At 44.4% G+C, this 60948-nt stretch overlaps 1 protein-coding gene across 4 annotated transcripts; it reads right to left on the bottom strand.

The window, feature by feature from the left end:
- Positions 1 to 435: 435 nt before the first annotated feature.
- On the bottom strand, positions 436 to 39429 carry AGK (acylglycerol kinase). 4 transcript variants are annotated; one of them, XM_083572382.1, is made up of 16 exons: positions 39121 to 39421; positions 36734 to 36911; positions 26719 to 26758; positions 23112 to 23191; positions 20332 to 20407; positions 18307 to 18399; positions 17780 to 17812; positions 14830 to 14924; positions 11799 to 11868; positions 11014 to 11093; positions 10221 to 10278; positions 8517 to 8664; positions 8082 to 8179; positions 6386 to 6456; positions 4134 to 4218; positions 436 to 2709 (listed from the first exon to the last, which is right to left on the bottom strand). In XM_083572382.1, the coding sequence occupies exons 2-16, from the start codon at positions 36841 to 36843 to the stop codon at positions 2575 to 2577; spliced, it is 1272 nt and encodes a 423-aa protein (XP_083428508.1). In that variant the 5' UTR covers positions 36844 to 36911; positions 39121 to 39421; the 3' UTR covers positions 436 to 2574. The 4 variants fall into 4 exon arrangements, with proteins under 4 accessions (XP_083428508.1, XP_083428510.1, XP_083428509.1 ...); XM_083572384.1 differs by lacking the exon at positions 26719 to 26758 and adding an exon at positions 26486 to 26658 and having other exon boundaries at positions 39121 to 39272; XM_083572383.1 differs by lacking the exon at positions 26719 to 26758 and having other exon boundaries at positions 39121 to 39429.
- Positions 39430 to 60948: the final 21519 nt, after the last annotated feature.

The following is a 60948-nucleotide window of genomic DNA, read 5'->3' as shown; positions in this document are numbered from 1 at the left end:
CAAAACCTCTTCTGTAAGTGATGGCTGTTGCGAAAAAGTGCCGCTTGCTTTGTTGTAGAGCAGGTTGTGCGGAGCTTTTGGCCCTCTAGGCGTTCGTTTATTTATTCCAACACTGTGGTGTACGGGAGTCCCAATAGGATCAGACTAAAAATGAGGGAAAGCTGTAAAACGTCACTGAACTACAACTCCCACCAGCCTTAGCAAGCACCAGGGATGACAGGAGTCTATATTTCAGCACCATCTGGAGGGACAAAGGATCCCCCACTCCTGCAATAGAGTTCCAAAAGCTTATTGTGGGGTATACTGTAAATACATAGCATCCTCAACCCAGCTGTTTTCATAAGAGAAATTGGGAATCGGCCATCACAGTGGGCCACCACTGCAAGACCACCAAGCAATATACAGAACTGTGACTGGTTCACCTGATACTTGAAAAAAAATGTGCTTCTTTCAAGTAGGATCACGGCAGGAGCCCTGTGGGAGAGGGTTAAACTACACAAGGAGAGAGAAATGGTTCTCTGATCGAAATCACCCCTACCTGCAAGGTTGCTAATGGCCTCACTGGGAGAAGTGCGAAGTATGAGTTGTTACCTGACTTAACACCTAGAAGGACTAATAGCTCAGGGAGAGATCTTGACTAAGTAAAGGGGGGATAAACCTCTCCTCCAGAACTGTTGCCTGAATCCAATGTTGGCTCATCAGTAGTTGTGAAAGTTTAAGACCAAACACCTGAGCGCAGCAGGCGTTCCAGTCCCAATTCTCCCACATGTGGTTTGGCCATAAAGCTGCTTGCGATACTTCCCCACTTGATACTGGAAGTATTTCTGGTAAAAGGGTGGATTGACTGAAACCCCTCTTGGTAGTGTCAGTGAGAGGGCATCCCTCCTCTCTTCTCCTAGGTAAGAAATCTATAGGGTGTTGTGATTTAAAGCAGTATCCCTCAGCAGCCGAGTTTAGTGTACAACTACCAATTTGATGCGGCCACAAAGGCAGCACAGGCTGTGATAATTCTAATATCTCGGATGAAGCGTGAATCTGATTTGATCGGCAGCTAGCCTCTCCTCACTAAGCTGTGACCACGCACCTTCCTTTAGCGGTGTCAATTGTACCTGTGGCTTTCTTCATTTTTCCGCAAGAAGGAAAGCACTAAGTTTGTGGATTGCCACTGCTTATGTGGAGCCCAAGAGGGACTCATGTACATACTATAATGGACTTTTTTTACTCTATTAAAGTTCACTTTTAACACATACAGCCTTTTGTGCCTGCCAATTATTCTGAAAGCGCTTTATGGGACATCTGTAATGAGATACTTCTTTCTAATACAGAGATACGTTTTGAGGATTTTTATGTTAGTAATGGGAGAACATGAATGTATTTTGTCTTGGGAATCAGAGACATGGCCAAGCCCTTCTTGGCCAGGGAGCTGGTGATTAATTTCCTTACAAATGCGATTGAGGGGTTCAAGGCTCCCAGCCCATACCAGGGACCAGCAGAGAGCTTGTAGCACACAGTGAATATTTCTGGAACACACTATAATTCTGGTCATCTCACTTCAAAAAGCTAGAAAAGGGCAACTAAAATGATCAATGGGTTGGAGTATCGCTCCTAAATAAGGAAAGGTTAGTTTTGTTTGTTTTTTTAGTTTACAGAATATATGAGTAAGAGGAGTTATGATATACAGAAACGTTTTTCTCCCTCATGATTTAATCTGAGTGCTGGAAGATTCAGGACAGACCAAAGGAAAGTTCGCACAGGCTATGTGGCAATAGCTCCTACAAGATGCAGCGAATGCCATCAAGTTGGGTTAGACTTATCTGTGGAGGAATGATACTTTCAACAGTTATTCGCCATGAGGTCTGTGTTCTACCTGCATTATCAAAGGCATCTTAATTTTATATTTAATAGCAGGCGTGGAAACCACCTCTGCTATAAGCTGGAGAGCTGCTACTCATTGTGACTTGGCATAATAGCACCTTGACCATAGGCAATGCACACTCATTTGAGATGCATCTTTCCATCGTTACAGCTTCTCTCTAAGAAAAGTACATAGTCAACTTGGATTGTGTGCATTTTAAGTATTCAGACTAACCCCCCCCCACTTCATTTCTTTTGTTAAGTGTGTCACCTCCTTGGGAAAAAAATATGTGCATAATGCCAAACACCCAAAACAGCGCTTCTGCTGAAAATAGCAATTCTGAGAGTAGGGGAAAGCCATTCTTCCCTCAAGAAATGGCCAAACGAGACCCAAATAAATATGTATGGATTTCTACCCTAACACTTCCAAGGCAGGGAATTTAGAACTCTGAGATCCAGCTACTTACACACAAAGCACTGGTCAGTCTGCAAAAAAACAAAGTCTTTCATTGTTCTCAAGGAAAGGCATGCAAATTTTTCCAGCTGCAGTTCTTTAAACTTAACCAATTTAACCCCCTTTTCAGAGATCCTTTCCATATGTGTCTTCTTTGGCACCTGACATGCCTGCAGGCCTTATCAGATGCAAACGCCAGCTTGCCAACCAGGAGCCGAGAGCATCGTTTTGAAGTTCACATGGTTGGCTGGCGGCAGCAGCCTTCGCTAGGATGCGCCTTGAAGCATTTGCTCTTTTTTTCTGGCATCACAGAAAAAGCGGAGTTTCCTGGGCAGCAGCTTCACTTCCACTGGCATCGCTTCGTACTCCTCGCTGTCCACAGCCAAGAAGCCTTCCGTATCCTGCAGAGAAAGCAGGAAAGATGAAAGAGACATGCTGACAAAGGCTAGGTCTGAGCAGCTGGGGCTGTTTTCCTCCACGGTCACATAGCCAGACATACCAGAAAGAGTTGGTGTTCATCCTAGTTAGGGCTCCACTTCAAGTTGTTCTCTTCTGAAACACTTCACTGAGAAAGCACTGTTTATTTATTTTCTAAAATGGCTGTTATCACAGTTCAAGGGCGCATTCCAGCCAGGTAAAGCTGTCAAGGCTATGCCCAGTAGAGGGGCGTGGCCTAGGTGATATCACATGATTGACAGGAGGGCTGCCTTGCTGGAGGGTGAGAGGCTAAATGGATTAGGGAACAGTCCTGGTACCCCATGGCTGAGATTTCTCACCCCTGGCTCAAACTCTGCCAGACAGCATCAAGCCTCTCACTTAAGATAGCCTGCAAATTACCTCACCTGCTTTCTGCCTGCTGACAATTCCAATTCCATAAGTGTCAGGCCCAGCACAGGCAGGTGTTTCCTTTAGAGAAATTCATGCCTTCTCTTTATCTGTCAAATGCATCTCTCTGGCCACAGGGAAGATGTCCTGGTTCCAAATTTCGGTACTTCCCAGTTTGCATAGGGACCACCCAAGGAGACAGTTCCTGAAACTGCCACCTGAAAGTCTTCCCTCATTGGATCCCTGCTATTAGTGGTGGCCCCCGCCCCCATCACCACCTCCTAGAAATAGGTTGGACAAATTAGTTCTGTTTAACCTCCTCTTCCCATTCCACCTCCCTCCGGCCCCCCTTGCTTTGTCCAAAGCTGCAGAACTGAAAAGTCCTTTTTCGTCCATTAAAAGCTATAGTCAATTTTGGGATTCCAAACAACCTACCCATCAAATGTATAGCATGATTAGGGGGCAAAATCAATTTACAGGGTCTTGAATCTCCCCCTGCCCCCACTCCTTGTCTCTGTGTCCATCAAATGTGATTTTTAACTGGGGATTATGCTCGGACAGGTGGAATTTGCATGTTGGGAATTTCTATGAACCTGGCTTCCTACCCATAACTACAGGATTCTCTGAAAGCTGAAATATAGGCTGCTATTTTGGAAGGAACTGATTGCCCACAAAAAACACTCCTCCTGTTGCCACACAGTGGCTTTGCCCTGGGAATAGAAAGGGACATTAAACTGGCCTACCTGAATGTAAAAGACACAAGAGGAGGTGGGAATACAGCAAGGAAGACTGTCACATACTGATTTTTTGAATTAGGAAGGATGGGTGACGCTGGCTTTTGGGCATATCCCATCCCAATGAAGCAAGTTGGAATGTAATCATTCTGCCTTTATACAACAGAAGGAAATTTGCCTAATTCTAGGTGGGGGACAGGATCCTTCCACTACCTGTAAGGGAAGAATGAGGAAAGCATAGCTTTACCCTATGTTTTATTTCTCACCTCTGGAAGCTGCAAGATACACCTGCTAGCCTGAAGGCACTGGCTTCCTTCTGGGCACAAGTGGGGGTCCTCCATCTTTTGGCTTCTGTAGAAAACAAAGGAAGAGAGCAACCAAGTTATCCTTTATAGCTATGCTTAAAGCACAAAGGGGCTGCAGAGAAGCCGGCAAGCAGATTGCCTTGCTAACCCGGAAAGGCACTGGACGACACAACTTCCTTCTTCTGCTATAGCCAACCAAACTAAATGAAACATTTTAAGAGACCGATGAACTTGTGTGGCAGAAGGAATTGATGGGGTAGCAGCAAGCCTCAACTAGGAAAGACCCTCCCCTTAAATGGGAATTGCGATAAAAGCAAGACATATCTGAAAAACCAAGCTACAAGCAGCATTAATTGAAGCACCCGCTTTGAGCACATTATCTACAGTGGAGGTAGGGAATTTTTGGCTCCACAGGCCAGATCTTTATTATTGTTACTGTTAAACATCCTTATTGAAAGTTCAAAAAGTACATATGTGCATCAGACATGGTGAGACACAAACAAAAGAGAAAAATAAAAGAAACAGAACCCGTGCAGAAGGGAAAACAAAGGAGGGAGGGGGGAAAGCCCAAAACTGTGTATTTTACAAGGTTGTTATTGTACTTCACCAGAAGAGTCTGATACACGCATGTCCCTGAATCAGGACCCCTTGGCAGGGGGTTGAACTCGATGGCCCTTGTGGTCTCTTCCAACTCTATGATTCTATGATTCTAGGAAGTGGTTTGCATGGAGTCCTGCCAAACTGAGCAGGATTTAACATCTTGCTGTTTGGGCTGCCTGCTGCTGTTCACTGCTAGGAACATGAATGCCCCATCAGGATTTATCACACCCACACACCCATCAGATTATGTCACAAGTGGGTGGGTGGGTGGGTATGGTTTAGGGAAAACGCCCTTGCAAGCCAGCTTGAGACCACCTGGTGAGCCAAGATTTGCCCGCAAGATGGAGACCCTGCCCCCTGATTTACAGCCCAGAGGAACTCCCGCAGGGTAATCCTCGTGCAGCCCCAAAAAGAAGCCCGATCTCTGTTAAAGAACAAAATACATTAAGATTAGACAAATCGGAAGAGAAAGCTATGGATCAAGTGCAGCAGTGAGGAACCGTGGCTGATTTGGGGGCTCGCGAAGCCAACGGCCTTGTCAGGGAGCCTAAATTAAAATGGATTACAAATTCCTCGAGCTGCCTCATCCTTTTAATAGTAGGGAGTGCAAACCTGAATAATTAATGCTTGGAAGTCAGTTCCATCAAGATCAATGCAACTTCCCTCCAAATCTATGCACCCAAGACTCAGAGTTCATCACCCTCAACCAGACTGCGAGGCGAAGGGATCGTCTCATTTTACACACAAAGAAGAGAAGCGCAGGACAATGTTACTTGCTCAAAGCTACAAGCTCTTTGCTGTGCTCGCTTTGAACCAAGGTTCAAGTCTAGTAAGGTGGCTCACTGCACCAGCTTGGATTGCCAGCTCCTTGAGTATAACCCCGTGTCTGCATGCCAGGGTGAGGAATCAAGCTGGGAACCAATCAGAAGGAGACCTGCTTAAGCTTCAGAAAGGTAGCTGCATCATGAGCCTTTGGACAATGCCCTGCCTACTAGGTCATTGTGGCAACACCACACCATGTCCTGACAGTGCATACTGGGGTTTAAGATTCAAAGGAAGGATATGGATAGAAGCCTCCCTCTTATTCATCCTCTTCACTGACTTAACAGTGTTCCCATCTGCTATCCTTGTCTCAAGACTCTCCTAGTTTTTAGATATGCTTTTATGGTTTGCATTTTTATCGTTCAATTGCTTTGAGATGTTTTACGGAAAGCCATTCACAAATGAAATAAATAGCGACAACAACAATGTAGGAAGTCACCATGAGTCAACGCTGGAGCAATATGAAGAGATTCAAGAAAACGGGGAAATGATCTGCAGCCTTGTAGTGGTCATGGAAACTAAAAATTAGAGACTGTGATTTGCCACCAAGAACTATTCCTTTGGTGTCCTTCCTGACTGAAGCTGACACACAGCTGGGATCATTAGAAGGGTTTATTTATGCCAGGGGCACCAATTAGTTTTGTCTCCGCTCTAGATTTTAAGTCCAGTCTCTCCAGTTTTGCCCTTAATGCACCTTACTATACAAACTACCAACTCACTCCAAAAGCACATTGATAAATATATTTTCTGATAGCAATAAGGCATATCATTACAGGTTCTCTAGGACTCACCCTCTTTTAATGTATTCTCCTTTACTGATTGAATCTGGTTCAATGCAAATATTCATGAAGTCTTCTGTGCGCTAAAAGAAATGTTCAGAAATGGATGCATTAATTCTAACAGCCACAGCATCTCATGTAAGCCCCACCATCTGCCTCTGAATAAATTCAGTAGCATCTCCCATTCTCTGGGGGAAAACAGTATTTGGGAGCCAGGAGAATTCAAAGCAAAGAGTTACCTGTGTGAGCCATAGAAGGGCACTGTCAGGTCAAAAACTAGACAGAATGCGCATTAACATATTCTCATACTCTCTCTCTCACACACACACACAGCTGCAATCTCCTATTCACTTACCTGAATGCAAGTCCCACTGAACTAAGTAGAGCTTACTCCTGAGTAGACATTTACAGCCTTGCAGTCCCAGGGCAATGAACTCACGTCTGCAGTTGAAGCAGAGTGTTCTTTGTAGAAGGAATAAAAATTAACCTCCAACCTCCTCTTTCACATCTTAGAGAAATAGCACACAGAATGACATCTTCTTACATCTTTCAACCATCCTTGAAGCTAAGGATTCTCAGATTGGCAAGTTCAGGTTCTGAATTTATTGTGGTGGCCTTGTAAGCAGGCTGGTAGGTAGGGTGGTACAGGTAAACCCATAGCTGAGTGCCTAGAGCTTAGAATGCACTCAGGAATTGCACCCAACCACAAACAAAAAATAAATAAATAAATAAATAAAAAAGCAGTGCTCTGAGCCCAGAAGTGTCTCTTAACAGCCCAGCTAGCTGCATCCTCGCTCCTTTGATCTACTGCACACATACCGCCTAGCTGGCATTTCATTTAAAAACTGGGCATATCAGTAATTATCCTTCAATCTGTGGAGGAATGTTCAATTTAGCTCCTAGGACTTGCTGTTATTCAGCACAAGGCACCTCAGTCTTTGCTCAGTGAAAAAATGGTACAGGGAAGACGTAAACAATAATCCTTAGGCCTCTTGCTTTCAGGCTTATGTTCTGTCCTAAAGTCCTATAAGGGCGATGCTGAACATACAAATAAATACAAGTCAAAAACTGAAAAGCTTGCGTAAACTATGCAAAGCAAGCACCCTTGAATGGTGCATAATTATTTACCAGCCTTGCAAAATTTATTCTACTTCTGTTAGTCATGAAGAAAAGATAACTGCGTGGGGCCCTGGAGCCCAGCTAGCTTCCTGATCATGAGAAATTGTTGCCTCCTTTGGCTTCAGAGATCCAGCAGGCTTTGTCCACACACTTTCAAGTCTATCTGTGAAGCAGTAAGGTCTAGGTGGTTTGTGCCTCCTTAAAAGCAGAGAATCTCAAGAAATGATACTCTGCACTAAACATTCCATGCTCCAATGGACTTACTGCACAGGAAATGACACACACATTTTATGTGCAGAATGGGCACAGGTACTCATAAAGTACAAAAAGCATGTTTGTGTATATATGCTTCTCTCTCTCTCTCTTTTTGCCATGGCCCACTTTAAGAAGCGCACACACGGCTCACAGGGTATGGGACTTAGAGAGAGGCAAAGCAAAACAGACGCGCACATCTCAGGTTGCCACCATTTCAAATTCAGACCCGATGTATTAGGCCTAAGCAGGCTGTTATCCCCTCAAGTTACAAAGCAACTACTTTTGTGAAGCGAAGGAAAGCTTAGCATTTTTTAATTTATTTCTCTACTCTTACTTTCAAGTCAAGATGTCTGTTCTGAGTAGTGACAGAGAATTCAATAGCGGACAGCTGCATTTCTCGCCAGGCCTCCGGGGTCACCTCCTTGGGGATTTCTGAAGTCCGAGAGGAAAGACACCATTAAACAGAAAGTTAGATAAGCGCTGTCGTATTAAGATCAGCAGAGGCCCAGATCCTTCTATTTCTTCTTACTTCACAAGGCCTTGTTCCATCTATATTTAATGCTGGCTGCTCAAAGGAACTACAGCCGCAGAAAAGGAAGAAAGAAGTTCAAAGTTCACACAACAAAAAGAAAGCAACTCGCTGACTTAATTGGAAAAGGTGACAGATCTCTCAAGGCCCTGCTGCAGGGCCACAGTGGGGAGAAAGGATTCTTTTAATGAACAGCTTTAATATATCTATCTATCTGAGAGAGAATGACTGACCGCTTACCTTTGGGGACAGGTGTCCAATAATGTGCCAGTCTCTTGTAGAGCCTGATGTATAAAGGAGGTCTAGGGGTCTTTTGCTCTGGCTCCTCAGGAGGCCTTGGAGTTGGGTCCAAATAGGAAAGGGAGGCTAGATGCTTCTGAGGCCACTCCTTGGAATTTCCAGAAAGAAAAAGCAAAATAACCATTTCTACAGGGGTATGTGAGAGCTAGACCGACCATTCATTCAGCAGCAGGCAGACTTGGAATTATGGTTGCCACCAAACAGCCACAAGGCAGAAGAGGCAATCTAGGGGCTGCTTAACCCACCTGCTGCTTTCTCCTCCAGCCATTATACTAGCCCATTTCCCTGCGATGAGGTGAACAAGTGTTTCTGTCAGTTGAGGGGGACGGAGCGGCTGGGGAAAGTGTGTGTGAGGAAAGAACTTTACTTCACCCAAAACAGGTTACTGTCCTGCCGCAGAGAAGAAATTCTGGTCTAGCTGATCTAAATCGTGTCTTGCAAAGGCTGCACTCGACTGTCACACTAAACTGTGGTTTAACATTATGTGGGTGAGCTGCACCAAGACTGAGTGAAGTGTTGCACTCTTCCCTCCTATGTAGTCAGGAGAAGGAAGCCTTCTGAAGAGATTAACTTCATGTTGAATAAACCCTGGCTTGTCCTGTTGAACCAACCAGGAATCCTGGAAAGGTTAAAAACAAGCCAAACCATTGTTATGAAGCTGCTTTATTTAATTTGTTCAAGAGTTCAAATCAACACTTTAATTTGAACAGAGTTTGTTCAAAAACAGAATTCCTGGTTTATATAAAACAAATCACTCAGAAAGGTGAGGGGGGGAGAGGTGAGACTGACGCTTTTGTTTGGGCTCGCTGCAGCTTGTCCACATACCACTAAACCATGGTTTAGTATTACGTGCAAACTCATAGACAGTACATATGTTATGATGTGTCAGGGCATTTCACAGGAGAGTTATATGTTTATTATCTGCTAAGGAATCAAGAAAAGGGTGTGAACGGGGGGGGGGGAATGCAGCTACTTTAATGTATGTCAAATCCTTCAGTACCTGAGAACTAGAGCAATTAACCTTTCTGCTCATTTTGCGACAGAAGGTAGGCTGAATGCAAGAGGCAGATTATCAACAGTCCTGTGGGCTCTATTTATAGGCACCACTTACGTCAATTGAATAAATCTCAGGGTGAATCATTAGCATAACAAAAACCATGAGAAAGGACTGCACTAGAGGAAGGCAGCCGAGCAACCTCAGCTGCATGAGAGGCTGTTTACCCTTCCATAATGCAGTTAATATTCTGTAGTAATTTCTAGCATTGTAGTATTATTTCAGCTGCATTCCACTAGTAGACTTTTTAAAAGCCAATTGTCTCTGCCACCCTTTCCTGGCAAAATATGAATAACCAAAGCTTGGTCGGTTTTGAGCTACGTTAAAAAAAAGTCAACACTGCCTTAAATATGATATGTAAGCACTCCAAACTACATTATATGCCACATACAGTAAGATCACACGAAGTTGCCTCACACAGTGTCAGACCCTCTAGCTCACAGCTGTCTGGGTGTGACTCTCCAGCAAATTCTTTTGTTTTGGACTAAACCTGGGGACTTCATGCACTCAAAAATGTGATCCACCACTGTGTGCATCACAGATCTTCCCACTGTGTTAGCCTTGTGTGACCCATATTGAAATGTCTTTACCTTCAATGTATTAAAGAAGTGGGCTGCTTTGATTTTCAGAGGCCCAAGATACCAGTACCTAGAAGAGAATAAAATGAACCGAAAAAGCAAAATAAAACCGGGGGCACGGGGAAAGCAGTCCTCTTTTCCAATGCAGTATCTACTAAAGCTGTTTCTTACAACTTAATCTTTGGACATTAGATGCACAAGCAATGCGCATGAAGGTGTAGCACCTGGATGTGTGCTAATGTACTCAGTGGGCTTCTCCAGATGACCTGTTTCTTGAGCATTCATCCTGTTTTGCTTATGCAAAGAGGTCAGACTATGTCTGGTATTTATTCAGCACTTGTTCCGATTTGTTTGCGGGGGGCAGTTCTACAAAACTGAGCATTCATCCCCATCTGAGCATTCATCCTGAATTCATCCCCATTTGCTTGTGGGGTATTTCCTCATCTTCCTGTTAGCATTTGTTCATCCCACACTTTCCCTGTCACTTTTCTCACTGCAGGTTTTTTTTAATAGAAAAGTGGATTGATTGCACAAAGCACTTTAATCCATTTTAATTGCACAAACGTAAATTTCTGGTATGTGCTTCAATCTGTTGCGAAAAATAGTGACAGTTTAGAGGCTTCCCATGTCTTTCTCTGGAACCTGGTCCAGGGATTCAGAGGCAATCAGCAGCTGACTTAACACTTCACAGCCTGATCTGGTCCCAGTGGGCTCCTTGCTTGCATATTGTTGGAGATAGTGGAGAAACTGTCTAGAAGTACAAGATAGGGGCAAAGAGAAAACAAAGCAATAGTGGTCAACATACTTGCTGACTTTTGCTCCCGCATCTCTGTAAGACCCCCATCTTAAACCAGTTACAGCAAAGACGGGCTGGTCTTTGTTCCCCTATAAAGGAAAAACAAACAATCACTAACAAAAGTCAAATGTTATAAATTGCAGTAATCTGTGGTGATCTTGCCAACAATGGATCAGTGGTTTGAGAACAAAAACACCAACCACTATATTCCAGCAACACATAAAAGAAAGGAATTGCAAATTAATTCCTCAGTGTAGAGTGCTTGTCTGCAATGTTATTTTAGCCATGAGTCATTTAATTTTGTGGCTATCAGAAGACCAAAGCAAGAATGACGAGTAGTTATCATTTAAATGAAAGGGAAATCTTCACAAGATGATGGTGATGATTAATCTGCTGAATTTCTATCCCTTCACTGCTCTCAAGGAAGCCCAGGGCAGCAAACAACAAAGCGGTAAAAACAGCGCAATTAAAAACAAAACGAATTTCACACATTTAAAAACAATTAAGAACATAAAAAATAGAAAGGCTTAAAAACATTATAGGAGCAAATCCCCCTCTTCTCCTTCCCAGATGCCTTCATAGATAGCTCAGTTGATAGAGCATAAGGCTCTCAATGTCAGGGCCACGGGTTCAAGTCCCTGCCCTGCACTAGGTGCACTGTTCTTTAAAAAATGATTTTATATTGTTGCATGCTCTTTAAAAACATAATGGGGTTAGAAAAGCACATGGCAAAAGACAGATGAAGAAAAATATCCCTCCCAGAAAGAGGAGGATCTAAGAAAAACGATGGCTACCTTAATCTGCAAAACATCAAGTGGAATAGTCTCTCCTTTCAGTATGGACAACGTGGCATCAGTAATATGCCTGAAGAAGAAGTCAAGAGGAAGATGTTATTCAGTAGCAGAGGGCATGCTTCCCTTGCAGAGCATCCTAGGCTTGAGCTCAGGTAAGGACCATTAGGTCCAGTTGTGGCCGACCCTGGGGTCACGGCGCTTATCTCGCTTTATTGGCTGAGGGAGCCGGCGTACAGCTTCCGGCTCATGTGGCCAGCATGACTAAGCCGCTTCTGGCGAACCAGAGCAGCGCACGGAAACGCCGTTTACCTTCCCGCCAGAGTGGTACCTATTTATCTACTTGCACTTTTGACATGCTTTCAAACTGCTAGGTTGGCAGGAGCAGGGACTGAGCAACGGGAGCTCACCCCATCATGGGGATTCGAACCATCGATCTTCTGATCGGCAAGTCCTAGGCTCTGCGGTTTAGCTCAGGTATCTCCCTTTAAAAGGACCCTAGATGGCACCAGAGCTGAAAAGGACCTCCCCCCATGAGGTACTTTGCTGCCAGTCAGAGTTGACACCATTTGGGTGAGAGGAACGATCAGCCTGACTTGGCATAAGCACATTCACGTATTCCTGCACACACACAAAAAGAGGACACTGGCATCTGCGTTAGAGCTTTTATTTCGATTTCAAGCCTACTCTGATCCTACAGCCTCAGGGCAGGCGACACAAAACGCCTTCAGTGAAGGCTGCGCTGCCATGAAGTAAGAGAGTACCTTCTGCTCACTCCCAACTATAGTCTTGCCCAATAATTTGTGGGTCTTGCATAAAGTTGACTATGGATGAGGTTCAAATGCCTGTTTTGCCATAAAGCTCACTAGGAGGTTGCAAGCAGAAAAGCAAGAGTTTCTGAACGCAGCCTTTTGAGTCGGTTTCCTGCTGCACTGCCACAAACTGAACGGATCAGAATGCATGAAAAGGGAGGATGCCTACGTTATAGTTCTCAAGTTACACTGGCACATATCTTTCATCGTTGCATTTATATCCTGCCCCTCGAGTTAAAAACAAAAGAGGAATGTAAATGGGTAAAATTGATGGTAATTGCAGCCAGACAGGTTATAGCGAGTAATTGGAAAAATGCAGAAGAAGCTAGGGGTGAACCAATGGAGGAAAAAACTGAATAGTATTATAATTTTAGAATACCTAACTGTGAAGATACATAGAATGAAAGGGCTTAAGGTCTGTGAGAAAGAGGAGGATTGGTTTGAGAAGATATTGAGTTATTTGGGTAGGTTTGAACAATCTGGGGCAATTAAAATGTTAAAAGTTAAAGAAACCTTGTGGAGGAGGAATGTTAAGGTATGTAGAAGTGTACATATAGTTGATTTGAATATGTTACATGAATACTATTTAATAGGTATATTATTGAATATGTATACCCAATGTATCAGCCGCCTGGGGGCTTCACTGTTTGTGTTTTGGTGGTTGGTAAAAAATAAAATAAAATAAGTAAATAAATATTACTTTTTTAAAAAAATTACCGTATATCCTGTCCCTTCTCCCTGCTGTGAAATCTCCAGAAATTTAACTCTGTCTTAAATGCAAGATCAGAAGCGTTTCCAGCTTCATGGAATGGTCAAATAATAGGGGTGGGGCAGGGGGTGGGGAGCTGGGTAACAAGGCAACAACAAATCAGTGTGAAAGGCACTTTGGGGATTGCTAAATCTGAGATGTGGTGTATCGTCTTCCCATCATACTTTTCCTGTTCCACAGCAGTAAGTGGGTGTTATTTCACTGCCACAGAGAGGCCTGCTTGCTATTGCTAACTGTATCTTAATTAGCATTCAGTTCAACAGAAGCTTTGCAGGTATCCTTCTCCAAGCCAACTGGCACAACATCCTTTGTTTGCAGCTCGGAGAAGGCCAATGCTCTTGTAACAAACCAGACTTATACTTGCCAACTTGACATGACCGAGGGTTCCCCCCTTGCCCTTTTCAAGTGGAAGCTGGATTCAGCGGTGCTGGCTTTAATTAAATTGCTTCCAGGCCGGCCGACCTTTCAGTGAGAACAAGTGCGATGGAATTAGGGAGTAAGGCAACCAACCTTAGTGGTACCTTTCTTAAGCGAACACCCTTCAGAGGTTTTGGACTACAACTCCCATTAGCTCCAGCCAGCATGGCCAATGGTCAGGGGTGGGTGGAGAAGTTCGTAACATCTGAAGGGCACCAGGTTGGGGAAGGCTGGTGCAGACCAGGGATGGGGATGACGACTTCGGTTCAAATCACCAGGTCAATGAAGAAGTCCACGGTAGGCAGACTTTACAGGGTTGCTGCGAGGACAAAACAAGGAGGCCCCTCAGATGCTGCCTTGGACTCCTTGAAAAAAGGGCAGGGTACAAATGTGACAATAAATGTAAAATCTAAGTTTGTGGAATGCTTTCCCTAGGGAGGTTCATGTGATGCCTTCATTATACACCTTTATGTTCCTCTTCAACTAGGCCTTTGGCTGATTGATATCCCATGCCCTTTTAAATGTGTTACAGGAGGAGGGATTCTTGCTTTGGTTTTGTTCTTATTTTTATTATGTATTTTGTGGGTTTTTTCCTATGGTAATTTTATGTTGGGAACTGCCCTGAGATGATGATGATGATGATGATTTGTGCCCCGTCCATCTGGCTGGGTTTCCCCAGCCACTCTGGGCGGCTTCCAACAAAGATTAAAAATACACTAAAATGTCAGGTCTATGGATGAAGGGGGGGTATACAAATTAAATAAATAATAATAATCTGAACTTCTACAAAAAGTACCATTTTAGGTACATTAAGGTTATGATATAGATCTTTTCTCATTTCTGAAGGTGACCATGTATAACATAATCTTGAAGTGCCTAAAATGGTCCCTTTGCGGGGTGGGGAACGGACCAGATTTGCAGCCCTTCCTTCCTTCAATATACACCAGTCTCCTCCTCCTCCCTGCCATCCTACTCCTTTTCACACTGATTCTCGTATGACACACACACACACACACACACACACACACACACTTACTGGACTTGGTTTGCACTCTCTGGATAAAGCGTGTGACTTAAGGTGCTGGTCTTTCCGAGGGGAATGAATCCGATGGGAATCTTACTGAAAGCTGCCTGGGAACAAGGGCAAAACAAGTCTGCATCAGCGCCAGCTGAATCCAGCTCCCTTTCTGTGCAGAGGACAGCTGCGCCTGATTTCACCCCCCACCCCAGGCAAGCTCTTCCTGAAAGGGAGGCAGTAATAAAGAATGACTCGGAACATCAGCCTCTCCGGACAGCCCCTCCGAATGCCAACTGGCTACAAAGCAGCCTTCTGTAGTCATTAGCCGCATTGTTACACACGCAGAGCCTGGCACGTCCTCTCCAAGCAATGTATGGATTCTGTCAGCAACCTGCCATCTCCTAAAAGACTGAAGGTGGCACCCGAAGCGTGGCTGCGCTCAGGCTGCATTTCATCTCCAAGCAAAGCGCGGCCGAGACAGGAAATTCGGTAATGCAGAGTGTCTTTTTCTGCGAAGGGGAATATTAAAATAAGGCACCCTGGCAATCAAGTCGGGAGGTTATTATTACACACCAATCAAGCAGCCCTTTTCCAAACAGACAGATTGACAGTCTTTATCTTTAACTCTGCAAATTGGGGGAGCAGGCAACAGAATGAGGTGATCTGCTAATAAGGGAGGGTCACATGCTGGGTTGCGGCTCGGACGCGACTGGAAGGTTCAAACACAGCTCTTTTCTCTAGACATGCTGCCTGGCTGGAAGTCACTGCCTGCATTGTTCTCCCAGTCAACGCCCGGCTGCTAAGGCCACGTTACTATAGAGTACACATGTATGTGCACACACATGCAAACCAAGAGCTGTGCTCCTTCAAGTACGCCAGCAAATCAATGTTAATGACTGTGCAACCACGACACCTTGGCTCTCTGCAGAAGACTGCAGCTTGCAGCACAGTGATTCAGCAAATCCAACTCATTTTCTGAAGCGCTCCATCTGCTTCCATGCCTTTCTGTTGCAGCCTCTCTTACAACCAGTCTCCTTCCTCATCTCATTATCTCTTCTGTCCCCTTATACTTCAGAGCAGATGGCCCAGTGTCAAACGAACAGAGAGACACAGCGATTTTGCCTACAGTACTAACCACAGCCTGCCAAGAGGTGTTAGCTAACTGGAGATTGCGGTGCTGGCGAGTGCCGGGCCTTTTTTGGGTCACAGACTTGCACCAGCAGAACAGGTGCACAATATTCAGGGAGTTTGGGGTTACTGTGAGCTATGATGGGGTGCACCGTTCTAGCGTGCAAAGTGAAAGGGGGATAAGAAAGAAAATTCAAGGGAAGTGTTTTGTCATGGGAGGTAGCAAAACTTCATTTCCCGCCGGGCCAACATGCAATCTAGAAGCTGCAAGGAAATGAAAGGGTGAGGTCAAGCATGCTGGAACTATACAAAATCTTCAAACAAAAGCATAACTTGATCTCTACTGTCCTCTTAGTCTGAACTAGAACTGTACTGCAATGAAACAGAGAAGCTGCTCTTTAGTTATGCGCCATCAATAGCTGGGAAGATGAACTTCTTTTTTTAAAAGAATATAACATTGCTCATGGCTTGGCTTGACGAATAACCTGGCCAATGGCTGTAGAGTGTGATCTCTGTTTGCTTGCCCATTATTCTCCCTAGCTGGTTAAGGGATCCAGTTATTATCTCTTGCCTGGGAAAGCAGGCTGGTGGAAGGGGCTGCCATCTCCTGAAACTCGCTCTGTCCAGTCGAGAGAATCAAGTTCATGGAGTTCATTGTGAGTTCCAACCGTTAGCTAAAAGGGTCCGTCACTGTACAGAGAGAGGAGGCATCTGATGACTGCCTCCGGGGCAACTATAAATGGACAGCAATAGGGAAAGACAGCATCCCTTCCCCACTGATAGGAAACAGAGATTGACATGAAAAGGCCAAGACTACACAGCACTGTAGCTCAGATCCATTGCTCCTTTACCCAGGAATTCCTCCGTTTCCAGGAGATGGGGGAGGAGAGGAATGGTCCTCCATTAAGCAGCAAAGCTGTCACAGCAGATTATTACTTTTTCCTGGTTTCTTTTTTCAAGTGTAGAGATTTGAAAGCTTACAATTTCTCAAAGGAAGCAAGGTAATTCTTTGCACCGAAGCTGAAATATAAATTTTGTCTCTCCATAAGCAGGCAAAGGCTCTGTACAGCAGGCACAATTCTAGTTGCTAACAGCCTCCTGGGATCTCAGAGAGAATCATTAAATTGCACTTTCTGTCTTTCTCTTTTTTTCCTTTTGGTCAGGTACTGATAAGACATTGTGGAATACAATTCTGTTAACAAGCAGCCTTATACGCTTTATGCAATGCACCCCTGCTGGTGTATGGATTTCACCCAAAGCTTGCTTCCAAAGGAAATGCAAACAGTCATGGGTTCCACTTTCACTTTACCTGACTACTGTCCAGAGGAACACTTGTTTTGCAAATCTGGACAAATGCCTGTTCGAAAATTTTGCATTCGAAACTACCCTGCTGTGCTTACCAGGAACTCCTCAAAACTGGGGCAAGAAGCTACTTCCAAGACAAAGGCCTAATTAATTCTCAATAAGCCAACAAACCTGTGGCAAGGCTGTACCATTTCATATTGTATGTGGGGACTGCATGGCTGATTGCTCTTGCTCCATATGAAACAAGTCTCTCTACACAGAAAACCAGGGAGAAGAATTTGGGGCCTAGCCTTCCTGTCAACATGCTACTATTCTAAAAAGTGTTTTTGTACGGAGGAGCGCTCCATCACACGAAGCCCCCACATGCATTCTGGGGTGCTACACCCCAGACACAGATTGACTTCCCTGGGCCCAAGACAGACAGATGAAACTGCAAGCCAACAGCAGGGTCAGCCTAACAAAAAAGACAAGACAGTGAGACTACAGAATGCTTTGGATTTTCCTGTTAAAAAGGCAACAGAAGAAAACACCTTACCTCATCCACCCTCCGGAGAAGGCCAGTTATGACCTGTAAGAAAAAAACTTTTTTTAGCTACCATCGGTAAAATGAACCAGAACTTGCCTTCCTTCTTCAAATGAACAGATGACACACCACCAAACATTGATGTATCCTACAATTTTTGCTCCAGTTACCTACTTATTACATTTACATATCACCCTTTCCTCCAGGGGGCTCAAGGAAGTGTGCATGGTTCTCCCTGCTCACAACAACCCTGTGAGGTAGGTTAAGGCTGAGAGACAGTGACTGGCCCAAGGCCACCCAGTGAACTTCCGGGCTGAATGGGGATTTGAATACTGGTCTCCCAGGTCCCAGTCTGACTTTCTAACTGCTACACCACATGATGTTTCGAATGGTTTAGTGGGAACCAGGATGAGAGGAATCTTGGGGGGGGGGGGGGAGCTTGGAGTGCATGAAGGTGGAAGAAAAGCTTCTCCTATCAAGAATCCTCCCCTATGTGCTATTTTCCCATGGGGAGAAATGTAGAAGAATTCTTGCAGTACCTCTTGCAACGTTCCATCACCTCCTGCAACGATTATCATGTCTGTGTTTTCCATCAGCTCCAACAACTTCTTCGCTTGCCCTTCATAATCTGTCTGTGATAGATACAGAGAGGCCAGAAACATGTTGGGTGGTATTAATACTCAGATCGGACCCAGTGAAAAGCAAGGACTTGGGTCCACTAATTTCAATGGGTCTCATGATTGTGACTAACATTGGGTATTGGCTGCCCAAAAAGAAAACCTTTCATCTCCATATGAACACGCGTACATCTAATACTCAGCACAACAGCACACATCTTCTCATTTATTAATTTCAAAGTTTTGCATCACCCCTCCTAAAGCCCCGCCCCCAAAATACAGGATGTAACACAGAGAAATCCCTACAATATATATGCTCAACTAAGATAAATATAGCCCATGCTGTTTCTAAATTAGAAGTGCCAAACTCAAAACATGTAATCACTTTTTTCATTCAAAGAAGTTGGTTGCTTTTGCAGGAGTAATTGATGGTTTTGACGTATCTCCAAATGGGTAGCTTCTGAGAACCATGCCTTCTTATTCAGCCAACAATCTCTGCTAGATTATTTCTAAAAGCAGCAGCACCACCTATTGAACTAATCCACGCTACATCCTGAGGCAATGTATGGGGGGATTTGCAACCGTCTCCCATCCACGTATCGAGATACAACATCCTACTTGATCTGTGAACCCTTCCAATTTACAAGTTAACCACATGGAATGATAAAATACTTTGTGATCCAATGGGGAGGGTCCGTAGCTCAATGGCTGAACATGTGCTCTGCACGCACAAAAAAACCCACTCAGTAAAAGCGCCATGCATATTGATGGGATTAGATCAATCATCTCTAGCTACTTGCATACCTAAGCTGGGGGGAAAGTTGCTGCTTGAAACTCTGGAGGGCTATTATCTGTTTGAGTAGACAGCCCTGAAATAGATGGACTAGTGTGACTCAGTATAAGGGCAGCTTCAAATGCTCACTACTGAAATTCCTAGGCATGTGCCCATTAGCCCTGCCTACCTGATCCCAGGGTCAGGCATTTCCTGAGCAGAATGCCCTCTTGCCTGTGCGTGGAGAAAGGACATACTTCTGCTAGCAATAGTTTGTTGAACAGCTAGCACAATATAATCTCAGAACAGTTCAGTCTTCCCTTCCTTAGGAAGGCTCTCTTGGCTTTTTATGTTCTCATCAGAGATGCCGAGTTTTTTTCTTATCCGAGAGGCCATTAAAGGTGTTTAAAAAAGGACTGCTCTTAATCAATCTCGAGTGCCCTGTGGCAATTTTATGAGCTCTCGTGCATGAGAATGAACTTTTCTCAGGCAGAGTCATCAACTCTTCTCTTTGCCTACAGGCCTTGGTGGCTCTCTCGCCAAAATCTTGTATATATTCTCCATCGCCCTTGAGTCAATGAAATGAAAGCAAGATAACAACATTCCCCAAAAAAACCCACCAAAACACAAAACACGGCACTGGTTTTTGTTTTTGTTGTTTAGTCGTTTAGTCATGTCCGACTCTTCGTGACCCCATGGACCAGAGCACACCAGGCACTCCTGTCTTCCACTGCCTCCCACAGTTTGGTCAAACTCATGCTGGTAGCTTCAAGAACACTGTCCAACCATCTCGTCCTCTGTCGTCCCCTTCTCCTTGTGCCCTCCATCTTTCCCAGCATCAGGGTCTTTTCCAGGTAGTCTTCTCTTCTCATGAGGTGGCCAAAGTATTGGAGCCTCAGCTTCACGATCTATCCTTCCAGTGAGCACTCAGGGCTGATTTCCTTAAGAATGGATAGGTTTGATCTTCTTGCAGTCCATGGGACTCTCAAGAATCTCCTCCGGCACCAGCACTGGTTTTAAAATAAGAAAAAACACAACTCCTCCCCAACTTGAGCACTTATAGACTCTTTATCTTTCATTTCACCTCTAGCAACAGATGGATTCTGGCCGATATATACTGGGAAGAGGAAATAGTCGCTAGGAGAAGAAAACACAAGTCCATTCTCTGTCTTTACCTTAACCACAGTCACATCCAGACCAGACAAGTGAAGAATTGGGGCCGCATTCTTTTCAAAAAGACTCCTGGCTTTGCTAGAAAATTAAAAGAAGAAGTGTGATGTCACTTTATGATAGTTCCCCTTCCCTCCACGTAAAAAATACCCTCAATTGTTAACTAAAACCAAAATCATGTTCATAACAGCAACAGGCTATTCTGCAGATCCTTGGAAAAAAGCCGACATGGGATGGGATCAGTATAAAGGTGGATATTTGACTGGAGTGAGGTTTTGTATGCAGGATGAGTCATTCATACACAGTTCTCAGTCGCAAGATACCTGGGAAACAATGATAACTGAATACGTGATGACAGAAGCAAAGAGCAAATTAGTGGAAGTGAGGGGGTAGAAGAAGGAACACTGGGCAGTGCCAGAGTCAGATAAATCTATGCATTTTATTTATCACATGACATTATTATCCCACCCGTCTTCCAAGGACCGCTCCTAATTTAATTCAAGCAAACGCCCCTGTGAGATGAGCAGTAGGTAACACAGAGATGGCAACTGCCCCAAAATCATCCAGTGAGCTTCACGGATGAGCAGGGATTTGAACCCGGGTCTTCCAGGTCCTACTCCAACACATCAACTGCTACACCACAGTGATTCTTAATGGCTCACAGCAAAGGGTCATATTATGAGGCGATACAAGTCACTGCCCTGTGTTCATAAGTGAATTTGTGAATTCACTGCTACTAGCTTGTGTTGCCAGGGACATTTTTAGGGAGCATCAGCATAGGACTTTCTTTTCTTCATAAAAAGAAGCTATTTACTAGCAAACAGTAAGTTTAGAAGGAAGTCCTTCTGAACTCTAGGATTATTCAAGGATGGAAATCCTGTGCCATCACCATACTTTACATTTTTGCTCCTCTTTTCCTCCAAGGTGTTCCCAAGCCCCTACTTCATCTCTGCAACAACCCTGTGAGGTAGACAAGTCTGAGAGATGGTGACAGGCCTAAGCTCAGCCAGTAAGCTTCATGGCTATGTCCCGTCATCCCTAGTCCAATGCACATCTCGCCACTTTTCTATTATGGCTTTAGAAACTTTAAATATTTCCCCCCCAACAACCCTGCCTGCCACCCCAAATAATAAGCCCTCAAGCAAATAATGTATTATTACCCAACTAATGAGATATGGAATACTTGCCCTCGGTTGGTAAGATGCAAATTCTACTTTTAAAAGAGAAATATCACTTGCTTTATTATTATTCAGCAACATTAATACAAAAACTTCACCTGACCTTGTTTTGGTAATGCTCTCGTGCATTTTAATGCCTGCTACTGCATAATAAATAACCATGGTATTAATTATGAATTATCCTTCAAAAATTATTTTGAGCACCCAGGGAAAAGAAAACAAGACTTTAAGTAAGGGACATCTTCCAAACAATGTGTCGTTTGTAAGACTTACCCCCTATCAAAAATAAGCCTAAGCTAGAATTTGCAGTTTAGGTCAATGAGACAATCTTTTTAAGCGGGGTGGCTTGGCCTCCTAAGCAAAAAATCCCTTCCTGGTCCTATAATGAGTAACAGTGCCCCTAAAGGACTAGGTGAGCAGCCTGGGAGTCATTTTGGACTCTCAGTTGTCCATGGAGGCACAAGTCAATTCTGTGTCTAGGGCGGCTATCTACCAGCTTCACCTGGTATGCCGGCTGAGATCCTACCTGCCCACAGACTGTCTTGCCAGAGTGGTGCATGCTCTGGTTATCTCCCGCTTGGACTACTGCAATGCGCTGTACATGGGGCTACCTTTGAAGGTGACTTGGAAACTGCAACTAATCCAGAATGCAGCAGCTAGACTGCTGACTGGGAGCGGTCACCAGGACCATATAATACTGGTCTTGAAAGACCTACATTGGCTTCCAGTATGTTTCCGAGCACAATTCAAAGTGTTGGTGCTGACCTTTAAAGCCCTAAATGGCCTCAGCCCAGTATACCTGAAGGAGCATCCCCATTCCCATTGTTCAGCCCAGACGCTGAGGTCCAGCCCCAAGGGCCTTCTGGCCGTTTCCTCAATGCGAGACATGAAACTACAGGCAGGGCCTTCTTGGTACTGGTGCCTGTCCTGTGGATTGCCCTCCCATCAGATGTCAAACAGATAAACAACTATGGCTTTTAGAAGACATCTGAAGGATGCCCTGTACAGGGAAGCTTTTACTGCTTGAGGTTTTATTGTGTTCTTAATATTTTATTGGGAGCTGCCCAAAGTGGCTGGGGCAACCAAGTCAGATGGGCAGCATATAAATAATAAAATGGTGGTGAAGATGCTAGCCACCGGGAGCCACAGTCATTGACAAAAAAAGCCCCAATGTGTTTAAAACCAATACGCCTGCTAAATCTTTGACCTTGAAATAGCTTTTGCACACAACAGCCATTTGCTACCACTAAACCAGAAAATAGGCACAGTGTGGCTTCAGGGGCACTAAATCAGCATGCCCAACATCGGAGCATGCCCCTCTATTTGGGAACATCTTAATCTCATTCATAGAGTGGAAATGCTGATGACATTAATGCGGAATATGGAGTGGGATAGGGGAGTGAGAAGAACTGTATGATTTGGGGTTCATGTTAAATTTAGCAAGCAGGCCCATTTAACTGTGGTTTCTCAATCAGCTGAAGAAGTTTGATAACATTAGGTTCAGGGGAGGATAGGTAAGGCTTTGGTTCCCATGAATGTCTTGCCCTGATGAAAGCAAAACCACTGTAGATGAAAAGATGCCAGGTGGCTGGGAAAGGGAATCTTACCCTTTGCAAGCTGCAGGGTTGAGAAACACTGTTGCTTTCTTGATCTGCATGCTGGAAGGAAGAATCTGGTTGCCAAACACCTAATAATGGAGAGAAAGCTTCTCATTATTAAAGCATAAAAATCTGTCTGTTTTTGGTGCTGAACAATTTCAGGGATTACAGGGCCCCTCTCCCACCCCCACACAAATGACTTCAGTGAGGGGGGAGCAAAGACTGCTTTACTGAGCTCCGTCCCAGCCAGCAGCCAGCAAAAGGCCACCTAGATGCCTAATTTAGCCTTATGTTCTGCAAACTCTAGTCAGCTTACATTGACAACTTGCAAGGGAACGGCAAAGGTACATCTGCATGCAGTTAGTTCCACTGAAAACAATGTGAGCCCTATACACTGACAGCTTGCTCTGCCTCTCTGTCCCACTTTGATGCAAGCTGTGTGACAAGTATAGGCCCCAGGCAAATATAACTAATAATAATAATCAATGAATTTATTCTCAACACTTTTGGTGAAGAGATATAAAGCAAGGCAGCTGAAGCAATTGTTTTAAGAGAGCTCTGTAGATTTTCAAAGCAGCAATTCATAGCAATTATCAGCATCACTGAGGCTATTAGAGTAGAGGATTAAAAAATTTGTTAGAATTTAATGCTCAACTCTGTTCTATTTATTTTACCGCGGTGGAAACGAGAAGGCAGAAGGCATGCGAGAAACAGTGATTCATGGGGGTAAAGGACAGAGGAAATCAAACTGGCATGTTATCTAAAGAACAGATGGGAAAAGTCAGTGATTAATTCTATTACTTTTGCATTCTTGGGGGAAATCATGGAAAAAGAGTGTCTGCATTCATAATTCTGAGGTCTGTTACAGCTGTTAGAAACATCTAATTATTTACTTGATGGGGGAGTGATATATTTGCTTGCTCTGAACAAACAACCTGTCTCTTCTACAAATTATACTGTTGGCAGACTTGCTTTTTATGCAGGCTCTGCTCTCATGCTTTCGAGTTTTAAAGAGGAAGACTAAAATAACAAACCACTTCAAGACCCTTTGTAATCATTTACTAACCCAAAACATTGGCTGCAGGGTAGGCGCTTGTAAACTGATTTTATTTCCTGTTTGATCATTCCATCCTTCACACTACTTCCCCACCCCCACCCCACAAACACACTAAAACAATATTGCAGACAATAACTGAATATTCCCTAAACCTGTTTGACTCAAAGGTAAGTGAAATAACAGACACATTCACAAACCATGAGAAGCCTGGGTTAAGCTTGGCTTCCCTGTGATGTCCATATCTGGGATCCTGGTTTATTAAGAAGCATGGATTCATAATCAAACATCAAACCAAGGTTTAAGGCTGGCTGGCATGAAGACAAACCCAGCTGGATCAGGCCAAGGGCTGATCTAGGCCAGCATCCTGTTCTCACAGTTGCCAACCAGATGCCAATGGGAAGCAGAACATCATCATCGCCATCACCGTTTATTAAATCTGTATACCGCCCTCCAACTAAATATCCCAAGGCAGAAAAATACAAAATAAGAATACAAAATACAGCTCAAACTGTCTTGCCCTGGTAAGCAACCTGGCTGCCAAATTCTGCACCAGCTGAAGTTTCTGAACCATCTTCAAAGGCAGCCCTACATATAATGCATTGCAGCAATGTAACCTAGAGGTTACCTGAGCAGAGACAACAGAAGTTAGGCTATCCCTGTCCAGATAGGGGAGCAGCTGGGCCACCAGCCGAAGCTGATGGAAGGCACTCCATGGCCACCAAGGCCACCTTAGCCTCAAGTGACAGCAAGGGATCTAGAAGTATCACCAAGCTGCGTGTCTGCTCCTTCAGAGGAATCGTAACCCCATCAAGAGCAGGCAGTCTCCCATCCATCCAGACTAAGGAACCACCCACTAACAGTGCCTGTCTTATCTGGATTGAGCTTCAGTTTGTCAGCTCTCATCCAGTCCATTACCAGGGCAAGACAACGGTCCAGCACATCTACTGCCTCACCTGCAGATGTTAAGGAGAAGCAGAGTTAAGTGCAACAGTGCCCTCCCCATCTGTGATTGCCAGCAACTGGTATTCAGAGACACACTGGTTCTGACAATAGAGACAGAACACAGCCACCACGGCTAGAACACAAGCGATCCCGGCTTGTGAGGGAGAACAAGATTCCAGGTTTGGACATGGCAGGAAGTCAAGCTTCACTATGGCTTGGTGGTTTGTTTCTGTTGCTCAAGCCAAGGGAGAAGCGAAGTGGGAGCAATCAGGCAACGTGAACTCATTCCTAATATGCCAGCAACCCTGGTTTATTGAGATCTGCAAACGCAGCCAGTATGACCATGGTGCTGCATCTGTGACGGCACCTCTCAAGTGTTATTCGCATGACTGCAACATCAAGCGTGGATTTGCATGTGCAAAGCAGGCCTCCGTTGCTCCTTGTGATAAAAACTATTTCACCACTTTGAATTTCACGCCCTAATAAACTCCCCTGAAGTATAAGTTTCATTTTCAGACCATGAAGAAGGGCAGTTTCCATGTTACCGTGCTGCAATATACTACTGGGAACATAATAAGGAGTATTTTAAAAGTTTGTGTTTGCCAAAATGAATATGCACATCTATTTGGATGAGCATATTCAGTTCAGCAAAATACAAAAGACACAAATTTCAGGCAGAATCCGGTATTTTATTTCCCAATGGCCAATGACATGGCCATAAATCTTTGGCCAGAGATACTACAAATAAAAAATGGGGGGGTATCCACATAAAAGGCACAATTGGGTGTTTATGAAAATTTATAACTAGGAGGGGGAAACATGATTTCTGGTATCTGTTTGCTTTTTCATTTTTTTTTTAAACTGCACTTTTGCATAAATATCATAAGGCAGTAATAGATTAAGAACACAGTATTACAATAAAAGTATCAAATACATCACTAAGAGCTGGTTGGAAAAGAATCTTAGGTTTGAAAGGCCTGTCAAATTAATATAGTTTTTAGAAGACGTCTAAATGAGCAGGATGGTTCTGCCAAACCTCTACTGGAAAGGAGATCCACAAGTCAGAGCCTGACATATTAAAGGCTTGTTCCCTCAGGGCCAGCCGAACCTCAAGAGCATTTGGGACTACAAAGAGTGCCCTCCAATAATAATAAAATCAATTTGGTTTCTCCTGCTTCGTTGGAACTTTTTGGTCCTGCCTTTTTGTATAGGTACCAGAGTACCAGGTCCAATCAGAATAAGAAAAGCTACATGCTAGTTGCTCTCCATTCTGCCAGTTGATGAAATGTGATTTCAATCTCCAGAATTTTCAGTCCTGTCACTGCTGGCCCACAAGTTTACCTAACAAAAGCAATACAGGTAATCAAGTTTCCCAAACTCTTACTGAATATATTCCACTTTCGTGATGCTCATGAATAATTTGTGATGGCACTGAACTGAGGCGTAATTAGGTGCAAAGGGGGAAAGTGTCTTCTGGTATTTGAGCAGAAGAATACAGAGAGTCCCTTTGGCAGGCTAGTCACGTAGAGGAGACCTGCTGGGAGAATCTCCAGAATCCTGCACAAGAGAGATAAGGAGAGGATTTTAATCTAATTTGATCTTGTTAAATGGTATTACCTGGGCTTCTTGGCATGCAGCTCTCCTTAGCAGGTTATCGCTATCAGGAGGAGGAAGAAGAAAAAGAACAGTGTTTTAGATAGCGCAAGTTGAGGGGAGGGATAAATAGATGGAAACACACATTTAAAAATACCTACTTCTACTGCTTTGGCACACAAAACACAGACCAAACTTTCCAAAGGGGCTACTTGTCAAAAACACGTAACTATTTAAATGTCACCGTTTTGATGCCACCTTAGCTTTCGTCACTTCTTGGACCATGTCTTCATTACCAAGAGCCAGATCCCACCCGCAACGAGATTACTTAATTGACCAAACTGAACTGCATCATTGTATAAACAGGAAGTAACTGACCAAAATTCTTCCGGTCTAACTGGTGAGTGGAATTAACCAACTGCCCAGCCTGCTAGCAAATCAGTGGCCAAATTATTCCTTTTTCTGACAGAAGCACCATGCTAGCTGCAGCACTACCAATGAAGTGCATATAGTCATCAAATTACCAAGAACGTACACCTGCATTTGCCAATATCCTTCCCTCCCTGCTCGTCTCCCCATCCTGTTTGCTGTTTTCCCTCATTGTGTAAATTGTATGTTCCTTGGTGGCAAGGACCTGACTATTTTTTGCGTTGCCATAATATAAAATGTGCCCACTCGGTAAGTCTCAGGCATAAGTGAAAAAAACACCTGACATGGCAAGATGGTGTCATGGCAGGGAATCAGTAAAGACCTCTGGCCCTGCCCACCAGTGACATGGGGTCCCCAGAAGGTTGCCTACAAGAGAATACAGTGGTACCTCGGGTTACGTACGCTTCAGGCTACATACGCTTCAGGTTACACACTCCGCTAACCCAGAAATAGAGCTTCAGGTTAAGAACTTTGCTTCAGGATAAGAACAGAAATTGGGCTCCGGTGGCGCGGCATCAGTGGGAGGCCCCATTAGCTAAAGTGGTGCTTCAGGTTAAGAACAGTTTCAGGTTAAGTACGGACCTCCGGAACGAATTAAGTACTTAACCCGAGGTACCACTGTAGCCTTCTGATGTTTTCCTCAACCACATCTCTGCTATGTTTCTCAGCTATTGGTGGACTACGAGCCCCATCACCACTGGTCCTGCTAGCTAGGGATGATGGGAGCTGTAGTCCACCAACAGCCAGGGACCCACGTTTGAGAAACACAGTGATAATTCCCCACACCTGGCTTAGACTGACACAACCAGCTATAAAGTGAATTTCTCCCCCAGAAAAGTGAAACCTGAGGGGCAACCTGTGGAGATAAGCAATGAGGTTTGAGCTGAAATAAAGCAAAGAGTCCTGCTCTTTTCATCTTAGGCTGTCTTAGGCTGCAATAGGGAGGCATATGAGCATCCTAAAAATTGGCCCACTGCACTTTAATGTGCTTCTATATTCTAGTCCACTTTGTATTTCTTGTTTTCCCTGGGAACCTTCAACAGCTGGTGGATATAAACGTATTAAACAAATAAATGGAAACTTGCTGCTTCTCTTTGCTCCACTTAGCCATCTTTTCCAAAGATAACTCTCCACGTGGTCATTAAAATGGGGCTTGAAGTGCTATGCAGTTCAAGGGTGAAGAACGGAGATAGAGGAAAGTCAACTTTTGGAAGCACCTCTCTCTGCGGAAGTGGCATCCCTGTTCTGATTTGTGCAGCCTGAAGCGTTCTGGGTTTGTGGCTTTCATCTCTCAAGGATTAAGGGCCAAGCTGGTAAAAGCCCAAGAGGTGCCTGTCTGCCTGCCTGCAGCTCCGAGTGGCTGGGGTCAGAGAGGAGGAGGCCAGAGGGCAAATGAGAACTCACTCGGTTTACAGCAGGGCAGTGCTCTCCTTGGCTCTTCGTGCCAAAAGGGCCAGGCAGCACTCCTTTCAATTCCACTCTGATGATATGCTGCACATTTTTATTAATACGCAGCAGTTTACGGGGCTCATTCCAGAACAACTCGCTTGCAGACTTTCCCCCTCTTTCTCTGCTTATTCCACTTTTTAAAGCCATGTAACTCGTTCTGCCTTACCAGCATTTACTGCCACGGTAGCGTTTCTCACGTTACAGAAAATTGATTTTAGATGAAGAATCAATCTGGAGAAATTCAAACTAAGCAGCGAGAGAAACTCTGTCAATAGGAAACCTTTAGTGAAAATAATGGGACAAACAGAAATAAGCTTCCTAAGCGAGAGAACGCATAAATAATATATTACTCCAATTCATGCCTAATTGGAATATTTATCAAAGTTTTCCTTAGAGGCAGTAGTGCTCCCCTTAACATAATGTTTGCTCTTCACATTCAAAGGAATAAATCATGTGTGTTAAGCAACAGGAACATTTTTTCTTTCTTTTTTTACAAGAATGGCAGGCTATTGACTAATTGCAGTAATTTTTACTAAGTACTACTTAAAAACCAACTCTAGTGCCGAAATGAATTGGACAGCCCTACTCCATCTTATCTACCCATGTACAGAGAGGCACCGCAAACAAACATGCATTTATTATAAGGGCAAAATTCTCAGCACCTCTCCCTACCCCCAGCATGTGAAAGCTTTGAAGCAAACACGAGAGAGACCATTCTTATTAGAAGATTCCCCATCGAACCTGCTAAGTATCTGATCAGCTAGCACAGCCTAAGGAAAGTAAGTCTTGTTTTAAGATGATGCACAGTGGTAGGGCAACAGGAATGCAATGAATGCATCCACATCAATTGTTTTCATGGACTTCCTGCTATAATCGTTTGGTGTTCCTCAATGTCAGGAGAAAGAGAAGCATTACAGAGGATGCTGAAATTGGACTAGCACCAGTCTCAAGGTTAGAAGTCACAGCACTGACCTTTGAGACAAGGTTGTGAAGAATGGGTGGGCTCAGGGATGTTAATTATTTCAACTTCGTCTTGCAGGTCTGCAAGTGGCAGGCACAGCCTGCTGAAAGCGAGGGCTCTTGAGTCCCATTTATTTCCATTAGTCTTACTAAATAAGTCACCTGGAGTACACACACACACACACACACACACACACACACAAAATCACCTGATTTATTTGGATTGCATCCAAATTACACCAATCCATATGAAAGGAAATCCATGAAGGGAAATAGGATTGTACACACAAAACATCGCAAAAGGGTTCTCTGCCTTTGGAAACTCCAGTTACAATTGTGTAGTTCTGGTCCAGATCCAGAGATCCAAAAACTCAGCCATCAGCTTTGGGTGCCCCGTCTTATGAAGACCATAATAATAGCCTTGTTGGATTCCAGGATCCTGTTCCATACTGTGGCTGGTCGACCAGATGTCTATGGGAAGCTCAGAAACAGGACATGAAGACAATCCCCATCCATGCAGGAAGGAAGGGGCTATAAATGTTCCTGCTTGCATGGATTTTGCACTTCCAACCAATCTAGTCAATTCATTTACTATTATTTTATTTATTGATATATTAGCCACTCTTCAGCCTAGCTCTCATAGCGGCATATAGACATAAAAAGCAATCACACATACGATAACTACATGAGTAGCAAATTGGAGTAGTTAGGGTAAGTCCATCATAAAAATAAACACAATTAAAGCATGAGCTTAACGGATCTGGGCAAATAAGGTTTTCCCTTGGCATCCAAGAGAGAACCAGGACAGTGTCTGGAAAATCTTCTCTATTATATACTAAGAGGAATGGCATCTAATGCAATAAGCTCCCAATTAGCAGCAAAGTGAGGGCAGCTAACATGATTGTGAATTTACCAGCTGGCTGAGCTATCATCACCTCGAAAAGCCAATGGGCTTCTGCTATCACAATGACAATAATCACAGGTAAAGTGTGAAGCAATTACAGCCACAGCTTTTCTTCAGGGCTTGCAATCGCTGCTACGCATAGGGCAAAAAACAAATTCAAAGCTCAGCTATTTCCAGCTAATGAAATGCTGCTTCTCTGCTATCCAATTTCACAATTATTTTCCAAATAACTAGGCAGGCTTGGTGAGCCGGTAAAATTGGCAGAGATAAATCAGGAGGATTCCTCTGTTTACTTAGGTAACCAAACCAGGATCAATACAGATCCAATTCCTCTTTCAGCTGCCCAGGATAGACCACAATCACCAAGGCAGAGCAGAAAAAGAAATACTTCAGTAGACTTCTTCTGGGCATATTTCTCCGTGGAACCTAAAGCTGCCCAACCCTTAATAAAGAGTTGGCCCCTTTGTAAGATGAATGGTGCCTAAACCTTTTAAAATCCAGTGTGATTCCAAATGAAACAGCCACACTGCTGTGCACTGGACAGAAGAACAAATAGCAGAGGCTGTGGGTGATCAGAAACAGAAAAGCTGGTGCACAAGCCTATTGTTTCAAGCCATTCCTTCCCCCAAATGGCTGGATGTCCAAGGCAGCCTAAACATGGCAAGTATCCTCTGAGTAAGAGACCTTTGGTGTCACCACACAACTGCTTTTATTTAGAAATGTAGGACTCAGGCAGGTATTAAAGGGTACAGAAGCAAGCATAAATATAGGCATTGCTGACCCCAACTCCGAGTCCTGAAATCTAATGGCTACTAGAAGGTTACTTAGCCAGTCTGCGAGACTGTGCACACAGAAATAAGTGATTTCAGTCCCACTTAGACACATTCCTTTATAGCAGGCAATTGCCCTTTATCAGGCACTGCCCTCACCCATCAACAATGATGCTAGGTTATTCTAGTAAAAAGTCAGCTCATTATCACTATTATGCCAGTAAATCTGCATGTAGGGTTGTTTCTTGATTACATGTGCGCTCTCTCTCTCTCTCTCTCTGTGTGTGTGTGTGTGTGTGTGTGTGAGAGAGAGAGAGAGAGAGAGAGAGAGAGAGAGAGAGAGAGATTTCCTTTGCAGATTGGATTTCCTGGCAATTTCTAGATTCCAGATGTTCTAGATTGTCCCACCCTCAATATACATAAAGGTAAAGGTAAGGGATCCCTGACCATTAGGTGCAGTCGTGACCGACTCTGGGGTTGTGACGCTCATCTCGCTTTATTGGCCGAGGGAGCCGGCATACAGCTTCCGGGTCATGTGGCCAGCATGACTAAGCTGCATCTCGCAAAGCAGAGCAGAGCACAGAAACGCTGTTTACCTTTCCGCCGGAGCAGTACCTATTCATCTACTTGCACTTTGATGTGCTTTCTAACTGCTAGGTTGGCAGGAGCAGGGACCGTGCAACGGGAGCTCACCCTGTCCGGGGATTCGAACCGCCGACCTTCTGATCGGCAAGTCCTAGGCTCTGTGGTTTAACCCACAGCACCACCCGCGTCCCTTCTCAATATACATACATCCAGCAAAACACCAACCAATTATTACAAACATGCCTGCATCCCAAGGCAATCAGGATGCCTTTCTTTGGGACCCCTGCTGCTGTGACAGCATTGCTACAGCAATACGTAATCAAATGCATGGTACATTTTTGTTCTCCAACCTAGATGCAGATACACTAGAACAGCATGCATTTCTCTTGCCACTAGTAGGTTGTCTTCAGCAAACTGCTGCCCAGTATTACTAAGGGATTGCAAAAGCATCGTAACAGACACTCTTTTAATTTGGCAATTCCCAAACTATAAACTAGGGCGTGCTTATAAAAGTAAAGGTTCCTGCCACTTTCCAATCAGTCACCTGTCAGGTCAAGCAATTCTGTTGTACTGCTGCATGAGGAATAATTCAGTCATACTTGGTGCTGAGATGCACTGGTTGCCTCACGTTGAATGCCTGCGATTCCTCCAGTGTGCCTTCAATTTTTATTTAGAAAAGTGGGCCACTACTGTATGCGATTCAGGAGACCCATGCTGAGCATCTCCTGTGATTTAAAAAATAATCAGATGTCACCCAGAGAGGGGCCAAAGAAGACTGGGATCACGGCACTGGGATGTAACCCTTTTGCATCAGACCGTAGTCCTCCATTAAAATCCTCTCCCCAGTGAAGCTGCTATTTGCCCCATGAGGAAAACTTGCAGGTATCATGGGGCAAATAGCAGCTCCAGGAATTTTCATTTTTTGAATTGTATAAGACAGCAGGCACCGTATGCCTGTAATGCTGCTCAAAATAATAAGACCTTCAAATTCCACAGCCAAAGCCCAGGGTTTTGCTATTCAAGAATAAGTAAGAGCTAATTGGAGCCGGTTTTGGCACCAGATCGCTGCACTCCCCCCAGAAGAAGTCCTCCTCAGTGGCAAATGAACAAGCAATGCCTGAGACAGCTAATTCCAGGAAGTCAAAGGCTAATCTGAAGCAATGTTGAGCTAAAGCAGCACCCTTTGCATCAGAAGCTCCAACTATGTCAGGAAAAAAGGGACAAGATTTCACTAAACCTTTAATCTGCTATAAAAGGACACTATATAAGTCTAGTCAAGAGTGCCTCAAGCATAGTAATTCAGCCTCCAGTATCAGCAACGACCAAAACTCAGTTGCTAGGCTATGTACATATAGTCTACTCTACCTTGTTGAGCAAGATTCAAAAAGCTTAATATTTCAGATGTACGGTTCTACATTTCTCTCTGTACTATTATTTGCACTAGGCCATCATCGTGCAGCACCCCATTGGGTGCGCTGCATCACAATCCTGGATTTGCATAAAGTCTGGGTGGTTGAATAAGGTTCATAGTAAGGTAGTAGCAAGGTAAAAAAAAAGCCCGTGACATGGAAGCCAGAAGGGACAGACACTGAACTATTGTATTTTAATGTTTTGTTGGAAGCCGCCCAGAGTGGCTGGGAAACCCAGCCAGATGGGCGGGGTATAAATAATAATAATAAAATTATTAGTATTATTATTATGAAAGGGAAAAAGTAGTGGCAAGGTAATGGGAGAGGTCTGAATACCCCAGGAAGGGATGAACATTGGGGGGTCTTTAAACAGAAAAGAAAAAAATGTTTAACAAGGAGAAATAGTGGAGTTTGGGTACAACACAAAGTCAAAAGCCTTTCTCAACTCCCTTCTCACTCTACCAAAACCTTGCTTAAACCTCCGCTTTGTCCTCTGTCTCTCCCTGCATTCCTAGACAAAGACAGGGCAATTTTTTGTCCGGTGGGTGAGGAGGGTCCCAGCTCATTAGCATGTATAGTGTGGGTGTGTTTTCTTGGTTCATTTCAGTTTGTAAAAGCAGCAACCACCTTATTTCATTCAGAAAATTAGGAGCGTAAGTATTATTACAAGAAAATGCAAGAAATTCCTTCCCAATTACTGTTCCCATTTCTGCTTTCTCTGGAAGAAATATTCATCGTAAGGTCCTAAGCCACTGTACTCATTTCTAAAAACGTGTAGCAAGAAGCTTTAATTTTAATCCCTGTTTGCACATTTAATATAGTTTCAGGGAAATGCAAATATAGCCAAATTATTTTAAACCATTGTTGACTTGCAAACCACATCTGCTCTGTTGTTTGATCACTTTTCAAGAAACTGGTGCCAATTAAGCCCTCCTGTTTTCCAAGCTCTTCTACAGCAAGTCCTGCCAGAATCTACATGGAAGACTTAAGAACCCAAATCTTCTTTGTCTCTCTCTTTTCTCTTTCCCCGTTTGTGAGCATCTGCCTTTCACCTAGATGTAAAGTATTCATATTTTCTTACTGCATTTTTTCCAGTGTATGTTTGAACCTGAAGTGGTTTGGCTTGGTTGATTTCAGTGGGTTTTGGGTGTGTGATAAGGGCATAAACTGTGTGTTTTGGGGAACAGGGCAGGCAGCAAAAGCCAATCCCAGCCCCAATACCCCATTTCCTACCTGATCCATCCCAGTCTTCCTCACTGAGTGGCAGGGTCCAAAGGGAGCTTCTAAGAGCTTAAATGAAGCCTCCCTGTGATTGAAAAAGCTGCAATACCAGAGTTCTTGATCCCAGAGAGACTTCCAAATGTTAAGGTGTGAAACCTAAGGCGCTGGCAAGTTAGCAATGTCATGTGACTTTAAGTAGTCAAGCTCATTAAGTTGAGCTTGCTCAGTATATAAAGAGTGTTTGTTTTCTCTGCCTGGGGGGCGTGAAGCAAAAATGTCTGAAAGCTCCGGAGGTGTTTCTGTTATCTTTCTGCAATAAACCTGTCTTTGGAAAGACAGGCTTCCCTGTGTCGTTATTTCTTTGCTGCTGAGACTTTGAAGCTTGTACTGCAACAAGAATCTCTGCACTGGACTTAATGCTCTGCGAAGAGAACTCTTGCTGGTGGCGCAGCGGAAGCGTTTACTGGACCAGTACACAGACTCTCTTACCAAACACAATCAGTCAAAAGCATTTGGAGGCCCCATTCAGACTAGTTCAATGCAGGGAGATTGGAGAGATCAGCTGAGGCCAATATAGTTTATGCCAGGGGCTGCCACGATGGGCTTCATGCAGCATCTCAGCCTCCCCCTCCTCGCTTTCTTCCAAGCAGTCATGCAGTGGTTAGGATGGTGAGTTTTTGCTCCCTTGGAACTAAAGGCGAAGTTGGATGACTGATGCTCTTCTTCACTTTCTGTTTCAGCTCTACATGATTTTAAAAGCTGATTAATTCCACTGGAACTAGATCCTTTTGGAAAAGTGAAGTATGTCCGAATGCTTTCTCTCTCTGTTTCTCCAGGGAGTGGGGTGGCCCCAATCCAGTTGAGGGGAGAGAAGTTATGAGAGGTGGTGACACCCAAAGTAAAGGAAAAGGGACCCCTGACCATTAGATTCCGTCGTGGCCCACTCTGGGGTTGCGTCGCTCATCTCGCTTTATTGGCCGAGGGAGCCGGCGTACAGCTTCCAGGTCATGTGGCCAACATGACTAAGCCACTTCTGGCGAACCAGAGCAGCGCACGGAAACACCATTTACTTTCCCGCCGGAGCAGTACCTGTTTATCTACTTGCACTTTGACGTGCTTTCAAACTGCTAGGTTGGCAGGAGCAGGGACCGAGCAACAGGAGCTCACCCCATCACAGGGATTTGAACCGCCAACCTTCTGATCACAAGTCCTAGGCTCTGTGGTTTAGACCACAGCGCCACCCACGTGACACCCATAGCACTCCCTAAAAAATCCAAATGGGCCCACAGTTCTAAAACGGCTGACAACCCTTATACTAAACCATGGTTTAGAGTTTCGTGTTAACCAACCCCTTATAATCTACTAACATAGTAAAATACCACTGCAAGTTTGAAGCAAACCAGCAGAACCACTTAGTAGCATTTTAAAACACATTATGTTGTAGACTTACATAGCATAGCATGTTTAGCAGCAGATAAAAAGTGTGTCATTAAACTGTCTGAGCTTTTGTTTTTTTATTATTTGCAAACCTGAAAAAATTATGCCGTTAAAGCATCCAGGGGGAAACTGTTCAATCCTGTCCATGACAGTTTCATTTAATCTAAAACACATCTATCAATTTCATTATAGCAATTTGCCATATCAGTACCAAAGAAATGAATATGAAATAATTGTGTATCTCACAACTTATAGATGCACAAAACCAGTCTGTAGCCACCCGCTGATCAAGTGCTAAAACTATTTTACAACTAATTTTCAAATTTATGCACATATAAATGTCCTCTTCCTTAAAATTGCAAACTTGTGGAGTGCCTCCCAACGGTCTTTGTTTTTAGTACATTGCAGTAGCAAGGGAATTCACATTTTATCAAAGAAGAGGTGCAGGGGTCCTGAACCCATTTGCAACCCAAAATTTCCCCTGATCTCTTCACACAAGGGACCTTTCATGTACCATCCCCACCAATGGAAGAAAAACTGTCTGGAAGTGTTTTTGATCAGGAAAGCAGCCCATAACTGGAAAGGCTAAGCACCCCTACCTTGTGTCACTGCTCCAATACAGAGCTTTCCAAGGCTATGGTAAGGCAAAGCAAAAATAATCAGGAGAACAGTATATATGTGTCACTTATATTTTGCCCTGGACTCTGGTTTAGGGAAAAAACAACAATGAACAAACCCAAATGCCCTTCCAAAACTTCCAATATTATTTTAAAGATTAAGCTTTCAATCCAGGTAGTTGAATTTAGTTCCCCTTGAAAACAACAGAACTCAAGTTAAACTGTCTTAGCTTGGATCCAATCCAATGAAATAATTACCAGTGTTTTCCATACAGCCAGTTTCCTCCCCAGGTGAGCAGGCAGGCCCCAGCGGTGGTCTTCTTCCAGTGATTTCTGAGTGTGTGAAACATTTTGATAACCTTGGCCATGTTTATGTTTTACTCTGCAGCAGGCCTTATAGGGGACTCCGATGCAAAGAAACAGAATGGAAGAGCATCTGTGTGGTAAACCGTAAATAAAAGATGAATATCACCTGAGACAAGGAAATGGTTGCAATGTTCACTAAACACTAAACATCTATTTCTTTCCTGTTAATAAAATAATGGCAGGAAATATTAAAGGATGAGAAAAATGCCTCCCTGAGTTTAACTTGATGCTACTTCTACACTTTGGATTACATGTCAGATAAGTGCCATCTCTATTGTCTCCAATACTGAAAACCTGGCTTTTCTCAAAAAGCCTTTTAACTATAGATATTTGTCCCAGTTTATATCTGTACTGGATTTGAATTAAAAAAAAATAAATTAAAAATATGGAATCCTCTCTCTCTCTCTCTGCGTGTTTGTGTGTTCCTCCAAACACTGAGGCTCCATTTAGCTATCAAGTTTAGTGTTAACAAACTTGAGATTGCCACCTTTCATTTTGAAAGATTCTAGCAGTTCAGGCTAAATGACTCGGAAATATACATATATCCATACATAAAAGAACCTTTTGGCACCATATCTAAATTTGTCTGAGCCTGCGCCAAGTGGCTTTCCCTTGAAACAGGAAACATTTTGTTTGTTTGTTTCAAATCAGTATCAACAAGAGAGGTTATGTGAAGAGAATGTTCCTCCCTTGGAGGCTACTGGTTTTCTTTAAAACACACACACATTATGGAAAGTTAAAATTACTGACACTTCCCCCCCCAAAATTAAAGTATTATTATTCTGTTTATAGACATCACATTTCCCCTAGCTTTCTGACATGCAACGTATTTTACGGATGGGCCCCTGTGGCAACTAGCAATGAGGCTGAAATTATGGTCAGGCAGCAATTCCACCTGCAGATTTTCTGCTCTGCATTTTTTGAACCTCTGATCATTGCACCCTAGGAACAAGGAAAGCTGCTTTTATACCAACATGCTTGACATGGTCTATGCCAGCGGGTGGGCAACCTGTGGCTCTCCATCTGTTGTTGGGAGTTTCATCTGCCCTGACCATGGGCGATGCTGCCTGGGGCTGGACTAGATGACCCTCGTGCTTCCCTTCCAACTCCACGATTCCATGATGACACAGACTGCTGTCCACAAAGTCTTGCACCACAATAAACCGGCTTGTCTTTAAGGTTCTGCAGAAATAGTCACGGACATGGCAGTTCTGCCCTGCCTATCTGGCAGCGTTGCTGTTGCCAAGATCATTTTTTGTTCTGTTTGTGGTTTTCATTTCATTAATTATACTTTTCAAGTTTATGCATTTCACTAATTTTAACAATCATTTTGACATTTCAAAACTTGACTTCCTCCCCTCCCTTTCTGCAGTTCCTTAAATTTGTTTTTAATATCTTCTGCATATCCAAATAAACTTAATTTACTAATTTATTCATCTTCTTTAAATATGAAACTCTTATAAAACTGCAGGTTATTACAATAATCCTGACAATGCTTTTATTTGTTTATCATTTATCTGTAAATATTCAATAAACCATTTTAACATTCTTTTGTAACAAAATGTTATCTTGATTTCTTATTCTTCCGGTAAGCTTCGCCAATATCATTTTTTGAAAGAAAAGGGGACACCCAGGGCTGGATTTTATGACATTAGCCGCTCTGAGCCCGGACTTGGCTGGGGAGGGCGGGATACAAATAAAAATTTATTCTTATTCTTATTAATATTATTTAGGTTTGATGAGGCCCATAGCTACTGGAAGTAATGGGGCCCTTTATATGTCCAGCTCTCCTTTGTCAATAACAAATTGTCGCTGTTTTTGTGTTGAATATATGCTACTGTATATGGTAATCTGTGGACCTAACAGGTATCTAAAGCAATTTACCACTGTTGCTTTATTTGTTTTTTATCTCATATTTTGGAATTGTGCATTGTTTTTTCGCTTCCTTTAAATTTTTTGGTTTTTTTTTTATAATAATATTTTATTAGGTTTAACAATAGAAAGATATAACCAAACATACAACAATAAAAACACACAAAAAATATAAGACACAACAATACAATCTTTCACAATACATAAAATACAAACATTTAACCTAACAAACCTAAATTTTTTGGTCGCCCCCAAGAGAGTGGGGCCCTAAGCTGTAACTTTTTTAGCTTATACGTAAATCCGGCCCTGCACCCACCCGCACCCAAACACCCCGAGCTCTTCGTAGGAAAGGCAGGACACGAGGGAAACGCGGGTCCTCCGCTGACTTTTGAAACGTGCGGCCTCACCTGACGCGTGGAGCCGCCTCTCGCCGCCTGCCGGCTAGCCTGCCTCCGCTCCGCGGCCCCCGCGCTCCCTTCTGGCTCCTCCTTCTCCGCCGGGGCCGAGGCTGCCGCAAGCAAAGAGAAGCAGGAGGTCTCCGTCTCCCTCTCGCAGCCTCTCCCGGGCAGAAGCCTCCCGCTTCCGGGCGCCGCGCGGCTCCTTTCCCGCCGCCTTCCGCGGAAACAGAGAGCCGCCTCGCCTTGGTTCCGCGCGGGCCGCTTCCCCCAGAGAAAAGGCGCCGTCCCGAACGGAGGCGGCGCGGAGAGAGGACTGTTCATAAGTACAGCACGCGCGCACGCAAACACCCACCCACCCCGACAAGAAATGCCCTGGGAACCTCTTTTGCTCCCCACGTCGGGATCTTGTCCCTGGTAGATCCGTGGGTGGTTCGGGGTTGATCGCGGGGTCCCGATGGTTTCATTCATTCATTCGTTTGTGTGTGCAGTGCCGGATTTACGTATAAGTTAAACAAGCTATAGCTTGGGGGCCCCAAAATTTTTTAAAGGAAATTTAAAGGGGCGGGGGACTGGATGTACATTTTCCAAAAAAAGAAATAAAAAACAAAATAAAATAAAACCTACATACAGCAACAGTGTTTTGTGTTGTGTAGGCTCCTATGATGTAAGTAACGCCTGCTAGCCTGCTTCCTAAAATACTTCTTAATTGTATTTCAGTTCAACCATTACTTTGATAAAATACATACAGTATTCTGTTATGTGCAAATTGCTTTAGATACCTATTAGGTCCATAAATTACCATATAGCATATATTCAACACAAAAAAGCGACAATTTGTTGTTGACAAAGGACAGCTGGACATATAAAGGGCCCCATTACCTTCAGTAGCTTAGGGCCTCATCAAACCTAAATCCAGCCGTGTGTGTGTGTGTGTGTGTGTGTGTGTGTGTATGTGTGTTGAATTTTCTGTTTTACCATTTAAAATATACTTTAACATCCTTAAAATATGACTTCCCTTCTCTTTCCATGAACATATCATAAATCCCTGCATATTTTACAAAAACTAAACCATTCAGTGTTCCCTTATTGCATTGATCCAAACTTATTTACATTGTTGAATTTATCTCAATGCTGCCAACGTTTTCAGCTGTACACAATTGTTTCCTGTATATTCAATGAAAGTTTTCGAATCTTTTCCAATGGTTTCACAAGAGCAGCAGCAACAACTGCAAAAAGGCTTGCCCGTCCTCACCTGGGATGAAGGAGGCTAACTTTTAAGTTGTGGGTGAACATATCAGACGACAAAGCGATTCTTCAAACAGCTCTTGTTTATACACAGGCCAGAACAGAACTGAACTGAAGGGTTCAGCCAACCTGCATATATAGAGCTCCACTAGAACGCAACAGTAACCACTTTCTGTAACTATCCAATCACTGAACATCACTTTCGATCCTTTATTTGCATATGTGGACCTGAGTGAAAACTATATACCGTATCATCCTTCTGGACCAGGGTGAGAACTTCAGTAAGAAAAGGAAGGACGAGGAGATCAGCTCAGTTCTGGTTCCGCAAAACAAAACTCCTAGGTTCAGAATGGGTTCAGAGGCAACCTTGTATTCTAGGGCTGTATGTCTTTCGCACGTGGCTCTGGCTGGGTGCTGTTAAAGTTTTAGGTAAAAAGCAAAATGGATCCCACAATCCTAAGGTTTCCCACCCCGATCTGCACTATCATGTTATTACTATCCTTACTCCTGCTGCTGCTGCTAATAAATTTATATGCTTATTTCATTACAAATATTTGTGTTCTCATCTTTCCTCAGGGTGGTTTGCAACAAATATTAAAACAAGAGCCTGCTGGATCCGGGCAGCAGCCCATCTAGTCCTGCATTCTTTAAAGCCCTTTAAAGCCCTATGCAGCCTAGGACCCACGTACATACGGGACCGCCTCTCCTGGTATGCCCCGCGGAGGACCTTAAGGTCCACAAATGACAACATTTTGGAGGTCCCAGGTCGCAAGGTGGTTAGATTGGTCTCAACTAGGGCCAGAGCCTTTTCAGTACTGGCCCCGAAATGGTGGAACACTCTGTCACAAGAGACTAGGGCCCTGCGGGACTTGACATCTTTCTGCAGGGCCTGCAAGACAGAGCTGTTCCACCAGGCCTTTGGCCAAGGCACAGTCTGGCCCTTATGTTTCCCTTCCCTTATGGTCTTGATTTATCGGCTACTTTTAAAATGAGGCTGCATTTTAACCTGTATTTTAAATTGATTCCCCCCCCCATCATGTTTTTTATTGTGATTTTATTGGTTTTAGCCGCCCTGAGCCCGGCTCTGGCCGGGAAGGGCGGGGTATAAATAAAATTATTATTATTATTATTATTATTATTATTATTATTATTATTATTATTATTATTATCCCCTTCTCCCAGTGGTCAATATTATTATTATTATTATTATTATTATTATTATTATTATTATTATCCCCTTCTCCCAGTGGTCAACCTTAGCAGAAGGCCCCTCCCCACCCCTGCAGTTTCCATCAACTCATATTCAGAATCATGGCCACCTCTGACCATGGAGGCAGAGCAAAGCCATCATGGCTAGTAGCCATTGGTAGTCTTCTCCTCCATGTTTTCATCCAATCCTCTTTTAAAACCACCGAAATGGGTGTTGCCTGCTGTGAGAGCGAGCTCTGTAGTTTAGCTATGCACTGCATGGAGGGGGACTTCCTTTTCTGTGCCCTGAATCCGTCAGGGATGAGGGATGCTGAACAAACTCAGGGGGTCGGGATGGATGGTAAATAGACAGGTCATCTGTGAAACAGGACCTTCCAAATAGAATGATCATAGCAGACATCTCCTCAGCTGGTGCATCTCGGATGACTTCAATGTCTTAATATTTTTTACAGCAGATAAGACTAGTCCAAACCTACCAGGTGCACTACATCCGTTCAAACTAATGAACAGCTGCAACAGACTTCATTATTGTCTTATTACCCATCCAGGCTTATATGACCCAATGTAGCATTTCTTGTTGAATCCCTCATGGCAAAACTACTTGGCTTATTTTTAGTTGTTGGGTTTTGGAGGTTGTTGTGTGTGTGTGTTTTTGCTCTGGACATCTGGTCACCCTGGAGGCAAAACCTACCTGCTGTATCTCTCCATGTTCCAGATACTTCTTTCCAACTTGTTCTGCTGTTTTTTGTTTCAGATATTGAGTGGGAGTGATTAACGAAGCAGCATGGGACCAGGAAACATAAAAAGAGAGTTGTTCAAAGGACCCCTCTGATTTCTGTGCTGCAGTCTTATTTAAAGGCCAAGGGAAATTACCTTGCATATGTGATTCTTTTGAGAATCTAGTTTGGAAATTGCTGGAAATAAGTATTTTGTTATCAGCTGATGACAAGAGGTTAAATAAGTGGGGGTGGGAGAGGGTCAGTCTTTGGAGCCTACATGGACTCATGCTTCATCGTGGAAATACAATTTAGGATAATTATTCCCCCATTAATTTTTTTTTTACAGACTTACAGAGAAATTATTACTATAAGGGTAACAATTGAGAATCTAAATCCTCCTTTATCATGAGCATATATGCTCCTTATGATGTTCTCTGTTTTGTTTTGCTTTAATCATTCCTTTTTCCTGTCTTCTTTTTAAATGTATTTGTATTTTATAATGTATTATAGTCTAGGGGAAATGGTTTTTATATCACTTGACTATGCTGAATGTATGAAGTAGCCCTTAACCACTTAAGAGCCAGTGTGGTGTAGTGGTTAAGAGCGGTAGATTCGTAATCTGGGGAACCAGGTTCGCGTCCCCGCTCCTCCACATGCAGCTGCTGGGTGACCTTGGGCTAGTCACACTTTGAAGTCTCTCAGCCCCACTCACCTCACAGAGTGTTTGTTGTGGGGGAGGAAGGGGAAAGGAGAATGTTAGCCACTTTGAGACTCCTTCAGGTAGTGATAAAGCGGGATATCAAATCCAAACTCTTCTTCTTCTTAACTGTGTGCTGGGGGTAGGGTCTAAACTGTGTACAGTACTTCATTGAACTTGGCCTAGCAGAGCTAAAGAATCTCCTCTTTCATGTCTCACTTGGCCTATCAACCACTGCAGATTTTTAGTTGCTTAAATCATTACTTTTCAAACCAGTCAATTTCAATTTCAGCAGAGCTGCATACTGTTAAAAAAAAAACAACCAACCCCAATCCTTGATCATTCCCAGGATAATGAAGGCATGTGAGGGATCCCTCCCCCATTCATCTTAAAATGTACATTAATCAGTGAAAATGTTGCAGTAAGACATGCCCAATCTCAAAATGTGTTTTCTTTTGTTTTTCTAAGCAAAGCAGGCAAGCGTTCCTTCAGTCTCTCAGCTCCATCAATTAAACGTGCTTTTTGTCGATTAAAATTTGCTCCTGATTAATCAGCTAAAGCTTGGGTTGACTAATTTGCCAATTAAGCCTCCGAAAACTTGCAGGCTTTGGTGTTAATTATAATGATTTGCTGGCTGGTGTGAAAGATGCGTTTCTGTTTGGTCCTAGCAGAAAAAAGCCCCCGAGCTCTTTTGCCTCATTGAGTCTCTCCTGGTAAGGTGGACCTACCTACCGCTAGATGGCTCTCTAGCTCAGGCTGTCATGGAAGGCATGGCCGCTCCTGGTCTTGCTGAAGATGCTCATTTGGTTGAGCAGAACTACCTTTGCAATGGTGTCAGCTGCTGCACACAGCTGGATTCCAGCCACCCAAAGACACACAAGAACTCTTGAAATCTCGCTTGGCCTTTTCTGTATACAGTGCTTTCTTTTCCCCTCCAGATACTGTTGATTTGTATACGTGGCCGTATTGCATTGTTATTCCCTCCTTCCTCGCTGACCATTTCTAAATCCTAATGCCAGGGGAAGTGGCAGGGTCACACCCGCACCAGATATTTAAAGCACATGGCTTGCCACCAAGAATCCTGGGAACTGTAGTTTGTAAAGGGCGCTGTGAAGGATGAGCTACAGGAATGTGGAACCTGGCACCTGGGCGTCAAATGTGGGCCCCCTCCAAGTCAAGCCAGGGTGGGGATTCTTTTTTAGCCTAGCAGGCCAGATTGGTATCTTTGCCCACCTTGCCCAGGCCAAGTTCGACCCAAGGACCTCAGGTGACCTTTGTTAACGGAGAAATTCCTGCAACACCTTTATTTGCCCAGATGACTTCAGAAACCCCTTTCAGAGTGTAGCCCAGCGCCTTGAAAGAGGCTTCTCCAGAGCCAGCAGTCACCTGCTGGTTGTTAGATCTTCGGTGTGTTACGGAAATTATGGGGGGTGGGGCACATCTTTAAAGTTGTTAAATGTTACAAATATTATTCATAAATGTATCCCTTTGACTTGACAGCTCAGGGAAGTTACCTAGCTTTAAAAATCATATAAAATCAACTCCTTTGCCAGTTTCCTTCATTCCACCGCCAATTTGCTTCATTGGCCAAGGACTTGGAAACCATTTGGTCCCCACCATAATCCCTCAAGCGGGAGGTCATGTATTCACGGTGTCAATCGCTGGGCAAAGGCACTCCTCTGGACTTGCCCAGGTGGCAGACTATACAAACCAAAGTTCTATTGTCCTCTTGTAGTAGGTGCTTAGAATGTAGTTCCCAATACGTATCTTGTATCCACCTGTTGCCCCAACACATTCCTCCTATATTAATCATGTATAACCCTCCCCTTTTCTGATGTAGCAATGATGTAGTGATAATAATAATAATAATAATAATAATAATAATAATAATAATAATAAATTTTATTTATATCCCGCCCTCCCCAGCCGAAGCCGGGCTCAGGGCGGCTAACAACAATCAAATAATCAAACAATCAAATAATCCAACATTCTAAAAATATTTCATTATAAAAATTAATTAAAATCAAGTTGATGGCAACCATTAAGCAAAATTCTGTGCAGGTTGCCAGAGGAGGGAGTCAGGCTGCGCCCTGACCAAAGGCCTGGTGGAACAACTCTGTCTTGCAGGCCCTGCGGAAAGATGTCAGGTCCCGCAGGGCCCTAGTCTCTTGTGACAGAGCGTTCCACCAGATTGGAGCCGCAGCTGAGAAGGCCCTGGCTCTAGTTGAGGCCAGCCTAACCTCTCTGAGGCCTGGGACCTTCAGGATGTTTTTATTTGCAGACCGTAGGTTTCTCTGTGGGGCATACCAGGAGAGGCGGTCCCGTAGGTACGAGGGTCCTAGGCCGTATAGGGCTTTAAAGGTTAAAACCAGCACCTTAAACCTGATCCTGTACTCCACCGGGAGCCAGTGCAGCTGGTATAGTACCGGATGAATGTGGTCTCGCAGCGAAGACCCCATAAGGAGTCTCGCCGCGGCATTCTACACCCGCTGGAGTTTCTGGGTCAGTCTCAAGGGCAGCCCCATGTAGAGCGAGTTACAATAATCCAGTCTGGAGGTGACCGTCGCATGGATCACAGTGGCTAGGTCAGGGCGAGAGAGATAAGGGGCCAACTGCTTAGCTTGGCGGAGATGAAAAAATGCCGCCTTTGTTATAGCTGTAATCTGCGCCTCCATAGAGAGGGAGGTATCGAAGATTACACCCAAACTCTTAACGGACGGTGCTGGCACTAATTGCACCCCCGCAAGAGATGGGAGTTGCCCCCTCAATCCCATATCGGCCCGTCCCAGCCAGAGGACCTCTGGCTTCGAAGGATTTAACTTCAACCGGCTCCCACGTAACCATCCAGCCACAGCTTCCAGACATCTGGTCAGTGTGTCTGGGGCCGAGTCAGGATGGCCATCCATCAACAGATAGAGTTGGGTGTCATCGGCATACTGATGGCAACCCAGCCCAAAACTCCGGACAAGCTGGGCGAGGGGGCGCATAAAGATGTTAAAAAGCATCGGGGAGAGAATCGCACCCTGAGGCACTCCACACACCAAGGAGTGGCACGATGACAATTCCCCCCCAAGCGCCACCCTCTGTCCCCGACCAGAGAGAAACGAGCGCAGCCATTGGAGGACTGTGCCCTGGATCCCCACGTCGGCAAGGCGGTGGTCTAGGAGTTCGTGATCGACCATGTCGAAGGCTGCTGACAGGTCTAGAAGAATCAGCAGCCCCGACCCGCCTCGATCTAGCTGCCTGCGGAGATCATCTGTTAGGGCGACCAGAGCCGTCTCGGTCCCATGACCAGCGCGGAAGCCGGACTAGAATGGATCGAGAGCCGATGTTTCATCCAGAAACCTACCAAGCTGTTCAGCAACCGCTCTCTCAATCACCTTACCCAGGAATGGAAGATTCGAAACCGGGCGGTAATTGGATAGATCTAAGGGATCTAATGATGTTTTCTTTAAGAGCGGATGCACCACTGCCTCCTTCAGTTCCCCTGGGAATATCCCGATGCCAAGGGACAAATTGATGATATCCCCCAGGGGGGCCCGCACCTCGTCTGGACACGCTCTAATCAGCCATGACGGGCACGGGTCAAGAGGACAGGTGGTGGGCTTTCCAGCTTGGAGGAGTCTGTCCACATCGGCTGGAGATATCCGGTCAAAGTGGTCCAATACTGGACCCGAGGACAGTTGAGGGGCCTCCAGTTCATTTATTGTATCCAAATTGGCAGGAAGGTCATGGCGGAGCAACAGGACCTTCTCCGCAAAAAAGCTCGCAAATGCCTCACAGCTGTGTGTCAGATTGTTATTTAAATTTGGCTGTCCTTCAAGGGACGTTAAAGACCTAATTATACTAAATAATTGCACCGGGCGAGAGCTAGCGGATGCAATGGAGGCCGAGAAGTAAGACTTCTTAGCGGCCTTCACTGCCATCTCATAGGTTTTCATAAAAACTCTATAAGATGTTCTTGAGGCTCCGTCATGGGCACCCCGCCATACTCGCTCTAGCCATCTGAGATCCTGCTTCATTTTCCGAAGCTCCTCGGTAAACCAGGGAGCCCGGTTTCTGCGGGGTCGCAGAGGGCGCTTAGGTGCGATCTCATCGATGGCTGCCAGGAGCTGGGTATTCCAGCCCTCAACAAGCTCAGTCAATGAGTCACCAGGGGGAGCAAGGTCCCGCAAGGCTTGACGGAATCTATCAGGGTCCATCAGCCTCTGCGGGCGAGCCCAAATCGGCTCGCCACCTAAGCAGGGTGGGGGTGGAAAGTCAATCCTGGCTTTCAGAGCGTAGTGATCAGACCATGGCACCTTCATCAAAGGAGACATGATCACATCTATACCGGCGCCAAAGATCAAATCCACCGTGTGGCCTGCTTGATGTGTGGGGCCCGAAACAAACTGGGAGAGCCCTAGTGTCGCCATGGAAGACACCAGGTCCAGAGCCTGTGAGGAGGGAGTAGCATCAGCATGGATGTTGAAGTCCCCCAATACCAATAGGTTAGGGAACTCCAAGGCCCAGCCAGCCACCGCCTCCAGCAGGCCTGACAGGGTGGCTGCTGGTGTGCTAGGTGGCCGGTACACCAGCCAGACAGCCAAGCTCACCTCAGAGCCCCACACTAGGCCATACATTCAATGCCGGGGATCAATGGCGATGGTAGAGCCCTGAAAGAACAATCTTCCCAGATTAATAATGCCACCCCTCCCCCCCGGCCCACAGTCCGTGACTGGTGGAGGACAGAGAAACCCGGGGGCGCCATCTCTCGTAAGGTAACAGTTTCCCCTTCGCGCACCCAGGTCTCCGTCACACAAGCCAGATCGACCCCCTGCGAGATAAAGAAATCTCGCAGGGTGGCGGTTTTGTTGCCTATAGACCTGGCATTGCACAACACCAGAGTAGGAGGTGAGTAATCCTTGCTCACCCTACCCTCGTCCCTCGGGATGGGGCGCAGATTGGAAGGGGTACAAGCATATCCATATCTCGATCCCCTTCACCTATAACATCTGCCCCCACCGCCATACCTCCCTCGCCCCTCCACGGTAGCAATCCCAAGCCTCATACTTGCCTCCATTTACAAAATAGAAAAACAAAACAACCAAAAACAATTATACCCAAACAAAACCAATCCCCACCCCACTCAATATCCAACCCCAAACCAAAACAAAACAGAACAAAACAAAAATACATAGATAAAAACCACCATTCACGGTGGTACAACAGAGTAAACAGTAAAAACACCTTTAAAACACCTTAAAATATATAAAATATGATGATGCTTAATGAACTGTATGCTGGGATAAGACAGAAACTTTTAAAAGTCCTTGTCACCCCATCCTCGGGGTTCAAAATTCCTCTTTGAACCTGTTGCGCAATCAACTTTGGTCTACAGCTATTTGCTCTGGTTGGTGGCTGGACTCCTTCCTTTATTCCGCAGGGACCTGCGGGTGACTGAGCAGCCTCACACCTAGATTTTTCCATAACAGGTGCCTGGGAAAAAACCTTTAGTTTAAGGCAAGTTTTTACCTGCCTCACCCTTGATGCCCTGTATGTGATGCCAGGTGTGGAGCAGATGGGATTGAATACACCAGAATGGCCTTGTGGGGCAAATGGGAGGCCTGGCAAGCTTAAATGGTTCCCCGTCTGTCCTCTATTTTTTTCTTTCTGGCCCATGCACAGCTACATGCCATATTGCATACCCTCCAACATTTCTCAGATGCAAACCGGGACATTTTCATCTGAGGAATACATGCTGTTTCTGGCTGGGGGAAAAGTGGGGCTCGGGGCAGGGGATTTATGCATCTGTACACTCTGTACATACATTACTTTTTTTTTAAAGTAACAAATGATAATTTTTTAAAGTAACAAATGATAATTTAATTTTAAAAGGTAATTAAATTTTTGAGGGATCAGGGCACCTAAGTGTTTAAGGAATTTGGGGCAAATTGCAAATCTGTAAGTTTTCTGAATTTTATTTTGTACAGCCGGGGATGTTATTTAAACACAGCTTTTCACATTTCTGACAATTGGTTTGCAGTCCTGCCAATAAATAGTATGTATTCATATGTTCCATAGTTTTAGGCATTGCTGTTTCACGGCTGGTTGTTATAATTGCTGCACCATCTGCAAATAGGTTGATAAAACAAGCAGCGCCTTGTATGGTTATGTCATGTATTTCTGGGGCTGTTCTGTTTGCCTTCTCCAGGGGCTGCATGGTGAAAGCAAACAGAAGTGGGAATAAGGGGCACCCCTGTTTTGGTCCCCTATTTAGAGTAAAAAATAGTTGCTGTTCTGCCGTATAAAGTCTTTGCAATAGGATGACAAAACAGACACCCATATTCATTTTTTAAGACTGATAAGGCGGCCCATCAAAAGCTTTGCTTGCATCCAGCGGACAAAATTCTAAAGGAAAGTGGGGGTTTTTCCTTCCATAATAGATAGTATTTAGAACCCTCCTAACAGTATCTATTCTATTTGGTTTTGGTATTGCCATTCCGTTATTCCCTCGTATGTGTCCCCATGTCTCGGGTAGCTCCACCTCCCCCCCCCCCCGTCATTTAACAGTACACGTAGAATGGGAATTAGTTTGGTTTCATTTATTTCTTATAGAAACTGCCCACAAATCTCTTTCCCTGGAGATTTTCCTAGTTTTAAATTTTTAATTGGTTTATCAATTTCTTCTGTTGTAAAGGGTTGATTTAAATAGTCCATTTGCTCAACATCCAATTGTACTCCTATTTTATCCAGATATGGGTCGATTGCCTCATTATTCAAACTAATAGGTTTGAATAATGAGCATATATGTTTTCAAATGAATTTTAAAATTGATTATTATTGCCTTACCTTGGTAGATTCCTCCCCTTGGGGTTTTAAAGAACAATTTGTGCCTTTTTACATTTTTGTTTAATTTTATTGCTAATAATTTGGATTTTTTTACCATCAAATTCATAAAAATATTGATTGACAAGGAGTCTTCTATTTTATTTATGTCTGAAGAATCCAATTTTGATTTTTTTCTGATTGGAATTTTATATACCCTGTTACTAGCTGTCCTCTTGTGCTGTCGTTCTTAAAAAAATTATTTCTCCAAATAAAATATTCTCCTGAATCTGTCTGAGATTTGTTTCTATTCTGCTGCCTTCACTAATAAAAGTGGCCCTTAGCATTGCTTTTTAGAATGTCCCATGATGAATGTGCAGGTGGGGCTGTGGGTTAAACCACAGAGCCCAGGACTTGCCGATCAGAAGGTCAGCGGTTCAAATCCCCGCGACGGGGTGAGCTCCTGTTGCTCGATCCCTGCTCCTGCCCACCTAGCAGTTCGAAAGCACGTCAAAGTGCAAGTAGATAAATAGGGTACTGCTCCTATATAGGTAAACGGCATTTCCGTGCGCTGCTCTGGTTCGCCAGAAGCGGCCTAGTCATGCTGGCCACATGACCTGGAAGCTGTACGCCGGCTCCCTCGGCCAGTAAAGCGAGATGAGCGCCGCAACCCCAAAGTCGGTCACGACTGGACTTAATGGTCAGGGGTCCCTTTACCTTTATGATGAATGTGGGGAACACGAGCCCCCTTGCTCATTTTCAAAAAACATTTTTATTTTTTCTGTCATTTTTGCTGACATTAGTTTATTTTGTAATATCAAAGGGCTCAAGCACCAGGACAGGTTTGTAGTTCAGAGTGGTACCAATAGGCACTTTAGACTCCAAGCGCTGAGGGTTTTCTGTTGGAACACCAGGAGTATGAAATCAAAAGGTGGGCAATTCTTGTATAAATTTTGTGTTTCTCTGAGTAATAGGTGACATCCCTTTGAATGTGGTTTAGTGCCCTCCAGGTGTCAATGAGTTTATATTGGAGGATATGGTTAGTTCAGTTGGTTAGAGTATGATGTTGTTTACAGCAAGGTTGCAGGTTTGATCCCTGTATGGGATAGCTGCACATTCCTGCATTCCAGGGGGTTGGACTAGATCAGGCATAGGCAAACTCGGCCATCCAGATGTTTTGGGACTACAACTCCCATCAGCCCTAGCTAACAAGACCAGTGGTCAGGGATGATGGGAGTTGTAGTCCCAAAACATCTGGAGGGCTGAGTTTGCCTATGCCTGGACTAGATGGTCTTCGGGTCCCTTCCAACTCTACAATTCTATGGTTCTATGCACTCTACATAAACCTTCCCTAAGCTGGCGCTCTCCAGCTGTTGTCAGACTTCAACTTCCATCATCCCTGACCATTGACCATGCTGCCTGTGGTTGACCAGAGTTGTAGTTCAAAAACATCTAGAGAGCACCAGCTTCAAATATGCTGTCTAAACAGGGCTGGTATTTTTTTTTAATGTAATTTTTATTAAATTTTCTGTTTTACATTTTTGAATACTCATTTAAACATCAATGACTTCCCTTCTTCTCTCTCCACGGTTCATTTTGCATATCACAAATCCCTGCATATTTTACATAAACTAAACCATTCAGTGTTCTATTATCACATCCATCAAAACTTATTCACACTGTTGAATTTATCTCAATGCTGCCAATGTTTTCAAGTGCACACAGTTTCCCCTCATAGATTCAATACATATTTTCCAATCTTCTCTAAACATATGTTCTTCTTGTTCTTTTATTCTATATATGTTAAGTCTGCAAGCTGCGCGTATTCCGTCAGCTTAAGTTGCCATTCTTCTTTAGCTGGGACTTCGCTCATTTTCCATTTTGGGGCTAACAAAAAATGGGCTAGTATGAAGTGGAACTGTTGCAGGGTTTTCTGGTTATTTACTGTGAATTCTTTCCTACTGGATGGACAACTTCAGGGGTACCTACCGACATAGCTCAGTCGGTAGAGCACGAGACTCTTAATATCAGGGTCATGGGTTTGAGCACCACATTGGGCAAAAGATTCCTGCATTGCAGGGGGTTGGACTAGATGACCCTCAGAGGTCCCTGTCAGGAGCTCATCCTACACTTGAGTCGGACCCTGGTAGAGACACATGCCCAACTGGCATGTTCCCTCCCTCCTGGTCGATCAGGAGCTTCAAAAGCTTTCTTCTGCCCAAACATCACAGTGACCAATGCCAACCGACACCGGCACACTTAGGGATCCGCAGAGTCTTCGCCGCTTGCGTAACAGACCTCAGCAACTCAGCATTTTGGCTAATCTACTTTATTTACATATAAACACACACGGAGCACTGCAACATGGCTCCCTCTCTCTCTAGCATCAGATAGCAAAGAGAAAGAACAAAGGACAATAGTCCCACTTCACAGAACACAGTAACACAAACATCCTGTCTCCATCACTTCCCACTCTATGGAGTCAAAACATACACCGTCATGTGAAAGACAATGATCCTATGACTGCAATCACAGAGCAGGAATTCTAACAGTCCCTTCCAGCTCTACAGTTCTATGATTCTATGTGTACTATCTCCAGCTGTTGCATAATATTGACATAAGAGGAATCCCTCCTCCTGACTCATACTCTGGCTGCCTAACTGCAAAGAAATGTAGATCTGTGAGGCCTTCCTGGCTCTTGGCTCCTTATGTTGCACTCCAAAGCATGATCTTTGATTACTGGTAACGCAGTCAGCCTTCCTAGCTATGTAACATTACCTTCGCCCATTTGGCAATTCATCCACAATGTATAATTCATGTCTGCCATTAACATAGCTGTGACTTCATCCCCCTATCGAAATGCATTAATCGGAGCTTCTGCAAAGTACCAACATTTCATTAGCAACTGGTTCATTGCCCATCAAGATAAAGACGTAGCAATTGATGGACTCATTCAGGTAGACGTTGCAAAATTTACTCACTCCTCTATGAATGTCATGGGTATTATCCCTTCTGGTTCTCTGCTTAGCGGTGTAAACTGTGAAGTTTTCAGAACCAAAATCCCCCAAGGTCCAGGAACTGGGAAAGGCTATAGCAAAAGTTGCAGACGAATTTGTCGTGAAAGCAAGGAGTGAAAGATAAGCTCGTATGACAAACGATGGGCAGCAAAGGAATAGCTGGGCTGAGCTAGACCGAGAGGAAAATAAGAGAGGGAATGAATGCAAGGACGAAGAGGGGTGTTCACACATTACACTCAACAAGCACACAACCTGTGTATGCAAACAGTTGAGCTGTACACTTGCTCAGTTAGTCACATGTGTTAGAGAGCATCTGTTTTGCATGCAGAAGGTCCCGGGTTCAAATCCTTCCTATCTCCATGAAAGAGACTCATGTCTGAATTCCTGAGAGCTGCTCCTAATCAGGGCAGACAAAACTGCACTACATGGAATAATGGTTTGAATCAGTACAAAACAGAATCCTATGCACAGGCTGTGTCCGTGGGTAGACAACAGCTGAACTGCACAAATAAAAGTGTTCACTGTTTCACACAAACCCTTGTACATGCATAGAGACAGCTTGTACCTGTGTTCAGTGTAACACGTGAACAAGCCTAGCTGTCATGGGGACCCTCGATGAGTCCACCTCCTCATTGCAGCATGAATCTGACCTTTGAAGAGTTTTGTAAGTAAACCATATTAAAGCTTACTAAACACATGGTCTGTTTTTGTGATAGAGAAGTGGGGTACTTTTGGGTTCCCTAGAAAGGATACCTTTTAAAGTTTTTACTGTCTATATTTCCACGCTTCTCTTTGCTGCATATTTTGCCGTGTTAAATCTCTGCTGGGGTTCTGTCACCAAAGAGGACTTGCCCAAAACTTGGTTCTTGGCTTCCGTGATTTCTGATGGCAAGCACCCAAAAATGCCAGCCATGATTTGTCCCACCAACTCAGAGGTGAGTTAGCAGCTTGGAAACCAGACCCTTAACTGCCAGCTGTTGTCAACATCAGCACGGTTAGGAAGATGCTGCCGTTCATCTTGGCGATAGGCTTAGCCCAGTTTTTAACCAGCACCATCAATGTCTTCTCCTTCCACATTTAGCAATTCCACGGACAGGGGTTGTTATTGTGTCTTAAACAGGAAGCTTTCTCTGGATGGCAATTAACGAGGCGCCTGCCATTGTTTCTCACTGCCTGTGAAACCTAATAAACTGCAACAGCAGTGCTCATTAGGAGGGCAAAAGAACGATAACAAGAAAATAGCAGATTAAATCCATGACAAACCTCCACAGGGGTTTAATCCGGCCCTGAGTTTCCAGGCCTTTTTCAGAGCAGGAACAACAATGGTATCTACCAGAGCGCACCAGGGCAATTGATAGAATCTCCTTGTATTGCCAAGGTAATAATGAGGCTTTCAAGTTTTGCAGTGGCTTGTGAGATATCATTTGCACCTTGCATTGTTAAACTATGGAATCTGCTTCTGCAGGAGGGCACTGATAGCTGCCAACCTGGACAGCTTTAAAAGAGGATTAGACCAATTCATCGATGTAAAGGCTGTCAGTGGCTACTAAGTGTGCTAATTAAGGTCCGTATAGTTAAAGTTACAGTTTTCCCAGTAGTGATGTACGAAAGTGAGAGTTGGACCATCAAGAAGGCTGATCGCCGAAGAATTGATGCTTTTGAATTATGGTGCTGGAGGAGACTCTTGAGAGTCCCATGGACTGCAAGAAGATCAAACCTATTCATTCTTAAGGAAATCAGCCCTGAGTGCTCACTGGAAGGACAGATCCTGAAGCTGAGACTCTAATACTTTGGCCACGTCATGAGAAGAGAAGACTCCCTGGAAAAGACCCTGATGTTGGGAAAGATGGAGGGCACAAGGAGAAGGGGACGACAGAGGATGAGATGGTTGGATGGTGTTCTTGAAGCTACCAGCATGAGTTTGACCAAACTGCAGGAGGTAGTGGAAGGTAGGAGTGCCTGGCGTGCTCTGGTCCATGGGGTCACAAAGAGTCGGATATAACTAAACGACTAAACAACAACAACAACAATTATGTTCCACCTCCAAGGAGGCAGTAACGCATCTGAATTCCAGTTGCTGGAAACCAGTGGAGGGGACAGTGTTCTCGTGGGTTTCCCACAATATCCGGGTGGTCACAGGATGTTGGCCTAGATGGGCCATTAGCCTGCCCCAGCAGGCACTTACATTCTTATATTAGCACAGAGGAAGTCAAACTGTTTGATAATGAGAACAATGTTAAGAACACCTTGTGAGCAAGATTTTTCAGGGAGCATTGGAAGTTGTCAACCACGACAAGTGCGTTTTGCATCTCTGCAAGGATCTTTGCCTGCTTAGAGATTGACCAGGCAAGTTGCATGTTCAAAACGGGGGTGGGTGGGTGGCTGAGCTTTATTTGATGCTCAGATTTCATATATTTGTAGAAAAACCAAGTAGCGCTAACCCACGCCGAATATTCTAAAAGGCAATATTCTTTATCTCAGCGGTAAACGGAATGTTGGCAGACAGCAATATTTCTTCCAAATGAAAAGTGCCTGAAAATACATTCGTTCCATTTAGTATTCGAAAAGGCGTTTTCTTCAATATAAAAAAATATTTTGCAGCGTGCCGTGTACCATTTATTGCTATTATCTTTTTTTTGTGTGCGCAGAAAAACATTTTCTAATCGATATTTTTCTACTCAGCTTTTAAAAAGCAAGTTGAGTTTATATTCCCTTTTTCACTGTTGCTGTTTCCCCAGAAAGATTCCCTTACTTCCTCCCCACCCCCTTTTTCTATGGATTAATTTATAAACTCTTCACTATTGTTTCATCTGGCCTGGGGTCATGTCTGTTCTTTTAACTAGAGTGTTCTGAAACAGGCACCCTATATGAGCAGGTGGGTTAGTGTTCTCTCTCCCCCCTTCGCTCTTCCATATGTGTGTGTGTGTGTGTGTGTGTGTGTGTGTGTGTGTATACAGTGGTACCTCTGGTTGCGAACGGGATCCGTTCCGAAGGCCTGTCTGCAACCTGAAAAGAACGCAATCTGCTTCTGCGCATGCGCGTGACATCATTTTGCACATCTGTGCATGCGTGAGCGGCGAAAACCAGAAGTAACCCTTTCCGGTACTTCCAGGTCGCCATGGGATGCAACCTGAAAACGCACAGCCTGAAGCAAACGTAACATGAAGTATGACTGTATATATATGTGTGTGTGTATGAATGAAACAAATGTGAAGATAGCAAAGAAATGGACATTGCCTTGAATTCTGAATGCTGCTGAAGTGCAGAGCCTTTCCCCTCCTTTCTTCCTCTTAAGTTTGGAAAGATTGCTATTCTGCTTGGATGTGTCATGTGATGCTCATACATACAGGTTGGTCTAAAATCTGTGACGCAGCCTATTGCACACATACCGCCCCCCTTTCAAAACGTCTTCCCTCTTTAGTAGCCTACTGGTGGGGCAGTAAAAGTGGCTATGATTCATGGTGGCTACATATTGCTTCCAATATTGCAGGCAGCATGCCTCTGCCAACCAGTTCCCGGAGGATCAGCATTGAGAGAGAAATATTGCACTTGCAGGCTTCCCATGGGCGTCTATCTCAGAACCTCCAAGTGTCCCTATTTCCCAGGGATGGTCCCAGATTTGCAGAAGCCATCCTGATTTCTGATTGGATCCCAGAATGTCCCACTTTTCCTTAGGACGTCCCTGTTTTCATTGGAGAAATGTTGGAGGGTATGGAGTTATGTGACCCCCTGAGGTCAGGAAATAAGGAACTATGCAACCTTTAGAGGGCATCTGAAGGCAGCCCAGTCAGATGGGTAGGGTATAAATAATAAAATTATTATTATTATTATTATTATTATTATTATTATTATTATTAGGGATGTCCCTATTTTCATGAGAGAAATGTATGCTATCTGGTTGGTCACTGTGAGAATCAAATGCTGGACCAGATCGCTGGAGCCAGTGTGGTGTAGTGGTTACGAGCGGTAGACTCGTAATTTGGTGAACTGGGTTCGCTTCCCAGCTCCTCCACATGCAGCTGCTGGGTGACCTTGGACTAGTCACACTTCTCTGAAGTCTCTCAGCCCCACTCACCTCACAGAGTGTTTGTTGTGGGGGAGGAAGGGAAAGGAGAATGTTAGCCGCTTTGAGACTCCTTTGGGTAGTGATAAAACGGGATATCAAATCCAAACTCCTCCTCCTCCTCCTCCTCCTCCTCCTCCTCCTCTTCCTCCTCTTCTTCTTCGCCAGATCCCACTGGTGATGTTTACATTCATGCTTTCTGGGGGGGCCATATTTGTTGGGCCCCAGTATATCTCTTAGGTTGGGCAACAATACCGCACTAGCTAAACTCTTTTTTCTCTTCCACCACACTACCCCTTTTCTCTGAGCTCTTTAATACCTGTGACCTGTATAAGGTCATGAAACCCAAAATGTATGCTTTATTCGTGGCAGTGCTCGCACAGTCTCCAAAAACATGTATCTTGTGGCCCCACGCAAGATTACGCCCCCCAAAAGGGCTTTTTCAGGGGAAAGTGCTTTTCTCGGGGCAAGATCTCAGTGCAAAATCGCACAACATCACAGCACCCAAAATGGCCGCTGTCCTATTGCACGAGAAAACGGGATGTCAGGTGTTTTTTTCCGGGACACTTGCAGCTCCCCAGGGACAGCATCATCTCAAAGCTACAATAAACAGTCTGTTTTGAAAAACCAGTATCAAGGAGATGGGTACCATACTTTTTTCCTGCCACCAGGGATGGGCTGATCTGTCAAGGAGGAGGTGGAAGAGCAACAGGAAGGAGAGAGAAAGCCTGACAAATACCCAAGGGAGGTTGTGCTAACCTTCAGAGACAGCACACTTGAAGACTCAGGAATAGAAGGTGACCATGGCAACTGTCAATAGTTGAGCTCATGCAAAAATGTCAGGGCTGAGCGATGGTCAGGGAGGAATCATAGCTCAATGGTCAACTGTTAGCTTTGCATGCAGGAGGTCTCAGGCTCAATCCCCAGAATCTTTAGCTTAAAAGAGCAGGTAGCAGGAGGTGAGAAAGCCCTCTGCTTGTGATCGTGGAGAGCTGCTACCAGTCAGAGTTAACAATATTGAGTTTGATAGTCTCACTTGGTATCAAGGCAGCTTTCTGCAGATATGTGTATATGAGGAAAAATGCACACTTAAAATGCTGGTGAATGACCTTTTTTTTTTTAATGTGGCAGGAAACTCTGGGACACATTTACAGCAGAGTTGGAGACAGGGCAGAAAACGGCCCTTCTAAATCTGGATTTCTGCTATGAGCATGAATGTTCCTTATAGTCTCCCATAGGTACTTCGACTGAGTAGCTCTTTGCAGACCAAGCAACCACTGGGCACATTGCAAATGCAGGAACATCACCTGCGGCTGCCAAACCAAAAGTTCGGCTTTTGCCTGCTTGTAAAGTACACCGTTCTTGACTATTTCATAGAATCATAGAATTGTAGAGTTGGAAGGGACCCTGAGGGACACCTAGTCCAACCCCTTGTAATGCAGGAATCTCAACAAAAGCATCCATGACAGATGGCCGTCCAAGCTCTGCTTAAAAACCTCCAAGGAAGGAGAGTCCACCACCCTCAGAGAGAGACTGTTGAACAGCTCCTACCATCAGAAATCTCTTCCTAATGTTTAGTCGGAATCTCCTTTCTTGTAACTTGAAGCCATTGGTTCAGGTCCTAGCCTCTGGAGCAGGAGAAAACAAGCTTGCTCCATTCTCCATGTGACAGCCCTTTAGATACAGTGGTACCTCAGGTTAAGAACTTAATTTGTTCCAGAGGTCTGTTCTTAACCTGAAACTGTTCTTAACCCGAGGTACCACTGTATTTGAAGATGGCTATTATACAGTGGTACCTCGGGTTACAGACGCTTCAGGTTACAGACTCTTCAGGTGACAGATGCCGCTAACCCAGAAATAGTACCTTGGGTTAAGAACTTTACCTCAGGATGAGAACAGAAATCACACGGTGGTGGCGCGGCGGCAGCGGGAGGCCCCATTAGCTAAAGTGGTACATCAGGTTAAGAACAGTTTCAGGTTAAGAACGGACCTCCAGAATGAATTAAGTTCTTAACCCGAAGTACCACTCTATATCATTTCAGTCTCCCCTTTTCCAGGCTAAACACCCTCAACTCCCTCAGCCGTTCTCATAAGGCTTGGTTTCCAGACCCTTGATCGTCTTGGTCACCCTCCTCTGCACACATCCCAGCTTGTCAATATCCTCCTTAAATTGTGGTGCTCAGAACTGGACACTGTGTTCTAGGCGAGGTTACTGGCGGAAGAAGTGGGGTCCAGTAGGGGGCGGTCACCCTGGGTGTCATCCCTGAGGGGGAGTGACATCGCCGCCCCGCCCCCCTGGGATGCTTGCCACTCACCGCAGCTAGCCCCACCCCCAGGGGCACAGCATGTCCACCGCTCCGGGTGCCGGAGCAGCTAACTCTGCCTCGGGGGGTGGGTCTGACCCAGATTGAATGGACACTATATTTCTACATCAGCCTAGGAGAAACTGAGTCCCAAGTGTGGCAGTGGACTCTCGCAACCCCCCAGCCACAATCAGGAAGCTGCGGTGTAGAGGGTTTTCCTTGCTTATTCACATGGTTGTGTGAAAAGGACGTCAGACACTGTTATTGCACAAGCATACTCTGCACTTTCTCACATGGTGTGTGTGTGTGTGTGTGTGTGTGTGTGAGAGAGAGAGAGAGAGAGAGAGAGAGAGAGAGAGAGAGAGAAGTCTACCTTTAACGGAGAAGCCATCCGCGGATGGGATTGGCTGCTCTGTCTGAGACGAATTTGGCTGTTACTACCTGTTCACAGCAATTTCATTGGTCGTCCTAAGGAGTGCCTGCTCTCCCACTGGACAAGCAGAATACCAGGCACATTTTAATGCTCATTCCATTCTTCCCCGCTGTGAGATAGCAGGGTGTTGTCAGCGTCAGAACAGGCAGAAGGAGTTGCTTGGCTACCGGGAAAAGGAGCTTTTGTTTTCTCTCACAGCTTGCCACATTTAACTCCAAGTGTGTCCATGTGTGCAACAGGGTGTGTGTGTGTGTGTGTGTTTGTTTGTCTGCCATCTAAAACAACTTGCTTTCTTTCATCTCATTATTCAGCACATCCTGGCTCCGCCCGTATACACACTTACCTGGGAGTAGGAATTGGGCTGAATGGAATATTCTGCATTCGCTTGCCTTTCAGAATTTTCAAATGCAAAATCCAATCCTTTCTTTGTTATGCTTGCGAATGGCCATCTAACTTGACCCAAACACTTTAGCTGTGAAATTTGTGCTGCTGAATTTGGCGGTGGGGTTTGTTGATGTTGTTCCAAATGCACTGGGACTTACTTCTGAGTAGATATTTATCGGATTGTCCTGCTGATGGGATTTGTTGCATCAGACCACATTTCTAACATTTGCAGTCACATCAACAGCACACACTGTAGGTTACTCCTCACAGAGCTACAATTCCCAGCACCCTTAACAAACTACAATTACCAGAATTCCTTGGGGGAGGCCATGTGCTTTAAATGAATAAATATTATCTAAATTCTGCCATTTATTAATTTCTAAGATCCCTCAACCCTAGCAGTCATTGCAACCCTAAACTCTGTTACCTCAGATCTGTAAATCTACCTATCAATCTATTTTCAGTGCTGCCCCCAAACAGATAAACCTAAAGGTCTCCATATCTTCCAGGTTCTTGGTTAATTGATTCTTCTGCTCTTGAAAACCCTTTTTTGTTTTGTGCTTAACCTTTCCCCAAGATTGCCAAATAGAGCCTGCAGTTTTCCACAAGCAAGCAATTCCATCGATGCAATGCAAGCGAATGTAAATTATGCATCTGACAATTGATGGCTCTCTGATGTGGATGTGTACACCTTTCTTTTCATTTTAGTCTAAACACTGATATTTCTGCCACAGGAAGCACTCCATCCCTAACAAGAGTGCTAGGGGGTTTGATCTCTGTCATTTATGCCGGTGCTCCTGTCATTAAATGCTTGACTGCTGACAAACGTTTGATGTAGGTTCAGGTGGAAGAGGCTGGCAAGAATGCAGCTTGGTGTAGCAGCCCATAATGATTCTGATATGCAATTCGGTTCCTTGGAAATACACACTGAACAGCTGAAGAGCAACAGCAAACAATTGG

Source organism: Podarcis filfolensis (assembly GCF_964270895.1).
Source record: "Podarcis filfolensis genome assembly, chromosome: 10".
Lineage (NCBI taxonomy): Eukaryota > Metazoa > Chordata > Lepidosauria > Squamata > Lacertidae > Podarcis > Podarcis filfolensis.
Note: the sequence above shows the minus strand (reverse complement) of the source record. Positions and strands in the feature narration are given on the sequence as shown.

What these genes read in the sequence shown, in the direction of transcription:
- AGK (XM_083572381.1), bottom strand. An exon ending in GTGATGGAACGTTGCAAGAG is followed by an intron (nt 17,813 to 18,306) that starts GTACTGCAAGAA and finishes TTTTTCTTACAG; the next exon opens with GTCATAACTGGCCTTCTCCG. An exon ending in TTCTCCGGAGGGTGGATGAG is followed by an intron (nt 14,925 to 17,779) that starts GTAAGGTGTTTT and finishes CCTTGTTCCCAG; the next exon opens with GCAGCTTTCAGTAAGATTCC.